Source organism: Rutidosis leptorrhynchoides, chromosome 10, assembly GCF_046630445.1.
Source record: "Rutidosis leptorrhynchoides isolate AG116_Rl617_1_P2 chromosome 10, CSIRO_AGI_Rlap_v1, whole genome shotgun sequence".
In the NCBI taxonomy this organism is placed as follows: Eukaryota; Viridiplantae; Streptophyta; class Magnoliopsida; order Asterales; family Asteraceae; genus Rutidosis; species Rutidosis leptorrhynchoides.
Genome location: NC_092342.1, coordinates 25,145,405 through 25,217,493, shown reverse-complemented (window position 1 = coordinate 25,217,493; position 72,089 = coordinate 25,145,405). Strand labels below are relative to the sequence as shown.

Genomic DNA, 72,089 nt, shown 5'->3' with positions numbered 1-72,089 from the left:
CAGATTAAGTTTAAATTTGGTCAGAAATTTTCGGGTCATCACATTAAACGAAAAGACTTTGAATTCAACGTGAGTGACCGTGTAATGTTGAAGGTCGTGCCTTAGAAAGGTGTGATCCGTTTTGGAAAACGTGGAAAGTTAAACCCACGATACATTGGTCCTTTTGAAATCTTGGAATGTGTTGGACCCGTTGCCTACCGTTTGGATCTTCCAACTCAATTGAGCTCAGTTCATCCTACCTTCCACGTGTCAAACTTGAAGAAGTGTCTTGCTGCACCGGAACTTGTCATACCACTGGAAGAACTTACAATTGATGACAAACTCCACTTTGTGGAAGAACCTGTCGAGATTATGGACCGTGAGATCAAAACTTTGAAACACAACAAAATTCCGATCGTACGAGTACGATGGAATGACAAACGAGGACCGGAGTTTACATGGGAGCGAGAGGATCAAATGATGCAGAAGTATCCTCACCTTTTCCCGACTCCTCCTTCTACCTCACCTTAAAATTTTAGGAAGAAATTTTCTTTAACAGGTGGGTAATGTAACGACCCTGGATTTTCCAACGTTTAATTAATAATATTTATTATTAATGCTTATGTTTAATGAATGTATTTTATTACATTTACTTGTTACTGAAATGTCCCGTTCTTATTGATTAAAAACGTTCCATATTAATTGATTTCGTTGCGAGGTTTTGACCTCTATATGAGACGTTTTTCAAAGACTGCATTCATTTTAAAACAAACCATAACCTTTATTTCATCAATAAAGGTTTAAAAAGCTTTACGTAGATTATCAATAATGATAATCTAAAATATCCCGTTTACACACGACCATTACATAATGGTTTACAATACAAATATGTTACAACAAAATAAGTTTCTTGAATGCAGTTTTTACACAATATCATACAAGCATGGACTCCAAATCTCGTCCTTATTTAAGTATGCGATAGCGGAAGCTCTTAATAATCACCTGAGAATAAATATGCTTAAAACGTCAACAAAAATGTTGGTGAGTTATAGGTTTAACCTATGTATATCAAATCATAATAATAGACCACAAGATTTCATATTTCAATACACATCCCATACATAGAGATAAAAATCATTCATATGGTGAACACCTGGTAACCGACATTAACAAGATGCATATATAAGAATATCCCCATCATTCCGGGACACCCTTCGGATATGATATAAATTTCGAAGTACTAAAGCATCCGGTACTTTGGATGGGGTTTGTTAGGCCCAATAGATCTATCTTTAGGATTCGCGTCAATTAGGGTGTCTGTTCCCTAATTCTTAGATTACCAGACTTAATAAAAAGGGGCATATTCGATTTCGATAATTCAACCATAGAATGTAGTTTCACGTACTTGTGTCTATTTTGTAAATCATTTATAAAACCTGCATGTATTCTCATCCCAAAAATATTAGATTTTAAAAGTGGGACTATAACTCACTTTCACAGATTTTTACTTCGTCGGGAAGTAAGACTTGACCACTGGTTGATTCACGAACCTATAACAATATATACATATATATCAAAGTATGTTCAAAATATATTTACAACACTTTTAATATATTTTGATGTTTTAAGTTTATAAAGTCAGCTGTCCTCATTAGTAACCTACAACTAGTTGTCCACAGTTAGATGTATAGAAATAAATCGATAAATATTATCTTGAATCAATCCATGACCCAGTGTATACGTATCTCAGTATTGATCACAACTCAAACTATATATATATTTTGGAATCAACCTCAACCCTGTATAGCTAACTCCAACATTCACATATAGAGTGTCTATGGTTGTTCCGAAATATATATAGATGTGTCGATATGATAGGTCGAAACATTGTATACGTGTCTATGGTATCTCAAGATTACATAATATACAATACAAGTTGATTAAGTTATGGTTGGAATAGATTTGTTACCAATTTTCACGTAGCTAAAATGAGAAAAATTATCCAATCTTGTTTTACCCATAACTTCTTCATTTTAAATCCGTTTTGAGTGAATCAAATTGCTATGGTTTCATATTGAACTCTATTTTATGAATCTAAACAGAAAAAGTATAGGTTTATAGTCGGAAAAATAAGTTACAAGTCATTTTTGTAAAGGTAGTCATTTCAGTCGAAAGAACGACGTCTAGATGACCATTTTAGAAAACATACTTCCACTTTGAGTTTAACCATAATTTTTGGATATAGTTTCATATTCATAATAAAAATCATTTTCTCAGAATAACAACTTTTAAATCAAAGTTTATCATAGTTTTTAATTAACTAACCCAAAACAGCCTGCGGTGTTACTACGACGGCGTAAATCTGGTTTTACGGTGTTTTTCGTGTCTCCAGTTTTTAAATCATTAAGTTAGCATATCATATAGATATATAACATGTGTTTAGTTGATTTTAAAAGTCAAGTTAGAAGGATTAACTTTTGTTTGCGAACAAGTTTAGAATTAACTAAACTATGTTCTAGTGATTACAAGTTTAAACCTTCGAATAAGATAGCTTTATATGTATGAATCGAATGATGTTATGAACATCATTACTACCTTAAGTTCCTTGGATAAACCTACTGGAAAAGAGAAAAATGGATATAGCTTCAACGGATCCTTGGATGGCTCGAAGTTCTTGAAGCAGAATCATGACACGAAAACAAGTTCAAGTAAGATCATCACTTGAAATAAGATTGTTATAGTTATAGAAATTGAACTAAAGTTTGAATATGATTATTACCTTATATTAGAATGATAAACTACTGTAATAAACAAAGATTTATTGAGGTTGGATGATCACCTTACAAGATTGGAAGTGAGCTAGCAAACTTGAAAGTATTCTTGATTTTATGTAACTAGAACTTGTAGAATATATGAAGAACACTTAGAACTTGAAGATAGAACTTGAGAGAGATCAATTAGATGAAGAAAATTGAAGAATGAAAGTGTTTGTAGGTGTTTTTGGTCGTTGGTTTATGGATTAGATATAAAGGATATGTAATTTTGTTTTCATGTAAATAAGTCATGAATGATTACTCATATTTTTGTAATTTTATGAGATATTTCATGCTAGTTGCCAAATGATGGTTCCCACATGTGTTAGGTGACTCACATGGGCTGCTAAGAGCTGATCATTGGAGTGTATATACCAATAGTACATACATCTAAAAGTTGTGTATTGTACGAGTACGAATACGGGTGCATACGAGTAGAATTGTTGATGAAACTGAACGAGGATGTAATTGTAAGCATTTTTGTTAAGTAGAAGTATTTTGATAAGTGTATTGAAGTCTTTCAAAAGTGTATAAATACATATTAAAACACTACATGTATATACATTTTAACTGAGTCGTTAAGTCATCGTTAGTCATTACATGTAAGTGTTGTTTTGAAACATTTAGGTTAACGATCTTGTTAAATGTTGTTAACCCAATGTTTATAATATCAAATGAGATTTTAAATTATTATATTATCATGATATTATCATGTATGAATATCTCTTAATATGATATATATACATTAAATGTCTTTACAACGATAATCGTTACATATATGTCTCGTTTAAAAATCATTAAGTTAGTAGTCTTGTTTTTACATATGTAGTTCATTGTTAATATACTTAATGATACGTTTACTTATTATAGTAACATGTTAACTATATATATATCCATATATATGTCATCATATAGTTTTTACAAGTTTTAACGTTCGTGAATCACCGGTCAACTTGGGTGGTCAATTGTCTATATGAAACATATTTCAATTAATCAAGTCTTAACAAGTTTGATTGCTTAACATGTTGGAAACATTTAATCATGTAAATATCAATCTCAATTAATATATATAAACATGGAAAAGTTCGGGTCACTACAGTACCTACCCGTTAAATAAATTTCGTCCCGAAATTTTAAGCTGTTGAAGGTGTTGACGAATCTTCTGGAAATAGATGAGGGTATTTCTTCTTCATCTGATCTTCACGCTCCCAGGTGAACTCGGGTCCTCTACGAGCATTCCATCGAACCTTAACAATTGGTATCTTGTTTTGCTTAAGTCTTTTAACCTCACGATCCATTATTTCGACGGGTTCTTCGATGAATTGAAGTTTTTCGTTGATTTGGATTTCATCTAACGAAATAGTGAGATCTTCTTTAGCAAAACATTTCTTCAAATTCGAGACTTGGAAAGTGTTATGTACAGCCGCGAGTTGTTGAGGTAACTCAAGTCGGTAAGCTACTGGTCCGACACGATCAATAATCTTGAATGGTCCAATATACCTTGGATTTAATTTCCCTCGTTTACCAAATCGAACAACGCCTTTCCAAGGTGCAACTTTAAGCATGACCATCTCTCCAATTTCAAATTCTATATCTTTTCTTTTAATGTCAGCGTAGCTCTTTTGTCGACTTTGGGCGGTTTTCAACCGTTGTTGAATTTGGATGATCTTCTCGGTTGTTTCTTGTATAATCTCCGGACCCGTAATCTGTCTATCCCCCACTTCACTCCAACAAATCGGACACCTGCACTTTCTACCATAAAGTGCTTCAAACGGCGCCATCTCAATGCTTGAATGGTAGCTGTTGTTGTAGGAAAATTCTGCTAACGGTAGACGTCGATCCCAACTGTTTCCGAAATCAATAACACATGCTCGTAGCATGTCTTCAAGCATTTGTATCGTCCTTTCGCTCTGCCCATCAGTTTGTGGATGATAGGCAGTACTCATGTCTAGACGAGTTCCTAATGCTTGCTGTAATGTCTGCCAGAATCTTGAAATAAATCTGCCATCCCTATCAGAGATAATAGAGATTGGTATTCCATGTCTGGAGACGACTTTGGTGAGACGGTCAACTATTACCCAAATAGTATCAAAATCACTTGCAGTCCTTGGCAATTTAGTGATGAAATCCATGGTAATGTTTTTCCATTTCCATTCCGGGATTTCGGGTTGTTGAAGTAGACCTGATGGTTTCTGATGCTCAGCTTTGACCTTAGAACACGTCAAACATTCTCCTACGTATTTAGCAACATAGGCTTTCATACCCGGCCACCAAAAATGTTTCTTGAGATCCTTGTACATCTTCCACGTTCCAGGATGTATTGAGTATCTGGTTTTATGAGCTTCTCTAAGTACCATTTCTCTCATATCTCCAAATTTTGGTACCCAAATCCTTTCAGCCCTATACCGGGTTCCGTCTTCCCGAATATTAAGATGCTTCTCCGATCCTTTGGGTATTTCATCCTTTAAATTTCCCTCTTTTAAAACTCCTTGTTGCGCCTCCTTTATTTGAGTAGTAAGGTTATTATGAATCATTATATTCATAGATTTTACTCGAATGGGTTCTCTGTCCTTCCTGCTCAAGGCATCGGCTACCACATTTGCCTTCCCCGGGTCGTAACGAATCTCAAAGTCGTAATCATTCAATAATTCAATCCACCTACGCTGCCTCATATTCAGTTGTTTCTGATTAAATATGTGTTGAAGACTTTTGTGGTCGGTATATATAATACTTTTGACCCCATATAAGTAGTGCCTCCAAGTCTTTAATGCAAAAACAACCGCGCCTAATTCCAAATCATGCGTCGTATAATTTTTTTCGTGAAACTTCAATTGTCTAGACGCATAAGCAATCACCTTCGTTCGTTGCATTAATACACAACCGAGACCTTGCTTTGATGCGTCACAATAAATCACAAAATCATCATTCCCTTCAGGCAATGACAATATAGGTGCCGTAGTTAGCTTTTTCTTCAATAACTGAAACGCTTTCTCTTGTTCATCATTCCATTCAAATTTCTTCCCTTTATGCATTAATGCAGCCAAGGGTTTTGCTATTCTGAAAAAGTCTTGGATGAACCTTCTGTAGTAACCAGCTAGTCCTAAAAACTGGCGTATGTATTTCGGAGTTTTCGGGGTTTCCCACTTTTCAACAGTTTCTATCTTTGCCGGATCCACCTTAATACCTTCTTTGTTCACTATGTGACCGAGGAATTGAACTTCTTCCAACCAAAATGCACACTTTGAAAACTTAGCGTACAATTCTTCCTTCCTCAATACTTCTAACACCTTTCTCAAATGTTCACCGTGTTCTTGGTCATTCTTTGAGTAAATAAGTATGTCATCAATGAAAAATTTGACAAATTTGTCAAGGTATGGTCCACACACTCGGTTCATAAGGTCCATAAACACAGCTGGTGCATTAGTTAAACCAAATGGCATAACCATAAACTCGTAATGACCGTAACGTGTTCTGAAAGCAGTCTTTGGAATATCATCTTCTTTCACCCGCATTTGATGATACCCGGAACGTAAGTCAATCTTTGAATAAACAGACGAGCCTTGTAGTTGATCAAATAAGTCGTCGATTCTCGGTAGTGGGTAGCGGTTCTTGATGGTAAGTTTGTTCAACTCTCGGTAGTCGATACACAACCTGAATGTACCATCTTTCTTCTTGACAAACAAAACAGGAGCTCCCCACAGTGATGTGCTTGGTCGAATGAAACCACGCTCTAAAAGTTCTTGTAATTGGCTTTGCAGTTCTTTCATCTCGCTGGGTGCGAGTCTGTAAGGAGCACGAGCTATTGGTGTAGCTCCTGGTACAAGATCTATTTGAAATTCAACGGATCGATGTGGGGGTAATCCCGGTAATTCTTTCGGAAATACATCGGGAAATTCTTTTGCAATGGGAACATCATTGATGCTCTTTTCTTCAGTTTGTACTTTCTCGACGTGTGCTAGAACAGCATAGCAACCTTTTCTTATTAGTTTTTGTGCCTTCAAATTACTAATAAGATGTAGCTTCGTGTTGCCCTTTTCTCCGTACACCATTAAGGGTTTTTCTTTTTCTCGTATAATGCGAATTGCATTTTTGTAACAAACGATCTCTGCTTTCACTTCTTTCAACCAGTCCATACCGATTATCACATCAAAACTCCCTAACTCTACTGGTATCAAATCAATCTTAAATGTTTCGCTAACCAGTTTAATTTCTCAATTCCGACATATATTATCTGCTGAAATTAATTTACCATTTGCTAATTCGAGTAAAAATTTACTATCCAAAGGCGTCAATGGACAACTTAATTTAGCACAAAATCTCTACTCATATAGCTTCTATCCGCACCCAAATCAAATAAAACGTAAGCAGATTTATTGTCAATAAGAAACGTACCCGTAACAAGCTCCGAGTCTTCCTGTGCCTCTGCCGCATTAATATTGAAAACTCTTCCGCGGCCTTGTCCATTCGTGTTCTCCTGGTTCGGGCAATTTCTAATAATGTGGCCCGGTTTTCCACATTTATAACAAACTACATTGGCATAACTTGCTCCGACACTACTTACTCCGCCATTACTCGTTCCGACACCATTTGTTCCTTTCGTTCTATTAACCCCTGGTCCATAGACCTCACACTTCGCCGCGCTATGACCATTTCTTTTACACTTGTTGCAAAATTTGGTGCAGAACCCCGAGTGATACTTTTCACACCTTTGGCATAGCTGCTTCTGATTGTTGTTGTTGTTGCGGTTATTATTGTTGTTGGAATGATTGTTGTAGTTGCTGTTGTTGTTGTTGTTGTTGTTGTTGTTGGGTCGTTTGTTGTAGTTGCGATTGATGTTGCGATTGTTGGGATAATTGTTGCGATTATTGTTGTAATTGTTGTTGTTGTATTGGTGATTCTTATCACCGTTTTCCTCCCACTTTCTTTTGACTTGCTTCACATTGGCCTCTTCAGCAGTCTGTTCTTTAATTCTTTCTTCAATCTGGTTCACTAGTTTGTGAGCCATTCTACATGCCTGTTGTATGGAGGCGGGCTCGTGTGAACTTATATCTTCTTGGATTCTTTCCGGTAATCCTTTCACAAACGCGTCGATCTTCTCTTCCTCATCTTCGAATGCTCCCGGACACAATAGGCACAATTCTGTGAATCGTCTTTCGTACGTGGTAATATCAAATCCTTGGGTTCGTAACCCTCTAAGTTCTGTCTTGAGCTTATTGACCTCGGTTCTGGGACGGTACTTCTCGTTCATCAAGTGCTTGAATGCTGACCACGGTAGTACATACGCATCGTCTTGTCCCACTTGCTCTAGATAGGTATTCCACCATGTTAACGCAGAATCTGTGAAGGTATGCGTAGCGTACTTCACTTTGTCCTCTTCAGTACACTTACTTATGGAATACACCGATTCGACCTTCTCGGTCCACCATTTCAATCCGATCGGTCCTTCGGTTCCATCAAATTCCAAAGGTTTGCAGGCAGTGAATTCTTTGTAGGTGCATCCTACACGATTTCCTGTACTGCTAGATCCAAGGTTATTGTTGGTATGTAGCGCAGCCTGTACTGCGGCTATGTTTGAAGCTAGAAAAGTACGGAATTCCTCTTCATTCATATTCACGGTGTGTCGAGTAGTCGGTGCCATTTCCTTCAAAATAGTCAAATGAAACAAGTTAATCATACAGAATATTAAGAGTAGTTAATAGTATTTCGTAGCATAATATGAACTCATTTATAAAAGCTTTTTCTTCATATTAGCGTTTTATAAGTTTAAATTCGGGTAGTACCTACCCGTTAAGTTCATACTTAGCAGCTAATATACAATTCAACTACTACAATTCTATATGAAAAACTGATTATAATAATATTTCGCGTTTAAACTTTTACACAATATTTTACAAACTTACAATACCGCTTATTTTACATATAGCATGAAATATAGCACACAATAAATTTGATACAAGATGGTTGTGAAGATAATTCTAGCTAGTACACAAGTCGTTCAGCAAAGGCAATAAAGACACGTAATTCATACGTCCAGAAACAAGTCATGCATTCTGGTTTTACTAGGATTACTTCCCATCCTTGGTCTTGTAGAACATAACCGTTATGGCCGTTGATAAGACAGCGTGTTGTAACGTCGTCAAAGGGACGAGGGTTACGTAATGTCCAACAGTCCCGTAACAATCTAAAAACCTCATTTCTTACCCCAATTACCGACTCCGTCACTTGTGAGAACGTTTTGTTTAATAGTTGTAGCCCGATGTTCTTGTTCTCACTTTGGTGAGAAGCGAACATTACTAATCCGTAAGCAAAACATGCTTCTTTATGTTGCATGTTAGCTGCTTTTTCTAAATCACGAAGTCCAATATTCGGATATATTGAGTCCAAATAATTTCTTAACCCATTGCGTAAAATAGCATTTGGGTTCCCCGCAATATATGCGTCAAAGTAAACACATCGTAACTTATGGATTTCCCAATGTGATATCCCCCATCTTTCGAACGAAAGCCTTTTATAAACCAAGGCATTCTTAGAACGTTCTTTGAATGTCTTACAAACTGATCTCGCCTTAAATAGTTGTGCCGAAGAATTCTGACCGACTCTAGACAAGATTTCATCAATCATGTCTCCGGGTAGGTCTCTTAAAATATTGGGTTGTCTATCCATTTTGTGTTTTTATACTGTAAAATAGACAAGAGTTAGATTCATAAAAAAAATACTTATTAATACAAGTAATTTTTATATATATCATAAAGCATAAGCACACTATATTACATATATTACACCACACGAATACAACTATCTTATTCCGACTCGCTTGTTTCTTCTTCTTCGGTTTTGGTTCGTTTTGCCAAGTTACTAGGGATATATGTTGTTCCCCTAATACGAGCCGTCGTTTTCCACATTGGTTTAGAAAAACCTGGTGGTTTAGAGGTTCCCGGGTCATTGTTACAACTTAAGGACTTCGGGGGTTGACGATACATATAAAGTTCATCGGGGTTGGAATTAGATTTCTCTATTTTTATGCCCTTTCCCTTATTATTTTCTTTTGCCTTTTTAAATTCAGTTGGGGTAATTTCTATAACATCATCGGAATTCTCGTCGGAATCCGATTCATCGGAGAATTGGTAATCCTCCCAATATTTTGCTTCCTTGGCGGAAACACCATTGACCATAATTAACCTTGGTCGGTTGGTTGAGGATTTTCTTTTACTTAACCGTTTTATTATTTCCCCCACCGGTTCTATTTCTTCATCCGGTTCCGATTCTTCTTCCGGTTCCTCTTCGGGAACTTGTGAATCAGTCCACGAATCATTCCAATTTACATTTGACGCTTGATTATTATTAGGTGAGTCAATGGGACTTGTTCTAGAGGTAGACATCTATCACATAATATCAAACGCGTTAAGAGATTAATATATCACATAATATTCACATGTTAAAAATATATAGTTTCCAACAAAATTTGTTAAGCAATCATTTTTCAAGTAAACACGGTCGAAGTCCAGACTCACTAATGTATCCTAACAAACTCGATAAGACACACTAATGCAAAATTCTGGTTCTCTAAGACCAACGCTCGGATACCAACTGAAATGTCCCATTCTTATTGATTAAAAACGTTCCATATTAATTGATTTCGTTGCGAGGTTTTGACCTCTATATGAGACATTTTTCAAAGACTGCATTCATTTTAAAACAAACCATAACCTTTATTTCATCAATAAAGGTTTAAAAAGCTTTACGTAGATTATCAATAATGATAATCTAAAATATCATGTTTACATACGACCATTACATAATGGTTTACAATACAAATATGTTACAACAAAATAAGTTTCTTGAATGCAGTTTTTACACAATATCATACAAGCATGGACTCCAAATCTCGTCCTTATTTAAGTATGCGACAGCGGAAGCTCTTAATAATCACCTGAGAATAAACATGCTTAAAACGTCAACAAAAATGTTGGTGAGTTATAGGTTTAACCTATATATATCAAATCATAATAATAGACCACAAGATTTCATATTTCAATACGCATCCCATACATAGAGATAAAAATCATTCATATGGTGAACACCTGGTAACCGACATTAACAAGATGTATATATAAGAATATACCCATCATTCCGGGACACCCTTCGGATATGATATAAATTTCGAAGTACTAAAGCATCCGGTACTTTGGATGGGGTTTGTTAGGCCCAATAGATCTATCTTTAGGATTCGCGTCAATTAGGGTGTCTGTTCCCTAATTCTTAGATTACCAGACTTAATAAAAAGGGGCATATTCGATTTCGATAATTCAACCATAGAATGTAGTTTCACGTACTTGTGTCTATTTTGTAAATCATTTATAAAACCTGCATGTATTCTCATCCCAAAAATATTAGATTTTAAAAGTGGGACTATAACTCACTTTCACAGATTTTTACTTCGTCGGGAAGTAAGACTTGGCCACTGGTTGATTCACGAACCTATAACAATATATACATATATATCAAAGTATGTTCAAAATATATTTACAACACTTTTAATATATTTTGATGTTTTAAGTTTATTAAGTCAGCTGTCCTCGTTAGTAACCTACAACTAGTTGTCCACAGTTAGATGTACAGAAATAAATCGATAAATATTATCTTGAATCAATCCACGACCCAGTGTATACGTATCTCAGTATTGATCACAACTCAAACTATATATATTTTAGAATCAACCTCAACCCTGTATAGCTAACTCCAACATTCACATATAGAGTGTCTATGGTTGTTCCGAAATATATATAGATGTGTCGACATGATAGGTCGAAACATTGTATACGTGTCTATGGTATCTCAAGATTACATAATATACAATACAAGTTGATTAAGTTATGGTTGGAATAGATTTGTTACCAATTTTCACGTAGCTAAAATGAGAAAAATTATCCAACCTTGTTTTACCCATAACTTCTTCATTTTAAATCCGTTTTGAGTGAATCAAATTGCTATGGTTTCATATTGAACTCTATTTTATGAATCTAAACAGAAAAAGTATAGTTTTATAGTCATAAAAATAAGTTACAAGTCATTTTTGTGAAGGAAGTCATTTCAGTCGAAAGAACGACGTCTAGATGACCATTTTAGAAAACATACTTCCACTTTGAGTTTAACCATAATTTTTGGATATAGTTTCATGTTCATAATAAAAATCATTTTCTCAGAATAACAACTTTTAAATCAAAGTTTATCATAGTTTTTAATTAACTAACCCAAAACAGCCCGCGGTGTTACTACGACGGCGTAAATCCGGTTTTACGGTGTTTTTCGTGTCTCCAGGTTTTAAATCATTAAGTTAGCATATTATATAGATATAGAACATGTATTTAGTTGATTTTAAAAGTCAAGTTAGAAGGATTAACTTTTGTTTGCGAACAAGTTTAGAATTAACTAAACTATGTTCTAGTGATTACAAGTTTAAACCTTCGAATAAGATAGCTTTATATGTATGAATCGAATGATGTTATGAACATCATTACTACCTTAAGTTCCTTGGATAAACCTACTGGAAAATAGAAAAATGGATCTAGCTTCAACGGATCCTTGGATGGCTCGAAGTTCTTGAAGCAGAATCATGACACGAAAACAAGTTCAAGTAAGATCATCACTTGAAATAAGATTGTTATAGTTATAGAAATTGAACCAAAGTTTGAATATGATTATTACCTTGTATTAGAATGATAACCTACTGTAAGAAACAAAGATTTCTTGAGGTTGGATGATCACCTTTCAAGATTGGAAGTGAGCTAGCAAACTTGAAAGTATTCTTGATTTTATGTAACTAGAACTTGTAGAATATATGAAGAACACTTAGAACTTGAAGATAGATGCGGGTATTTCTTCTTCATCTGATCTTCATGCTCCCAGGTGAACTCTGGTCCTCTACGAGCATTCCATTGAACCTTAACAATTGGTATCTTGTTTTGCTTAAGTCTTTTAACCTCACGATCCATTATTTCGACGGGTTCTTCGATGAATTGAAGTTTTTCGTTGATTTGGATTTCATCTAACGGAATAGTTAGATCTTCTTTAGCAAAACATTTCTTCAAATTCGAGACTTGGAAAGTGTTATGTACAGCCGCGAGTTGTTGAGGTAACTCAAGTCGGTAAGCTACTGGTCCGACAAGATCAATAATCTTGAATGGTCCAATATACCTTGGATTTAATTTTCCTCGTTTACCAAATCGAACAACGCCTTTCCAAGGTGCAACTTTAAGCATGACCATCTCTCCAATTTCAAATTCTATATCTTTTCTTTTAATGTCAGCGTATCTCTTTTGTCGACTTTGGGCGGTTTTCAACCGTTGTTGAATTTGGATGATCTTCTCAGTAGTTTCTTGTATAATCTCCAGACCCGTAATCTGTCTATCCCCCACTTCACTCCAACAAATCGGAGACCTGCACTTTCTACCATAAAGTGCTTCAAATGGCGCCATCTCAATGCTTGAATGGTAGCTGTTGTTGTAGGAAAATTCTGCTAACGGTAGATGTCGATCCCAACTGTTTCCGAAATCAATAACACATGCTCGTAGCATGTCTTCAAGCGTTTGTATCGTCCTTTCACTCTGCCCATCAGTTTGTGGATGATAGGCAGTACTCATGTCTAGACGAGTTCCTAATGCTTGCTGTAATGTCTGCCAGAATCTTAAAATAAATCTGCCATCCCTATCAGAGATAATAGAGATTGGTATTCCATGTCTGGAGACGACTTCCTTCAAATACAGTCGTGCTAACTTCTCCATCTTGTCATCTTCTCTTATTGGCAGGAAGTGTGCTGATTTGGTGAGACGATCAACTATTACCCAAATAGTATCAAAACCACTTGCAGTCCTTGGCAATTTAGTAATGAAATCCATGGTAATGTTTTCCCATTTCCACTCCAGGATTTCGAGTTGTTGAAGTAGACCTGATGGTTTCTGATGCTCAGCTTTGACCTTAGAACACGTCAAACATTCTCCTACGTATTTAGCAACATCGGCTTTCATACCCGGCCACCAAAAATGTTTCTTGAGATCCTTGTACATCTTCCACGTTCCAGGATGTATTGAGTATCTGGTTTTATGAGCTTCTCTAAGTACCATTTCTCTCATATCTCCAAATTTTGGTACCCAAATCCTTTCAGCCCTATACCGGGTTCCGTCTTCCCGAATATTAAGATGCTTCTCCGATTCTTTGGGTATTTCATCCTTTAAATTTCCCTCTTTTAAAACTCCTTGTTGCGCCTCCTTTATTTGAGTAGTAAGGTTATTATGAATCATTATATTCATAGATTTTACTCGAATGGGTTCTCTGTCCTTCCTGCTCAAGGCATCGGCTACCACATTTGCCTTCCCCGGGTGGTAACGAATCTCAAAGTCGTAATCATTCAATAATTCAATCCACCTACGCTGCCTCATATTCAGTTGTTTCTGATTAAATATGTGTTGAAGACTTTTGTGGTCGGTATATATAATACTTTTGACCCCATATAAGTAGTGCCTCCAAGTCTTTAATGCAAAAACAACCGCGCCTAATTCCAAATCATGCGTCGTATAATTTTGTTCGTGAATCTTCAATTGTCTAGATGCATAAGCAATCACCTTCGATCGTTGCATTAATACACAACCGAGACCTTGCTTTGATGCGTCACAATAAATCACAAAATTATCATTCCCTTCAGGCAATGACAATATAGGTGCCGTAGTTAGCTTTTTCTTCAATAACTGAAACGCTTTCTCTTGTTCATCATTCCATTCAAATTTCTTCCCTTTATGCGTTAATGCAGTCAAGGGTTTTGCTATTCTGGAAAAGTCTTGGATGAACCTTCTGTAGTAACCAGCTAGTCCTAAAAACTGGCGTATGTGTTTCGGAGTTTTCGGGGTTTCTCACTTTTCAACAGTTTCTATCTTTGCCGGATCCACCTTAATACCTTCTTTGTTCACTATGTGACCGAGGAATTGAACTTCTTCCAACCAAAATGCACACTTTGAAAACTTAGCGTACAATTCTTCCTTCCTCAATACTTCTAACACCTTTCTCAAATGTTCACCGTGTTCTTGGTCATTCTTTGAGTAAATAAGTATGTCATCAATGAAAACAATGATAAACTTGTCAAGGTATGGTCCACACACTCGGTTCATAAGGTCCATGAACACAGCTGGTGCATTAGTTAAACCAAACTGCATGACCATAAACTCGTAATGACCGTAACGTGTTCTGAAAGCAGTCTTTGGAATATCATCTTCTTTCACCCGCATTTGATGATACCCGGAACGTAAGTCAATCTTTGAATAAACAGACGAGGCTTGTAGTTGATCAAATAAGTCGTCGATTCTCGGTAGTGGGTAGCGGTTCTTGATGGTAAGTTTGTTCAACTCTCGGTAGTCGATACACAACCTGAATGTACCATCTTTCTTCTTGACAAACAAAACAGGAGCTCCCCACGGTGATGTGCTTGGTCGAATGAAACCACGCTCTAAAAGTTCTTGTAATTGGCTTTGCAGTTCTTTCATCTCGCTGGGTGCGAGTCTGTAAGGAGCACGAGCTATTGGTGCAGCTCCTGGTACAAGATCTATTTGAAATTCAACGGATCGATGTGGGGGTAATCCCGGTAATTCTTTCGGAAATACATCGGGAAATTCTTTTACAATGGGAACATCATTGATGCTCTTTTCTTCAGTTTGTACTTTCTCGACGTGTGCTAGAACAGCATAGCAACCTTTTCTTATTAGTTTTTGTGCCTTCAAATTACTAATAAGATGTAGCTTCGTGTTGCCCTTTTCTCCGTACACCATTAAGGGTTTTCCTTTTTCTCGTATAATGCGAATTGCATTTTTGTAACAAACGATCTCTGCTTTCACTTCTTTCAACCAGTCCATACCGATTATCACATCAAAACTCCCTAACTCTACTGGTATCAAATCAATCTTAAATGTTTCGCTAACCAGTTTAATTTCTCGATTCCGACATATATTATCTGCTGAAATTAATTTACCATTTGCTAATTCGAGTAAAAATTTACTATCCAAAGGCGTCAATGGACAACTTAATTTAGCACAAAATCTCTACTCATATAGCTTCTATCCGCACCCGAATCAAATAAAACGTAAGCAGATTTATTGTCAATAAGAAACGTACCCGTAACAAGCTCCGGGTCTTCCTGTGCCTCTGCCGCATTAATATTGAAAACTCTTCCGCGGCCTTGTCCATTCGTGTTCTCCTGGTTCGGGCAATTTCTAATAATGTGGCCCGGTTTTCCACATTTATAACAAACTACATTGGCATAACTTGCTCCGACACTACTTACTCCGCCATTACTCGTTCCGACACCATTTGTTCCTTTCGTTCTATTAACCCCTGGTCCATAGACCTCACACTTCGCCGCGCTATGACCATTTCTTTTATACTTGTTGCAAAATTTGGTGCAGAACCCCGAGTGATACTTTTCACACCTTTGGCATAGCTGCTTCTGATTGTTGTTGTTGTTGCGGTTATTATTGTTGTTGGAATGATTGTTGTAGTTGTTGTTGTTGTTGTTGTTGTTGGGTCGTTTGTTGTAGTTGCGATTGATGTTGCGATTGTTGGGATAATTGTTGCGATTATTGTTGTAATTGTTGTTGTTGTATTGGTGATTCTTATCACCGTTTTCCTCCCACTTTCTTTTGACTTGCTTCACATTGGCCTCTTCAGCAGTCTGTTCTTTAATTCTTTCTTCAATCTGGTTCACTAGTTTGTGAGCCATTCTACATGCCTGTTGTATGGAGGCGGGCTCGTGTGAACTTATATCTTCTTGGATTCTTTCCGGTAATCCTTTCACAAACGCGTCGATCTTCTCTTCCTCATCTTCGAATGCTCCCGGACACAATAGGCACAATTCTGTGAATCGTCTTTCGTACGTGGTAATATCAAATCCTTGGGTTCGTAACCCTCTAAGTTCTGTCTTGAGCTTATTGACCTCGGTTCTGGGACGGTACTTCTCGTTCATCAAGTGCTTGAATGCTGACCACGGTAGTGCGTACGCATCGTCTTGTCCCACTTGCTCTAGATAGGTATTCCACCATGTTAACGCAGAACCTGTGAAGGTATGCGTAGCGTACTTCACTTTATCCTCTTCAGTACACTTACTTATGGCAAACACCGATTCGACCTTCTCGGTCCACCGTTTCAATCCGATCGGTCCTCCGGTTCCATCAAATTCCAAAGGTTTGCAGGCAGTGAATTCTTTGTAGGTGCATCCTACACGATTTCATGTACTGCTAGATCCAAGGTTATTGTTGGTATGTAGCACAGCCTGTACTGCGGCTATGTTTGAAGCTAGAAAAGTACGGAATTCCTCTTCATTCATATTCACGGTGTGTCGAGTAGTCGGTGCCATTTTCTTCAAAATAGTCAAATGGAACAAGTTAATTATACATAATATTAAGAGTAGTTAATAGTATTTTGTAGCATAATATGAACTCATTTATAAAAGCTTTTTCTTCATATTAGCGTTTTATAAGTTTAAATTCGGGTAGTACCTACCCGTTAAGTTCATACTTAGTAGCTAATATACAATTCAACTACTACAATTCTATATGAAAAACTGATTATAATAATATTTCGCGTTCAAACTTTTACACAATATTTTACAAACTTACAATACCGCTTATTTTACATATAGCATGAAATATAGCACACAATAAATTCGATACAAGATGGTTGTGAAGATAATTCTAGCTAGTACACAAGTCATTCAGCAAAGGCAATAAAGACACGTAATTCATACGTCCAGAAACAAGTCATGCATTCTGGTTTTACTAGGATTACTTCCCATCCTTGGTCTTGTGGAACATAACCGTTATGGCCGTTGATAAGACAGCGTGTTGTAACGTCGTCAAAGGGACGAGGGTTACGTAATGTCCAACAGTCCCGTAACAATCTAAAAACCTCATTTCTTACCCCAATTACCGACTCCGTCACTTGTGGGAACGTTTTGTTTAATAGTTGTAGCTCGATGTTCTTGTTCTCACTTTGGTGAGAAGCGAACATTACTAATCCGTAAGCATAACATGCTTCTTTATGTTGCATGTTAGCCGCTTTTTCTAAATCACGAAGTCCAATATTCGGATATATTGAGTCAAAATAATTTCTTAACCCATTGCGTAAAATAGCATTTGGGTTCCCCGCAATATATGCATCAAAGTAAACACATCGTAACTTATAGATTTCCCAATGTGATATCCCCCATCTTTCGAACGAAAGCCTTTTATAAACCAAGGCATTCTTGGAACGTTCTTCGAATGTCTTACAAACTGATCTCGCCTTAAATAGTTGTGCCAAAGAATTCTGACCGACTCTAGACAAGATTTCATTAATCATGTCTCCGGGCAGGTCTCTTAAAATATTGGGTTGTCTATCCATTTTGTGTTTTTATACTGTAAAATAGACAAGAGTTAGATTCATAAAAAAAATACTTATTAATACAAGCAATTTTTACATATATCATAAAGCATAAGCACACTATATTACATATATTACACCACACGAATACAACTATCTTATTCCGACTCGCTTGTTTCTTCTTCTTCGGTTTTGGTTCGTTTTGCCAAGTTTCTAGGGATATATGTTGTTCCCCTAATACGATCCGTCGTTTTCCACATTGGTTTAGAAAAACCTGGTGGTTTAGAGGTTCCCGGGTCATTGTTACAACTTAAGGACTTCGGGGGTTGACGATACATATAAAGTTCATCGGGGTTGGAATTAGATTTCTCTATTTTTATGCCCTTTCCCTTATTATTTTCTTTTGCTTTTTTAAATTCAGTTGGGGTAATTTCTATAACATCATCGGAATTCTCGTCGGAATCCGATTCATCGGAGAATTGGTAATCCTCCCAATATTTTGCTTCCTTGGCGGAAACACCATTGACCATAATTAACCTTGGTCGGTTGGTTGAGGATTTTCTTTTACTTAACCGTTTTATTATTTCCCCCCACCGGTTCTGTTTCTTCATCCGGTTCTGATTTTTCTTCCGGTTCCGATTCTTCTTCCGGTTCCTCTTCGGGAACTTGTGAATCAGTCCACGAATCATTCCAATTTACATTTGACGCTTCATTATTATTAGGTGAGTCAATGGGACTTGTTCTAGAGGTAGACATCTATCACATAATATCAAACGCGTTAAGAGATTAATATATCACATAATATTCACATGTTAAAAATATATAGTTTCCAACAAAATTTGTTAAGCAATCATTTTTCAAGTAAACACGGTCGAAGTCCAGACTCACTAATGCATCCTAACAAACTCGATAAGACACACTAATGCAAAATTCTGGTTCTCTAAGACCAACGCTCGGATACCAACTGAAATGTCCCGTTCTTATTGATTAAAAACGTTCCATATTAATTGATTTCGTTGCGAGGTTTTGACCTCTATATGAGACGTTTTTCAAAGACTGCATTCATTTTAAAACAAACCATAACCTTTATTTCATCAATAAAGGTTTAAAAAGCTTTACGTAGATTATCAATAATGATAATCTAAAATATCCTGTTTACACACGACCATTACATAATAGTTTACAATACAAATATGTTACAACAAAATAAGTTTCTTGAATGCAGTTTTTACACAATATCATACAAGCATTGACTCCAAATCTCGTCCTTATTTAAGTATGCGACAGCGGAAGCTCTTAATAATCACCTGAGAATAAACATGCTTAAAACGTCAATAAAAATGTTGGTGAGTTATAGGTTTAACCTATATATATCAAATCATAATAATAGACCACAAGATTTCATATTTCAATACACATCCCATACATAGAGATAAAAATCATTCATATGGTGAACACCTGGTAACCGACATTAACAAGATGCATATATAAGAATATCCCCATCATTCCGGGACACCCTTCGGATATGATATAAATTTCGAAGTACTAAAGCATCCGGTACTTTGGATGGGGTTTGTTAGGCCCAATAGATCTATCTTTAGGATTCGCGTCAATTAGGGTGTCTGTTCCCTAATTCTTAGATTACCAGACTTAATAAAAAGGGGCATATTCGATTTCGATAATTCAACCATAGAATGTAGTTTCACGTACTTGTGTCTATTTTGTAAATCATTTATAAAACCTGCATGTATTCTCATCCCAAAAATATTAGATTTTAAAAGTGAGACTATAACTCACTTTCACAGATTTTTACTTCGTCGGGAAGTAAGACTTGGCCACTGGTTGATTCACGAACCTATAACAATATATACATATATATCAAAGTATGTTCAAAATATATTTACAACACTTTTAATATATTTTGATGTTTTAAGTTTATTAAGTCAGCTGTCCTCGTTAGTAACCTACAACTAGTTGTCCACATTTAGATGTACAGAAATAAATCGATAAATATTATCTTGAATCAATCCACGACCCAGTGTATACGTATCTCAGTATTGATCACAACTCAAACTATATATATTTTGGAATCAACCTCAACCCTGTATAGCTAACTCCAACATTCACATATAGAGTGTCTATGGTTGTTCCGAAATATATATAGATGTGTCGACATGATAGGTCGAAACATTGTATACGTGTCTATGGTATCTCAAGATTACATAATATACAATACAAGTTGATTAAGTTATGGTTGGAATAGATTTGTTACCAATTTTCACGTAGCTAAAATGAGAAAAATTATCCAACCTTGTTTTACCCATAACTTCTTCATTTTAAATCCGTTTTGAGTGAATCAAATTGCTATGATTTCATATTGAACTCTATTTTATGAATCTAAACAGAAAAAGTATAGGTTTATAGTCGGAAAAATAAGTTACAAGTCGTTTTTGTAAAGGTAGTCATTTCAGTCGAAAGAACGACGTCTAGATGACCATTTTAGAAAACATACTTCCACTTTGAGTTTAACCATAATTTTTGGATATAGTTTCATGTTCATAATAAAAATCATTTTCTCAGAATAACAACTTTTAAATCAAAGTTCATCATAGTTTTTAATTAACTAACCCAAAACAGCCCGCGGTGTTACTACGACGGCGTAAATCCGGTTTTACGGTGTTTTTCGTGTCTCCAGGTTTTAAATCATTAAGTTAGCATATCAAATAGATATAGAACATGTGTTTAGTTGATTTTAAAAGTCAAGTTAGAAGGATTAACTTTTGTTTGCGAACAAGTTTAGAATTAACTAAACTATGTTCTAGTGATTACAAGTTTAAACCTTCGAATAAGATAGCTTTATGTGTATGAATCGAATGATGTTATGAACATCATTACTACCTTAAGTTCCTTGGATAAGCCTACTGGAAAAGAGAAAAATGGATCTAGCTTCAACGGATCCTTGGATGGCTAGAAGTTCTTGAAGCAGAATCATGACACGAAAACAAGTTCAAGTAAGATCATCACTTGAAATAAGATTGTTATAGTTATAGAAATTGAACCAAAGTTTGAATATGATTATTACCTTGTATTAGAATGATAACCTACTGTAAGAAACAAAGATTTCTTGAGGTTGGATGATCACCTTACAAGATTGGAAGTGAGCTAGCAAACTTGAAAGTATTCTTGATTTTATGTAACTAGAACTTGTAGAATATATGAAGAACACTTAGAACTTGAAGATAGAACTTGAGAGAGATCAATTAGATGAAGAAAATTGAAGAATGAAAGTGTTTGTAGGTGTTTTTGGTCGTTGGTGTATGGATTAGATATAAAGGATATGTAATTTTGTTTTCATGTAAATAAGTCATGAATGATTACTCATATTTTTGTAATTTTATGAGATATTTCATGCTAGTTGCCAAATGATGGTTCCCACATGTGTTAGCTGACTCACATGGGCTGCTAAGAGCTGATCATTGGAGTGTATATACCAATAGTACATACATCTAAAAGCTGTGTATTGTACGAGAACGAATACGGGTGCATACGAGTAGAATTGTTGATGAAACTGAACGAGGATGTAATTGTAAGCATTTTTGTTAAGTAGAAGTATTTTGATAAGTGTATTGAAGTCTTTCAAAAGTGTATAAATACATATTAAAACACTACATGTATATACATTTTAACTGAGTCGTTAAGTCATCGTTAGTCGTTACATGTAAGTGTTGTTTTGAAACCTTTAGGTTAACGATCTTGTTAAATGTTGTTAACCCAATGTTTATAATATCAAATGAGATTTTAAATTATTATATTATCATGATATTATCATGTATGAATATCTCTTAATATGATATATATACATTAAATGTCTTTACAACGATAATCGTTACATATATGTCTCGTTTAAAAATTATTAAGTTAGTAGTCTTGTTTCTACATATGTAGTTCATTGTTAATATACTTAATGATATGTTTACTTATTATAGTATCATGTTAACTATATATATATATATCCATATATATGTCATCATATAGTTTTTACAAGTTTTAACGTTCGTGAATCACCGGTCAACTTGGGTGGTCAATTGTCTATATGAAACATATTTCAATTAATCAAGTCTTAACAAGTTTGATTGCTTAACATGTTGGAAACATTTAATCATGTAAATATCAATCTCAATTAATATATATAAACATGGAAAAGTTCGGGTCACTACAGTTACCGTACATGACTTTTAAATGCCCGACACGTCTTTGTGACACATGAACTTTTCATGAATAATATTCTGGATATTATTTACATACATGGTTAATTATTATTAATCATTTTTAATTAACTAAGTTTACTAGTTAATTACTTAGACTTTATTGGATTAAATTGTTAATTACTTGAACTTGGGCTTTTGTTAATGTTAATGGACTTAGAAGCCCACCCTACATCCTTAATGGATTATTTAGCCCATCTTATTATGCAAGTATCATACTTAGACTTAACTAGATTAATTAACTAGTGAAGGAATCTAGTTACTTGTATCAATTACACCTTGTTCCCATGCAAATTACTTTATTACTATTTTGAGCCAATTACATGCAAGTAACTTGTGGATTTTTCCCTCCCCCCTTTGTTGTGTAAACCGTCGGCACCTAGGGAGAAAGGGAGTTCAAGTTTTTTTTTTTTGGTTGCTTATTTACTTGTATTCTTCACTTGTTTCATTTCATCTTTCACACACAAACTTGCTTCCACTTTTCTCTCAAGTTCTCTCTCAAATTGTGAGTTTTGTTTCAAGACTTTTCCTTTCCTTTTTCTTGTTCTAAAACCGTAATATATACAAACATCATCATCATCCTTTGCTTGTTTAAGTTACTTGTTGTTTATTGTTGATTACTTACTAGTTGTTGTTGTTTCTTTACTAGTTGTAAGAATCAAACTTTTTAGTTTAATTCTTCATATTATCTTGTATTACAAGAACAAACAAGAACCTAAACTTCCTAATTTATGGTTCTACATTTAATGTTTTGAAATATTGAAAGTTCATGAGTTGTAAAATCATTACTTGTGTTCATGTTTGTAAACTTAAAGTTTACTTTCTTAAGGATTAAGCCTTGGCTTGAATCTTTCCAAGTATGAACAACCATGAACTTGTTACTTATTTATTTAGTTTATTTTTTTTTCTTCATATTATGCACTTTAAATTCGTATTTGTTGGTTTAATGGTCAAGTATTACAAGTTAATCTTGATCTCATACTTCTTGAAACTAAAAGTTAACTTTATAAGTTCAAGAACATGGAAGTATAACTTTCTAGTTATAACTTCATATACTTGTGTTGGATCTAATTTTATATAACTTATGGTCTACTTATTTTGTTGTAAACAATAGCTTACAAGCTTACATACACTTTACTAGTTGAAAATCTAAGTTTCATAACTTATGGTTTCATTAAAGTAAAGATTCAAGTGTTATGACTTAGGATTTAACTTAGTAACTTTAGATCTAGACTTTTGGGTCTTGGATCTTCAAGATCTAACTAAGAACTATGTTCTACAACTTAAAGATCTTGATTATTTAGTTTACCTTCAAGTTTGTAGTTTAATATTACTTTTAGAGTTCATGTATGTGTCGGATCTAAGATCTTGATGTAACTTTGGTTCATCAAACTACTTGCAACACTTAATTGAGTTGTGCTACTTATCTTAGACTTACACTTGTGTTATGATGGTCAAAACTTGGTAAAGAAGATGTAAACACATCAACGAGTTGTACACTTGAAGCTATATGCATCAAGGATGAGAACCGTGATGAGCATCGAGCACCAAGAACCCACCTGAACACATTGTTTACTGTTTTCTGGAACTGATCAGAATACCTGGGCTACTGTAAAGTTGATTTTCAGTTAGTTATGTTCGAGTAGATAATTTTTTGTTCAAGACTCGTCTTAATCCGAGTTACGGTTTAGGATCTATGGCCCTCCGAACGTCACTATGTCCTTTTAACGTTGTGCTGAAAATTCTGACCTACTCGCACTTAAACCGTCGCCACGGTCAAACAAAGATGAGTTTGCTTCTGGAATATTTACAGCAACTAAAGGACTCATATGCGGAGCCATTTCCACTGGTCTCACCTCATTTCAGTTTTTATAGAGGCCGTGACGACTGATCGAAGTCAGCCTTTGTTTTAAACTCTTTTCTAGAACGAAACTTACTTTATACTTTTGTTTGATGATGAATGATGATGATACTTAAGACCTAATTTACATACATTTAAACCTTTGGGAACGATTTACTGACTTAGTAATATTTGACTTAGGTTGAGGACTTTCCGGACCTACATATTTGCTTACTTCCCGACTCAACTTTACTACTACTTTACCACTGTGAGTTATAGCATCCCTTTTTACTTTAACTATTTTGGGAACTGAGAATACATGCGTATTTTACGTTTTACATACTAGGCACGAGTACTTAAACTTTATATATGTGTGGGTTATACAACGGCATAAACTTTCCCCTTAGCTCGGTAACGTTTAGTCATTGGTCTTTGAACCGGTGAACGCGAATCTTAGATATGGATTCATAGGGTTTGACATCCCCACTCGGGCTAGTAGCGCTAGCATTTAACGGGTGTTTAATACTTCGTAAACATACGCACTCGCCAAATGTACTTTCAGGGGGTTATAAACGTTAAGTTAGTTACCAAGTACCCACGGTTAAACATATACTTTACATACTGTTTTGAAACGCTCTTTGTAGCACTGAAATCTCGTGGCCTACCTTACATACTGTTATACTTAAACTATAGCTCACCAACCTTTGTGTTGACGTTTTTAAGCATGTTTTTCTCAGGTGCTTAAGGCTAGCCGCTTCCGCTGTTGTAGTCTTACTGTAGACACCCGCTGCTTTAGAGATGTCACCGCATGAACGTTTATCTTGCATTCATAAACATTATTACTTTTGAAACTATGATTTGTAACGACCTAAGGGTCACGCACTATTATCTTTGCTTCCATTCATAGAAGCATACTTTTGATGTAAAACATTCGACGTTAGTTATGACGTCACCTTTTATCATGAATGCAAACTTGTGTTGAAAACGCATATAGTGTTTGACCTTGTAATGATCCTGTTGTTGATGGTCCGTACATGTTGATTTAGTACGGGGCGTCACATAAAATCTATTGGAATGAATGAAATCGACAAAAAAAAAAAAACCTTCGGTAGTCAAGGAGCTGGAAGCTCGAGCTTATTAGTTTTTGGAAGTGTTTGGTAAAGTATAAGTAATTTTATAACAATAAGCTCTACTTTTCTTTAAAAGCTTGTTTTAAGAGCTTAACTTTCTAGAGCTTATGATCTTCAAAGGCTCTACATTTTATGTACTACCAAACAAAGCTTATAACTAGTAGCTTATTAAAATCATAAGCTCAAGCTCTTCTCTCATAGCTCTTATAAGCTGCATGCAGGGGCGAATTTAGAGGGGGGGCAGGGGGGGCGCCCGCCCTGCCCCCAGTCGATTTCGAAATTTTAGTGTAAAAATTTGGATTTTTTTCATTTTGCCCCAAACCCAAAAGCCATTTGCCCCAAACCCAAAAGCCATTTGCCCCAAAACCTACATATTTTGTCTCAAAACCTTCAAATTTTGCCCACAATTCTCTAAATTTTGCCCCAAAACCTTCAAATTTTGCTCACAAACCTTCAAATTTTATCCAAAAACTTCAAAATTTTGCCTAAAAACCTCCAATTTTTGTCCCAAAACTCCGTATTTTGCCCAAAAAAGTTGCTACGGTTTTAAAAAAAAAATTCGCCCCCGGTGAAGAAAAATCCTGCTTCCGCCACTGGCTGCATGCCAAACACAACGGTGTGTTTAGGTGACTAGCTTTTAAGAGCTTATGAGAGCTTGAGCTTATAATTTTATTAAGCTACAAGCCATAAGTTTTTTCTGATAGACGATAAAAAGTAGAGCTTATAGAAGAAATAAGCTCTAAATTTTTAAACTTCTAAAAGTAGCTTCTACAAAAGTAGAGCTTATGATAATAGAACTGCTAAAATAACCCTTTATAATTTGTTTTACATTTTATAATTGAGTACTTTTAAGTCAATTCTCGAATATAAGCTCCAGCTTCATCTCCAGATACTTTACCACACACGTTCAAAAAAAATAAGCTTCAACTTCACGCTAAAAAAAGTAAGCTCTAGCTTCCAGCTCCACTTATAAACTTCCAGCTCCAGATGGTTCGTCCAGACACACCAGCTACTTCAAGTATCTTAATTTTGCAGAGCTTATATTACACCCGTATGTGAGTTATTGCATTATAAAATTAAAAATGATATATGATATAGATTTATGAACTAAGAGCTCATACCATGTATCGTGCTATCCCGGGTTGCACGCGGTGCAAAATTATAGACGAGATGCACTAGTGCTCCTTCAATGCAATATCCAACCAACTCAATCAAATTTTTATGTTTAAGCTTTACAAGTATTGATACTTCATTCATAAGTTGTTTATTTGATAGTTCATCAAGAACTTGTTTATATAATACTTGATTGTTAGCTTGAAACTCAAAATTGGAATGAGGTAGACGAATTGTAATAACATGTCCATTTTGTAGCCTTCCCTGAAAGAAGAAACCAAATTGGAGCGTTTAGCAAACTAGGGGAAAACGAGTGTAAAAGGAAGTATTAAATACCTTGTACATGGAACCATATCCTCCATCAGAAATCTTATTAGATTCAGAAAATCTTTCAGTTGCAACTTGGATAGTGTCAAAATGGAACCTACGTAATTGTTGGTTTTCATCTTGAAGAGTAGTGAGGTATATTCCCAACGGATTTAAACATTCAACTCCAACTATAAGTTCAACAAATAACATGAAATTGAACGCTAAATCTTAGATGCATCTAACAACACTTAATTGTAGGAGGAATTGGGCTGAAATTAGGGATTAATTGTGAATATAATGAACCTTGAAAAATTAAAAGTGTAGAAATGTATTACATTAATTTAAGGACAGACACTTAAGAAGAACATTATACCTGAGTTTTTCCAAATCGATGGAAAGACAAATGTAGACATCTTTTTCCCAAATATTGTCATGCCTCGGGCCTGCAATTTATCGTCTTCTTTTTCTTGTAAAGCTAAGATGCACTCAAGGGCCACAATAACCCGAGCCATTGTAGGACGTTGTTTTGGGTAGCTATTCGAACAGTCAACCGCAAGGTGTGCAAACTCTTTTAAACATCTAGGAGATATTTTGTCACTTATATTGTGATCAACGATTTGCTTTAGCCTACCTTCTTTGATCATGTCTTTTGCCCAGCTTGCTAATCCCCACTGCTCCTCGTCAAGACTTCTGTCTACTGCTCGTTTCTCACACAAGACTTCAAATAATATCACTCCAAACGCATACACATCAGACTTTCGGGTTAGTCTACCCGTCTGATAATAATCAGGATCTAGATATCCGAATGTACCTTTCACTATAGTGTTGACACCAGTATCTGCCTGATTGATTGGACCTATTTTGGACAGCCCGAAGTCCGAAATCTTAGCACCCCAAGTGTCATCCAATAGTATATTTGAGCTTTTAACATCTCTGTGTATCACTCCATGATTTATACCTGTACCATTGTGAAGGTAATCTAATCCTCGAGCAGCCCCTAAACATATTTTTAGCCTTCGAGCCCAAGTAAGCGGAGCTCGTAATTTGTGGAGATAATCTTCAAGGGTTCCACGAGGCATATATTCGTAAACAAGTATCATCTCTTGAATATCATTGCAATAACCAATCAAGGACACTAAGTGACAATGCCTTAATTTCGAAAGCATCTTAACTTCCGCCCAAAATTCGCTTGCTCCCTGATTGGAAGTTGTATCCAGCCGCTTCACTGCAACATCTAAACAACTTACCCCATTAGTAATTGTTCCTCGATAAACCTTGCCAAAACCGCCACGTCCGATAACCGATGATTCATCAAAGTTATCAGTAACTAACTGAATCTCGGCAATTGTAAACTGACGACACCAGTGTAATGACGCTAAGGATGTGAAGGATTCAGCATCCACACTGGAGTTGGACATAGTTATTGACATGATCTTGTAATACAATAAAATGATGATGACGATGAGATTTATTGCTGTAAGAATGATATGAACGAATTTTTTTTCAATTAGAACAACACGAATCACAACTTACAGTTTGTGATGCAACCAACAAATTACGAAAATACTCTCGAGACGAAGCCGTGAAATACTAACAATCGATGACTGAATGCTTTAACACTACTACAAGTTAATGAACTAGATGATGATGAATTTGTTACAAAATGATGAAGTGTGTTAGAAACTTTGATGAACCAACAAACACAGGGGGATAAATTTTTATTTTGTAATTTTGTGCTATGACCAAGTCCTAGCATCTCTATCTTTCTTTATCGTACATATACGAATCGTAAGTCAAGTCTAGTCCTTCTTATTTGCATATCTGTATATAACAGCCACAACTTCTTATCAACTCAACAAGCAGCACCTCCAACTTCTCCTATGTACATAGTTAGTCCCTAAAATTACCAACAATGCAATCCCGAAACAAAACCGTACACAAATAGGAAAACCTATGTCGATTAGTCTGATATAAAAAACATATGCCGATTAGTTTTGAGAATTCGAGTATATATTCTAATCTAAAAAAACCTATATCAATTAGTTTTGAGTTCGATTTTTCTATAAATTTAGAGAGGCTAAACCACAAAAAGTTTACTGTAATGATTATTATATTACTCAAATATAATTTATATCGAACCGTTTTGTTATGGTTCGATTTGGACTGCTAATCTAGATCGAACTATTACACTCGTTTGATAGCTCAAGACTATTGCCACAATTGATACAGATGATTAAAATTGTTTACAGAGGAAGATAGAGAGATTACAACTTCAAAAACTACCTATAACTGTTTACAAGTAAGCTATTTAACTAGAAGTGTGTTAACTGCTTGGTGGGGAATTCTGTTACCAACTGAATTTTAGTTAGCACAAGTGTGCCATGACCTCTTATGCTCACTACGTACTTGACCTCATGACAATCCCCCTTGCTTAAATCGATTCTTGCCCTCAAGAATCTAAGCATAATGTCTTCGACAGGTTCCCAAGTAGCATCTTCAATTGTACCATTCACCCATTGAATAAGCACATAAATTGCAGCTCGGTTTTGGCGTTTAACCATCTTTCTTGCAAGTATTTTCAATGGCATATTAGCAATAACCCCCGAATCATTGAACTGTGGCAGACTGCCCATTTGAAAAGGATTAGTGCCATGATGACATTTGAGTTGGGACACATGGAATACTGGGTGAATTTGTGACGTGCCTGGTAATTCCAACTTGTAAGCTACCTTTCCCACTTTAGACTCAATCATAAAAGGGCCATAAAATTTCGGAGATAACTTGTGTTGCTTGCCTCCCCTTAACGTGACTTGGCGGTGTGGTTGTAGCTTCACATAAACCCAATCGTTAACATTGAATTCTCTGTCGGTACGGTGTCGATCCGCGAAGTGTTTCATCCTATATTGAGCTCGTTTGAGATGAAACTTGAGAACACTTATAGCTTCTTCCTTGGCAATTAAGGACCGGTCAACGGCTTCAACTCTACTCTCCCCTGGAGTATAAGTAATTGGCATTGGTGGTGATTGTCCATAGACAACCTCATAAGGGGTGGTACAAATCGAAGTATGGTAATTGGTATTATACCAATACTTGGCTAAAGCTAACCATTTCACCCAATCCTTAGGTTTATCACTCGTCATACAACGTAAGTAGCATTCCAATCCTTTGTTTACTATCTCCGTTTGGCCATCGATTTGTGGATGGTAAGCCGTAGATAAATGTAATTCAACTTTAAGCATCTTGAATAGTTCCTTCCAAAACGTACTTATGAAAATTTTGTCACGATCGCTCACAATGACCTTCGGTAAGCCATGTAATTTGTAGATGTTATCGAGGAATACACGTGCAACTTGTGTTGCTATGAACGGGTGAGCTAATGGAATAAAATGGATATATGTGCTTAGTCGATCCACTACGACAAAGATCACAGATTTTCCTTTCTGATGGTGGTAAAGATTCAATAAAATCCATCAAAATTTCCAACCAAATATGGCTTGGAATAGGTAACGGTTGGAGTAACCCCGGATAACTACTTAAGTCAGGTTTACTACGTTGACAAATTTCACATTGGCGCACATACTCTTTAACTTGAGATCTTAACTTTCGCCAATAATAACAAGTCGTAATGCGATGGATAGTTGCACTAACTCCTGAATGCCCTCCACTAGAATCGTTGTGGAAATGTCTGATGATGTCCAAGCGTAGAGCGTCATTGTAACATCCTCAATCGGGCCTAGATGTAAGATTACTAAAGTGCCCTTAAGTTAGTATTGTGTTATTATATGTTTTTATTTTTATTTAATATTTACTATTAAATAATAATGTGATTAGGACCAGTTTGTGACAAGGGTCACAGAACAGGTTTGCTTATTTAATTTGGACTTCGTTTGGGTTGCCAAATGATATACGAAAGATATCAGATAACTGGTAAATACCCGTAAGTTACACAGTATGGGATTTAATCCCAAATAATAGACTGATGTCTATCCCCTTCTTGCATTTTCTAGACTTTTCCCAAAACAACCCGTTCTTCATCTTCTCACCTACATCAAACCCTAATTTCTAATCCTTGTTTTAGAGCTCGATTCATTTACATCTTTGTGTTCCTTGTGATTCACTGATTCTTTCAAGGTAAGAATCACAAGTTTTCATGCTTTAATCTTCAAGAAAATGGGGTTTTTGTGTTAGTTTTTATAAAGTGTGTATTTTGGATCAAAGTAGTTAGATTTGATGTTATTTGAGTCCAAATCTTGTGGGTTTATGTTTCTTAATGTTTAGTGTCTTCGATTTGGTGAGTTTTGAGGTTAAAAACGAGCTCTAGATCGAGAATTGGTGAGTTTGGTGAGAAACCCGTCACTTTGGTAGCTGCTGCTGCAGATGAACTACCATCGGCCGATGGTCTCTGACCACCGACCGATGGTGTGTGACGATCGGTTGATGGACTAGACGATCGACCGATGGTGGAAGTCCTTCGACCAACGGTTGTAATTTTAACGATCGGCCGATAGTGTGGTCGATCGGCCGATGGTGTAGTGACGATCGGCCGATAGTCTCTGGCAATCGACCGATGGTTTATGCAGTGAAATATTTTACTAAGTGTTAATTTCTAGCCGTTATGCTGCCCGTTTTTATTTTGTTGATTTTGATGTAAATTTTGAAAGTGCATAAGCAAAAAATTTTAGCGGATACTTTTTCTGACAAAAATTTCAGTATTGTGCTGTTTTGTGCTATCGGATAGAAACTAACTTGTGTATATGTTTTTCTTAGGAGAAAAAGAGAAAGAGAAGGTTCAGTGATTAGATAGCTGAATACCTTCTCGTTTGCTGGTATTTTGTGAGTGGGACTAACTGGAGAATATAGTATATAGAAGCATGTTATATTATGATTGTCATGCTTGTTAGATATACTTATTGTTGTAGTTAGTTAGTTGTTGTGATGACTGCATGTTAGTGGATGCTTGTCTGCTGGAGCCCAGTGCGTCCCTATTGTGTGGTGGCCTCGGTAGGAGAGATCAACCTATAGGTTGGGTTCCTCATGTGGTGGCCTAGACAATCGTGGTGTATATATATGTGAATGACGCGTTCGTCGCGTGTGGATTATGTATATACATACGGTGGTGGAGGAACTTCTGGTAAGCCCCAGTCCGATCAGCTGGTGGTTAATGGTTTGGCCGAGCCGCCAGAGTCTCTGTAGACGGCACTTGGGTGATGTTTGTGTGTTAGACTAAGTGACATGATTAGTATAACACTTCTGTATGCTATAGCCTGTAGTTAGTCGTACTCACTTAGCTTCGTGCTAATTCCCCTCCATCTCCTCCCTGCAGGTTGATAGCTTTTGTAGAAAGTGCTTTTTGGGAGAAGACGGGCATGACGATGTTATGTTTGACAGGGTTAACTCTGATGTGGTCTTTTGGAATATGAACCATGTACTTTTGATTACAGAATGTATTTACGTCTTTTCATGTTAATATGTAACTTGTTTTAAGGACACGTGACATCGGTTTGTACAATTGTTGATATCGTATTTAATTAATGTTAATGCTTTCGCCACGTATTTATTATAAAAAAAAAATTTAGCGGTGTCACAGTCATTTGCACCCACCACTAGTTTTCCCTTGCATTTAAGTATCCCACTGTGAATAGAGTAGTGTTTTTCACTTGCTGAATCATGTTGCAGTCGAGTCACAGTTTGTTGTAAGTCAATATCATGAATCACACTTTGCTTAATTCGTTCCTCAAAATCACCAAAAACAACAGTAGCAAACATTTGATGTAATTGGGCCTCACTTTGGGCTCTTGACAATGCATCACCGGCCCAATTATCACTTCCTTTTTTATACACAATTTCGTAATCGTAACCCATCAACTTTGGTAGCCACTTCATTTGCGTAGGAGTAGAAATTCGTTGATCGAGTAAATACTTGAGGCTAACGTGATCGGTCAAAATTTTGAAATATTGATCGAGGAGGTACCCTCACCACTTCTCCAATGCGTGTATAACCGCCAATAAATCCTTCTCGTATGTTGACATAGTTTGATGTCGTGGAGACAACGTTTTACTTAAGTAAGCAATCGGATGGCCGTCTTGCTGTAAAATGGAGCCTATACCCATACCCGAAGCATCCGTTTCAACTACAAACTCTTTATCAAAATTTGGTAAGCTTAAAACCGGTGAAATTAGCATTGCCGCCTTCAAAATTTCAAATGCATCAGTGGCTTTATCATTCCATTGAAATGCATTCTTTTTAAGCAAACTTGTCAATGGTTGGCTTATGGAAGCATATCCCTTGATAAACCTTCGATAATAACCTGTCAAGCCTAAAAAACCACACAATTGTTTAATGGTTTTAGGCAGGGCCCACTTAGCTATAGCCTCCAACTTTGACGGATCCGTAGCAACTCCTTGGGCCGAAATGACATGGCCCAAATACTCAACACTTAAAGTCATAAAAATGCACTTGGACTTTTTTGCAAACAGACTATGTTCCCGCATTGTTAATAAGATCATTTTCAAGTGTTTGATATGCTCTTCCTCATTCGAACTATATACCAAAATATCGTCAAAAAACACAAGTGTGAATTTCCGAAGAAATGGCTTAAAGACATCGTTCATAAAGAGCTTGAAAGGTAGATGGTGCATTTGTAAGTCCAAATGGCATTACAAGAAACTCGTAATGACCTTCGTGTGTACGAAATGCGGTTTTAGCGATATCATCCTCAAACATACGTATTTGATGATAACCGGACCTCAAATCAAGCTTTGAAAAAACTTTTGAACCACTTAATTCATCGATTAGTTCTTCAATGATAGGAATGGGAAACTTGTCATTTATTGTGTGGTTATTAAGCTCGCGGTAATCAACACACATACGCCATGAGCCATCCTTCTTTTTTACCATTACTATAGGAGCCGAAAACGGACTTTGGCTTGGACGAATGACCTTCGATTCAAGTAACTCCTTCACCATGGATTCGATTGCATCTTTTTGAGTGGGTGGGTGGCGATAAGGTCTAATGTTTAATGGTGGTGTTCCTTCCTTTAATGGAATCCTATGGTCAAAACTCCTCCTTGGTGGCAGACTAGTTGGTATTTGAAAAATGTCATCAAACTTGCTTAACAAAGCTTTAACCTTTTCTGATTCTCCACTATTGCCAAGTTCACTGTTGCCATCCTTTGCCAGTTCCATGTTACACAATGTTGTAGGAAACACACACAGATACATTGAATTAAGATGTGCTTGTGATTTGCCAAACTTTTAGCCACTTTTTACCATTAAGCCACTCCACCATCGACTTTTTCATTCCCCTCACTTCAACTCGTTTGCCCTTAATGGTAAACGACATCGTTAACGCCTCAAAATTCCATTCAATAACGCCAAGTGTCCACAACCATTGTACCCCAAGTACCATTTCACAACCACCTAGTGGTAACAAAACCATATCACTTTCGAACGTGACCCCATTTATCTTCCATTTAAGCTTTTGACATTGATAAGTACTCTTGATTTGATTGCCCCCGGGATAACAACATTCATAGGAACAAAAGGAGTCATCGAACATCCAATCTTTTTTGCGGTATCAAGATCTAGGAAATTATGAGTGCTACCCGAGTCTAAAAGGATATGTATTGGATGTGAATTTATTTGCCCCGTTACCCTCATCGTTTGGTAAGTACTTGTGCCCGTAAGCGCACTTAGTGAGATTTGTGGGGTCGACATTTGTTCTAGTAATTGTGACTCATCCTGCTCATCGACTACATGTATCTCATTATCATTTTCTTCCCCACAACCCAACAACTCAATATTATACATTTGACCACTACACTTGTGGCCTGGAGTATAACGCTCATCACAATAGAAACATAGGTTTTTCGCTCTTTTTTCTTCGTATTCCTTTTGAGATAAATGTTTTCTTGTGGTATTTTTTTCATTGTTATACGGCACAGATGGTAAGGCTAATTGAGGCCCATCACTATTTGGCAATGTTAATGTTTTGGCACCCACTGGCCCATAATACACATTTTTTGACCCATATCCAGTAACATTAGTTTTAGGAGTAGATAAGATGGGATTGTACCTTTTCTTCGTAATTACTAATGTATCCTCCTGTAACTTTGCAAAACCGTACGCTTCTTCCAATGATTTCGGCCTGAACATGCGTACCGTCAACTCAATTTCTTTATTCAACCCCGCTAGAAACAAGCTATTCACTTGCTTAGCACTCAATTCCACCTTGTTGAGCAGCGATTCGAATTCCTCGAAGTAAGCCTCCACCGATCCTGTTTGTCGTAGATTCTTTAATTCAGCAAGCGGATCTTCAATCACGGTTTCGAATCTTCGTAAAATAGCCTCTTCATAGGTTTCCCAATCAACGTCAGCACCATTAATCTTGATGAATTGTTGATGTCAAGTTAGGGCTTTTTTATGCAGATGAATAGACGCGATGCGGACCTTTTCTTCATCTTCAACATCATCAACAGAAAAGAATTGCTTGCAACGATACAACCATTCTTTCACATCAGTACCGTCGAATCGTGGAAATTCAATTTTGGTTAACCTAGAATGCTGAAGCTGATTCCGACCACCTGCTCCCTCGCCATTCTTCAGTTTTGTGATTTCATCAGTGAACCACTTATGTTGGAGCATCATATGTTCGATTCTTCCGTTGATTGATGTAATTGACTGATTCAATTGGCCAAATGCAGTCTTCATGTATTCCGGCATTGATTCTTCTCCGACGACGCCTGATCTTGTTGAATTCACCATTTCTGCCACAATTCCCAAATTGAAGGATTAATCTGATGAACAAACCCTAGGATACGGAACTTGAAATCTGATACCATTGTTATGGTTTGATTTGGACTGCTAATCGAGATCGAACTATTACACTCGTTTGATAGCTCAAGACTAGAATAGAACTATGAATACGAATGCTTATTTATTGCCACAATTGATACAGATGATTACAATTGTTTACAGAGGAAGATAGAGAGATTGCAACTTCAAAAACTACCTGTTTACAAGTAAGCTATTTAACTAGAAGTATGTTAACTGCTTGGTGGGGAATTCTGTTACCAACAGAATTTCAGTTAGCTACAAGTGTGCTCTGCACATGACCTCTTATGCTCACTACGTACTTGACCTCATGACACGTTTATGCATCTGTTGAGATGGCCGAGTTGGTCTAAGGCGCCAGATTAAGGTTCTGGTCCGAAAGGGCGTGGGTTCAAATCCCACTCACAACATCTTTACATTTTTTTACTGGGCCATGAAAGAAGATGTATTGATGTGGGATAACATTATCAAATTAAAAGGATATGAAGTCCACATGGCATCACCTAATTGGTTACAGCAATTGAGACTACTTCCTATCACTCATATTCTTCAAGAAAAAGATACTCTACAATTAACAATAAAATCTCTGAATTTTTCAGTTAGTTAATTGTTCATCATAATTTATATATATATTTTTTTTCATATTTATAAAGAGTAAATATGGCAAGCTGCAGCATAGCATCCGCTGCTACTGGATTTGTGGTGGCACCAAATGTGACATCTAACACAAACACAATTAAATGCAACATGGTCATGTTTTCTACAAACACAACCAGAAGTTCAAGACTTGTTGTACAAGCTGCTACTGATGAGGCGGCACCGCCTGCTGCAGCCGCTTCGCCTACTAAAGAAGCTGCACCTAAACCACCTCCAATTGGACCCAAGAGAGGAACCCAGGTATAATAAATGTGAGCCAGAATATTTATGAATGTGAGATATTGCAAAAATTGATAGCAATTTTCTCTTTTCCAGTATTGGGTGTGGGTTGAACATTATGTAATATACTCCGATCATTTAATATTATACTATTATATAAAACAATCGGGTCATTTACATAAACTAGAAGTACGCCGACGCAGCCTAACCCTGTTATCTCGCGACCATAGCTGACCCTTTTTGCTAGCCGCCCCAAGATATGATGCTAGTGATGGCACTATTTGTCCAATTTTTTTGCAAGTAATTTGTTCATTAAACATGACCATTTTTCTAATTTCCAGTAATAATAATATCTTCATCAATAAAACAATCTAAGAATTTGTATGCACTAAAGATATACTTTAGGCAACTTTTAAGCTGGCTGAACAGTTTGATCCATTTGATTCATCTTCATTTTAGCTAAATTTTCTTAGTTTACCTGTTACAGAGACCTGAATCGACCCGTTACTTGGTAAATGACTTTAAATTGCTATTTCAAATCAAATAAAAACTATTTAGCAAGTTGCATATTATCAACGTAGTTCAGACGTGCAATGTCTAGAATAATAACTTTGTAAGAATATGACAATATCTGTGCAGGTGAGAATTCTAAGGAAGGAGTCATACTGGTTTAAAGGTGTAGGATCTGTTGTGACCGTTGATCAGGTAAATCTAATAATGCCTGTATGGATATATGGTTAAAGTATTTGTGTTTACGTATCGATGGTCATGTAGTATGATGTGGCATGCAGGATCCCAAGACTCGTTATCCAGTTGTTGTTCGATTCAACAAAGTGAATTATGCAAATGTATCAACAAATAACTATGCATTGGATGAGATTCAGGAAGTTTAGATATGTTTCATGTTCATGCTACCTTTGTAGAATTGAAAATGCCTTCCGTTATGCTCTTTGGCAACGTTTGGTTTACCGATTAATGTGTAAAATAGTTTCTTAGTTCTTCGAGCGCCTAATTCTATTAGTTATTTGGTTGATAGCCTAGATTTATTTTATAAAATATCATCATGAGGATATATAAATTAATAGACAAAACTAAGTGAAATAAACTGTAATCTACTATCCATAACAAGTTGCAGACATTAAGATGATGCAATTTGAGTTTGGAAGCAGATACAAAATACACATAGATCATAATGCTAACTGTTACTGATACAAACGTTTAATTCTACATAAAATCAAACACGTCTTAGTCGGGGGGAAAAAAAATAAAAAATTCCTCGTTGTTTATGTCTTCTTCGCCTCAGCAACCAAAGGTTCAAGTTCTCCTTCCCTATGTAACGTTATGGTATCTGCAACAAGTTATAAACCGACTTTATATGATCATACGAGCAAAAATACTTGCTTTTAGGTTTCCTATTGTAATTTAGCCTATATACGTTACCATCCTTCAGATTTTGTACTATGCAAAAACTCTTGCGCGTATAATAAACTCTAGCAACGCCTTTATTGTAGGCAAATTACTGAATGATCATGTATACACAATATATGCCACTAAATATAGGCTTTGCATTATCACGCAAAATGCTACCAAGTTTTTAGAAAGAGTGACAACATAGGGAATTAATTAATTATAAACAAAGTAGCCAAAATTATATGGTAAAGAAGGTACCTGTGCAACCGCCAATATGCTTGCCGCCTATGAGTGATGAGGAAAAACAATGACAAAATTAGTAAGGATCCTTATTCATAAATGCTACACTATAAACTGATACGGAGTATTATTTTATTTATACTTTCCAAATCGGGAATTTTCTTTTCTATAAAGAAGTTGAAAATAGATAGTCGCTGCATTAATGCATTATACTCGGCAGCAGTCAAACAAATCATAAATGAATAATCTGGCACACTACCAAAACCTACGTTTAAGAGGTGGCAAAAACGAAACCAAACACTATTTCACCCTTTTATGACAATTTAATAACTATAAATATTAACACGTTAACAACAAATTAAACAAACATATCAATACAATCGTAAAGCACCAAAGGGCTTCTGGCTTAGAAGGGAACTCATCAACCTTGAGGTTGTAAGTTCGAGTCCCGTCGTGGACAAAACGGGTGTGTGTGTTTGCTGCTCAAAAAATAATACAATCATAAAGGGATATAAGAAGTTGTATGCATTGAGTATTCATGGCAAACGACTCTCTACCCATTTAACTCATTTGACATGTTCACCTTTTGATTACCTTATATTGTAATTCACTTGCTCACATTAAAGAATGACTCAATTCGACCCACTTATATCAATGGGTCGATATGTCAACCTCTTGTATGTTCGATAGCATGCACATTGGGTGCTCATAATTGGAATTTTGGGCAATAAGCATACATAAGCCTGTAATGAGAAATAAACAGAACTACCCGAAGATAAAATTGTAGAGGTGTGGAGACGTTTAAACAAGTAGAAAACTGGTTCCAGAGAGTGATGCGGCGCATCACTCATGGATGCGGCGCATCCATGCATCATTTTTGGCCCGAAGGTTTGTGATGCGGGGCATTGAGATGATATGGCGCATCAAAGGGGTCAGGTGCGGCGCATCTGTCATTAGATGCGGCGCATCTGTCATTAGATGCGGCGCATCTAATGCTGGTTTGAATCTGCTGTCGTGAAAAATTGAGGTGCTGGTTTGAATCTGCTGTCGTGAAAAATTGAGGTGATGCGGCGCATCACCTATGAGATGCGGTGCATCCCTTTGCTGGCAACAAGTGGATCAACTTTTGCTAATGGGATCCGGTTTTGTTTGTCCAAGTTGTCACTTTAGGTGCATGTGGGCTACTTTACACCTTGTTTTATGGCTGTGATCATGCATATGCAAGGGAGCAAAGAGGATCAAGTTGGCTAGTTGATGATTTCATGAAGCATGCTTAAGTTTTCTTAAGTGTTCTTGGTTTCCTATAAATACTCCTAGTTAGAACTCATTGTAGACTCACCACCACGAAATTAATCAATATAGAACACTCTTTGGTTGGCCGTGGACTAAAGCAATCATAAACGATTGCACATAACCACGTTAAATTCCCGCGTTTTTATCATTCTTGCTAGTTTTACGATTATCACTATATTTTTCGTTTGTTGGAAGTAGGTTGATAACTTAGGGTTATCTAGTCTTGTTTGGGCTCACCTAGTCGGGTTTCCTAACAAGTGGTATCAGAGCTCTCGGGTTTACGAGTTTTCGGGAACAATGGCGGAAAAGAGTGATGTGAAGATCGATCGGTTTGATGGAACTGACTTTAGTTTTTGGAAGATGCAAATGGAAGATATGCTATATCAAAAGAAGCTTTACCAACCCTTGAAGGGTGTTAAGCCGGAAGGAATGGATCAAGGCGAGTGGGAGTTGTTGGATAGGCAAGCCCTAGGGGTTGTTCGACTTTCTTTGGCCAAGAACGTCGCTTACAACATTGTGGGTGAAACCACAACTGCGGGATTGATTGCGGCTTTATCTAACATGTACGGAAAGCCATCCGCTTTGAACAAGGTTTTCCTAGTTAGGCAATTGGTGAACGCTAAGATGATGGAGGGATCCTCGGCGGCGGATCATGTAAACGAATTTAATTTGATTTTAACCCGGTTGAAATCGGTTGATATTAAATTTGATGATGAGCTAGAGGCGTTGTTTTTACTATCTTCATTGCCCGATAGTTGGTCAAGTTTAGTGACGGCGGTTAGTGGTTCATCTGGAACTACTAAACTCACTTTTGAAGGAATCCGTGATTTGATTCTTAGCGAAGGTATTCGTAGGAAAGATTCGAATAGGAGTTCGGGTTCGGTTCTAAGTGTTAGTCGGGGAAAAGCTAAGTCGCGAAGTACGTCAAGGAGCAAGAGTGTGGTGTGTTGGAATTGTCAACAAATCGGTCACTATAGGTCGAAGTGCCCGAGTTTAGTGTCGGGTGGGAGTTCAACGAATGCGGTGATCGAAGATGCGTTGTTGTGCCAAGAAGAGGTTCTTGATGAATCTTGGGTTTTAGATTCGGGTGCCTCGTTTCATGCTACCCCATACATGAACGAGATGGTGAATTTCAAGTTGTATTCCGGTAAGGTTCGAGTCGCGAATGGGAGTATACTTGATGTTGCGGGTATTGGTGATCTTGTGGTTAAACACACTTGGATCTTGAGGAACGTGAGGTTCATTCCAAAGCTCAAGAGTAGGTTAATCTCGGTTGGGCAATTGGATGATGATAAGTGTCATGTCCTATTTGGAGATCAAAGGTGGAAGGTGTTTAAGGGAGGACATGTGGTCGCTCGCGGGTACAAGAAGGGAGCCATGTATATGGTTGAAGAATGGCTAGGTGATTTCGTGGGTATTAGAAATCCTAGCATGCTAATGCTTTCCGGATTTGTTGAGGGATCTTATTTGAGTGGGAGCTCAAGGGAAGTCGAAGCTAGTGAAGATTCAGGACGAATTGGTTATACTAGAGCTTTCGTTACTTCAAGAAGATCTTCTCCAATGGCAACTTTGTTGCAATCGGCCGAAGAAGATGAACAAGAGATTTTCTTGAGAGTCATTGTTAAAGAAACATCCGTACAGTGGGAGTTGGCTCGTGGTGGAAAATCGGGTTTGTCAAAAGACGTGCGCGCGTATGTAGTCGGTGTTCCAATGGTGAAAGCAAAGGCGGTTATGTGGAATATCAAGGGTGTGAATGCATTCTCACACGGCTGCCTTGATGGCATTGTCCACATGTTTGATCTACCGGGTGGTTTATTCTATGTTGGAAAGATAAATCGGGTAGATGTTATTGTGTACGGGTGGATCGCTTGGGCGATGGGGTTGATTGGGTCGGGTCGGACTCAAACGACCCGTTATCTCCTAGTGTAAGGAGATAGGTGTCAAAGCCAAAGAGGAGTTGTTGTTTGTGTTTTATTCTCTCAAGCTAGTAACATGGTGATCAAATTATAGCTCAGCGGAAGGAGGTGTAATTAGTAGGTCAAAGTTGTTATTGTGGGATAATAATGTTTGAAGTCTAACAAGAAGCGTTGAAGACCTTATATCGAAAGTCTACTCATCTGTAAGTTGAGGTGCGTGTTCTAAACGGTAATTGGAGGACCCAAATGGCGTTTGGCGGTGTGTAAATGGTATTTAATGTTCTTGGTTAGATTAGGCGAGTTTACGAAGGATTGAGTTTGTTCAAAGTCTCCAAGTGGGAGATTTGTTGAGGTGTGGAGACGTTTAAACAAGTAGAAAACTGGTTCCAGAGAGTGATGCGGCGCATCACTCATGGATGCGGTGCATCCATGCATCATTTTTGGCCCGAAGGTTTGTGATGCGGGGCATTGAGCTGATATGGTGCATCAAAGGGGTCAGATGCGGCGCATCTGTCATTAGATGCGGCGCATCTGTCATTAGATGCGGCGCATCTAATGCTGGTTTGAATCTGCTGTTGTGAAAAATTGAGGTGATGCGGTGCATCACCTATGAGATGCGGCGCATCCCTTTGCTGGCAACAAGTGGATCAACTTTTGCTAATGGGATCCGCTTTTGTTTGTCGAAGTTGTCACTTTAGGTGCATGTGGGCTACTTTACACCTTGTTTTATGGCTGTGATCATGCATATGCAAGGGTGTAAAGAGGATCAAGTTGGCTAGTTGATGATTTCATGAAGCATGCTTAAGTTTTCTTAAGTGTTCTTGGTTTCCTATAAATACTCCTAGTTAGAACTCATTGTAGACTCACCACCACGAAATTAATCAATATAGAACACTCTTTGGTTGGCCGTGGACTAAAGCAATCATAAACGATTGCATATAACCACGTTAAATTCCCGCGTTTTTATCATTCTTGCTAGTTTTACGATTATCACTATATTTTTCGTTTGTTGGAAGTGGGTTGATAACTTAGGGTTATCTAGTCTTGTTTGGGCTCACCTAGTCGGGTTTCCTAACAAAAATGACATAATTAACACAATTCCGACATACCAATAAAAACATTTGGGACAGTATGCTGCCCAGTAAGTCGTTCAAGAACATTCTGTAGCTGCGGTCCTTGGTCACCTGAAACAAAAAAAAAAGAAAAGACCTAATTTCAGTATTTTCATAACCTGACAATTTAATCGCAGATATTACATACTAAAAGGAGCCAACTATTAGTGAAAAGGTAGGTAATTTGTTCAACACTTCACATAATCACAGTTACGCACCCTTTGTGTAATTGTATCGATTTAGTTTCTTCGTAGAAAAAGAATTAGTTTCATTAGATGCAGTTATGCACACACTATAATAATGAGCATAAGACACAAAGTTTGGATAATTTGTTATTGCAAACAATTTTGGACACTAAACCCTAACCCTAATTACAAAAAACTAAAACCACCAAATCTTCCCCTAAAACTAACAAAAATTTAACCCTTTTCCTGAAAATCTAGACATAGATAACACATAATGACATAATATTCATATAATCCCACATTTTAATCACTTAAAAAAATAGAAAAAGAAAAGAACATACCCAATTGATCCAATTCAACAACAAGTGGCTGCACACCAATCCGATTAAACAAAGATTTCACCTCAGAGGAATACCTAAAAGACCCCCTTAAAGATCAACTCAAAATTCATATTAATTTAATATAATAATAATTAATAATTTAAAAAGAAAAGAGAAGACTTACGAACACCAAGTTTTGGAATAAACAACAACTGGGTTATCAGTAATTGTTTTCTTAACAGTGTCTTCTAGTCTGGATTCAAAAGAAGCAGTCATACCACGGATTTTTAACCCACCATTTTTTCTTATAATTCTTAAAGATGATATTTTGTGATGATAAAAATTGTTGGTTATGAACGAAAGTGATGATGCAGTGTTTGGAAATAGAGATAGTGATGATGATATTGATGACGATGTGAATGTTCTTTTAGTGAATTGAGAAGTTGCTGCTACTGCTGCCATTGATACCTTTCTGTAACTTAATTATCTTTTTGATGGAAGAAGGCTTTTACGTGTTTTGCTTTGAGTCTAAAATTGACTTAATTAAACGGATAGTCCCTGTAATTAATCAAATTTTACAAGTTTCGTTTCTATGTTTTTTATTTGCACAGGAAGTCCGGTGGATTGCAAATCTTGCACGGAGAGTCCCTACGTCTGACGATTCGTAAATTTTTTATTAAGTCAGGTCATGACGTGATGGGTAACAAGGTCACCATTTCGATCCAGGTGAATTGATTTATTTTTTAGAAACTCACCACTTCGATCCATGGTTAACTTACCGAAAGTATCATACCAAAAAGTTACATAATCTACACTTTTAGAACTTTTTTTGGTAAATGATGTTCAAGTACCAATTTAAACACCGGAAATAGAGATCATATGGTTTGTTCTAGGTCTATATTGATTTGAAAGAACGTGAACAAACCATCTTCATGTTCGTACAATAAAGTTTTATTTGTACACTAACGGATAAATGAATACAGAGTATATGTTAATGTTCATGTTTGTGCACAAAAAATATATTTGTTAACGAAGATAAATGGAAGATGTAGTAATAGATGCATTGTGTTCCTTAACATGTTAAAAAGAATACAAACTAGCCTACACAAACATATATATACGTATACACATTTAACATTACAAAACGGCCAGATATGATTCCTAATGCAAACAGATGAACAAATTTTATAAGACATGATAATATTTTAAGGTTTAATATGGAGCATATTAGTATCTCTTGAATCACATTTGACGAAGAATGAGATGTACAAACTTTGCACATTACTCCTTGATACTAAAAGGCACGTGGGTTGACGTCGTTCACATTGAAATTGATGTCGTTTTGGAGTATACATTTTGTTTTTTAATTTTTCACTTAATAAAATGTTTGTACTAATCATCGAGATTCGTATTGGAGTTATTAAACCCTATACATACTAAATGTCGTGGCCTTTGTGGTCGTTTGAACATTACAAAAACCACAACAGTAAAACACCCCTTTCACACTTGATTTTACATTTTCCCCTCTCAAACATAACCACCTTACAAAAAATACACCAAAAAGGCACGTGGGTTGACGTCGTTCACATTGAAATTGATGTCGTTTTGGAGTATACATTTTGTTTTTTAATTTTTCACTTAATAAAATGTTTGTACTAATCATCGAGATTCGTATTGGAGTTATTAAACCCTATACATACTAAATGTCGTGGCCTTTGTGGTCGTTTGAACATTACAAAAACCACAACAGTAAAACACTCCTTTCACACTTGATTTTACATTTTCCCCTCTCAAACATAACCACCTTACAAAAAATACACCAAAGTTCAGGGGGTTAAAACGTAAACTCTCTAAATTAAAATTAAAACTTTACTCAAACACTTCGACAGCCCGTATCTTCTTCCTCGTTCCGAGTTAAATTTCACCGACCACACCGTTAAACTCGAAATATTTTTATGAACAAAAGGAGACTAACTACATTCGAAACGGACTCTTTTTAAAAAATGCTAAACACAACGACATCCCTATCTTCCCGCTCGCCGCGACTTAAATTTCTTCGACAGCAGCATCATACTCGAAATAATTTTATGAACAAAACGAAAAAACCCGCTCGAAACAGACACTTTTTAAAAAACGCTAAACACAACGACAGCCCGTATCTTCCCGCTCATCGCGAGTTAAATTTTTCCGACAGCACCGTCATACTCGAAATAATTTTATGAACAAAACGATACTAACTACGTTCGAAACGGACACTTTTTAAAAAACGATAAACACAACGACAACCCGTATCTTCCTGCTCGCCGCGAGTTAAATTTTTTCGCCAGGACCGTCAGGTTCGAAATAAATTTATCAACAAAACGAAACTAACTACGTTCGAATCGGACATATTTTAAAAAAGACTAAAAACGACGACACCAACAACGACGCATAACAAATGGGTCGTTTTTTCTTCTGTAAATAAAACTGCGTTAAATATGAATACGCCGGCCGAAAGCTCCCGCCGCATCGCGCGGGCCGGACCGGACTAGTTAGAATCAAACATGACTGTTAAGATTTTGTATTTAGTTTATAACTAAGCAGATCTTAATCTTAATCTTAAAGGGTTATATAACTTCATGATTACGGTCAAATGCATGCATCATGACAGTGTAAGTAGACAATCACACGACAAAAATATACTACTCCAAATGTCAAATGATGTGTATTTTACTTAAAAAATATCAGGAAATCAATCTAGGAGTACATTCATATTTTTTAAGGGGATGATTCTAACACACTCTTTTTTAATCCTCACACACCTATTTTAACCTTTTACTCATCTAATAATACTCCATTTCTTTAAATTGGTGTATGAGAATCAAAAAAGTGTGTGTGAGAATCATCCCCCATTTTTTAATGAAACCATTACTTTACTATATTATCTAATAGACAAAAATGGTAAATAGTAACTAGAGGTATTTTATCATTTTTTTTTCTTCTAAACTTTAACTAAATTTTATTACAGCAACAAAACCCCCTATACTTTTTTCATAAATTCAAAACGACCCCCCAAATAAGGGGGGTAAACTGTCAAATAACCATTTTCATAAAAAATCTTAAATAAACTCCACTCAAATATTCAACGGGTCATATCTTCTCGCTCGCAACGAGTTAAATTTTTCCGACACCATCGTTAAACTCGAAATAATTTTAGGAACTGTGACGACCCGGAAATTTTCGACCAAATTTAAACTTAATCTTTATATAATTCCGACTTCATAAGCAATGAATTTTAATAAATCTTGAACCTCCGAAAAGAGTTTTACACAAGCTTGTGGTCACCATTTTATTCCGACGATTCACGAACGTCATAACTTGATTTAATTGTTTAATTGTTTAATTATTGTGTATATATATGGATTTATATATATTTAACTTGAAAATATGATAATTAAATATCTCATTAAGTATATTAACAAAGTATTATATATATATTTTCATACTACTAATTTAAAGAGTTTTCAAACAATATATATATTACTATTTAAACGACGTAATTAACTTATGTTAAAATGTATTTACATATAATGTATTACGAGTGTAAATACATCCTTACAAGTATTGTATACACTTTATAATATACCAATACATATAAAGGATAACTATACTCGTATTGCCGTTCAATTTCCTCAAAGAATTCTACTCGCATTCATACGGTATTTTTACCCGTATTATACACAGCTTCTAGAAGTATTTACTATTGGTATATACCAATAGAAATCTGCAATTATTTGTGTAATATGTCATCCATGACCTAATCAATTTAATATGTCATGCATGACTTAATACAATTTAACTTATCTTAGATATTTTCACTAAAAGCCAAAATTATAAGCTTATAAATAAGGATCATTTTAACTCATTTTTACTCCACATTTTCTTAAACTAAAAACACACACTTGAATGCTATCATATCATACTTTAATCTCAGCAACTTTCCTCTTCATAATCAAGGTAAAATACTTCTCAAAATCCTTGTTCAATTCCTTGTATAGTTGCTATCTTATTATACTTATAAAACTTGTAAAAACTAGAACTTGTTTTGGTGAACACCAAGCTTGTTTGAAAAACTAATCTAATCTTTCTAACTTAACTCTAATAACACTTATTTATATGTATTATGATGTTATATTAAGTTAATATAAGAACTTATAACTTGTACATATGAAGAACACCTTGAAACTTAACATATATCCTTTAATCTCCATTCGGTAAAAAGAGGGCTATTTTGGGTTGGGAATTAAAAACCTATCTTAGACTTTGAGTTCGAGGCTAAGACTTTGGAAATATGTTAATATATGTAAATAAGACTTTCAGTATTTTTTTCATGATTTTATACAAAGTTGAAGTATTTTATCAAAAATCATATATTGGGTGGATGCCGGGATTTTTCCAAATCTGTCCACCGACACAAAAAGAGGGTAAAGCTCTAAAAATTACTACTTGGGATGAACTTTTCGAATTCGTTTTGTAAAATTTACTTCTTAATGAATCCATAGCAATTTGATTCACTTTAAACGGAGTTGTAATGAATATTTGGCGAGCAAAACAAAATCTACTAAAATTAATGTTGTATCGACGAAATTTATATTATAAAAACTATATTAACCATATCCTTGTTAACTTTTCCTATATCCTATATATATTTGGACATGTTATCAGCAGTGTAACAAAATATTATAATCTTGGTTAATTCTGTGATTGTATATATGTATAATAATATTCTTGGTACGTCCTAACACAATAAGTATACAATACGTTTTGATAAATCCTAAGACAATACGTACACAATACGTCTTAGTTAATTCTAAGACAATACGTCTCTGGATTGATGCAAAGACAATACGTATACAATACGTCGTGGGGTAATTCTAAGAATATATATATATATATACCGATTATTGGCGAGCAAAGAATCCAGGAATTCTGTATCCGATGAAATCTTTAGAAAATATCTTACTCCGAAGTCATGTTAAAATCTTGCGAAAAAATTTCTTTATCAACCTTCGAACTTTGAAAATCCAAAATATCATCATAAATATCTTCGATATTTCTGAAGATATTTTCATAAATATTCTTGTCCGAAATTATCTACCTCTTCGTGCTTTCTGTATTCCATTACATTGGAAACTTCTGTAAAATCTAAGTTTAAATTATGAATGATTGCTGGAGAAGTGTTGGGAATTGAAGCATGAGTTAGTACAATATAATGACGCTTGGCCAACGTGATTATATTACAGTAAGTTGTAGTGACCCGAACTTTTCCATGTTTATATATATTAATTGAGATTGATATTTACATGATTAAATGTTTCCAACATGTTAAGCAATCAAACTTGTTAAGACTTGATTAATTGAAATATGTTTCATATAGACAATTGACCACCCAAGTTGACCGGTGATTCACGAACGTTAAAACTTGTAAAAACTATATGATGAAATATATATGGATATATATATAGTTAACATGATACTATGATAAGTAAATATATCATTAAGTATATTAACAATGAACTACATATGTAAAAACAAGACTACTAACTTAATGATTTTTAAACGAGACATATATGTAACGATTATCGTTGTAAAGACATTTAATGTATATATATATCATATTAAGAGATATTCATACATGATAATATCATGATAATATAATAATTTAAAATCTCATTTGATATTATAAACATTGGGTTAACAACATTTAACAAGATCGTTAACCTAAAGGTTTCAAAACAACACTTACATGTAACGACTAACGATGACTTAACGACTCAGTTAAAATGTATATACATGTAGTGTTTTAATATGTATTTATAAACTTTTGAAAGACTTCAATACACTTATCAAAATACTTCTACTTAACAAAAATGCTTACAATTACATCCTCGTTCAGTTTCATCAACAATTCTACTCGTATGCACCCGTATTCGTACTCGTACAATACACAGCTTTTAGATGTATGTACTATTGGTATATACACTCCAATAATCAGCTCTTAGCAGCCCATGTGAGTCACCTAACACATGTGGGAACCATCATTTGGCAACTAGCATGAAATATCTCATAAAATTACAAAAATATGAGTAATCATTCATGACTTATTTACATGAAAACAAAATTACATATCCTTTATATCTAATCCATACACCAACGACCAAAAACACCTACAAACACTTTCATTCTTCAATTTTCTTCATCTAATTGATCTCTCTCAAGTTCTATCTTCAAGTTCTAAGTGTTCTTCATAAATTCCAAAAGTTCTAGTTTCATAAAATCAAGAATACTTTCAAGTTTGCTAGCTCACTTCCAATCTTGTAAGGTGATCATCCAACCTCAAGAAATCTTTATTTCTTACAGTAGGTTATCATTCTAATACAAGGTAATAATCATATTCAAACTTTGGTTCAATTTCTATAACTATAACAATCTTATTTCAAGTGATGATCTTACTTGAACTTGTTTTCGTGTCATGATTCTGCTTCAAGAACTTCGAGCCATCCAAGGATCCATTGAAGCTAGATCCATTTTTCTCTTTTCCAGTAGGTTTATCCAAGGAACTTAAGGTAGTAATGATTTTCATTACATCATTCGATTCATACATATAAAGCTATCTTATTCGAAGGTTTAAACTTGTAATCACTAGAACATAGTTTAGTTAATTCTAAACTTGTTCGCAAACAAAAGTTAATCCTTCTAACTTGACTTTTAAAATCAACTAAACACATGTTCTATATCTATATGATATGCTAACTTAATGATTTAAAACCTGGAAACACGAAAAACACCGTAAAACAGGATTTACGCCGTCGTAGTAACACCGCGGGCTGTTTTGGGTTAGTTAATTAAAAACTGTGATAAACTTTGATTTAAAAGTTGTTATTCTGAGAAAATGATTTTTATTATGAACATGAAACTATATCCAAAAATTATGGTTAAACTCAAAGTGGAAGTATGTTTTCTAAAATGGTCATCTAGACGTCGTTCTTTCGACTGAAATGACTACCTTTACAAAAATGACTTGTAACTTATTTTTCCGACTATAAACCTATACTTTTTATGTTTAGATTCATAAAATAGAGTTCAATATGAAACCATAGCAATTTGATTCACTCAAAACGGATTTAAAATGAAGAAGTTATGGGTAAAACAAGATTGGATAATTTTTCTCATTTTAGCTACGTGAAAATTGGTAACAAATCTATTCCAACCATAACTTAATCAACTTGTATTGTATATTATGTAATCTTGAGATACCATAGACACGTATACAATGTTTCGACCTATCATGTCGACACATCTATATATATTTCGGAACAACCATAGACACTCTATATGTGAATGTTGGAGTTAGCTATACAGGGTTGAGGTTGATTCCAAAATATATATAGTTTGAGTTGTGATCAATACTGAGATACGTATACACTGGGTCGTGGATTGATTCAAGATAATATTTATCGATTTATTTCTGTACATCTAACTGTGGACAACTAGTTGTAGGTTACTAACGAGGACAGCTGACTTAATAAACTTAAAACATCAAAATATATTAAAAGTGTTGTAAATATATTTTGAACATACTTTGATATATATGTATATATTGTTATAGGTTCGTGAATCAACCAGTGGCCAAGTCTTACTTCCCGACGAAGTAAAAATCTGTGAAAGTGAGTTATAGTCCCACTTTTAAAATCTAATATTTTTGGGATGAGAATACATGCAGGTTTTATAAATGATTTACAAAATAGACACAAGTACGTGAAACTACATTCTATGGTTGAATTATCGAAATCGAATATGCCCCTTTTTATTAAGTCTGGTAATCTAAGAATTAGGGAACAGACACCCTAATTGACGCGAATCCTAAAGATAGATCTATTGGGCCTAACAAACCCCATCCAAAGTACCGGATGCTTTAGTACTTCGAAATTTATATCATATCCGAAGGGTGTCCCGGAATGATGGGGATATTCTTATATATGCATCTTGTTAATGTCGGTTACCAGGTTTTCACCATATGAATGATTTTTATCTCTATGTATGGGATGTGTATTGAAATATGAAATCTTGTGGTCTATTGTTACGATTTGATATATATATAGGTTAAACCTATAACTCACCAACATTTTTGTTGACGTTTAAAGCATGTTTATTCTCAGGTGAATATTAAGAGCTTCCGCTGTTGCATACTAAAATAAGGACAAGATTTGGAGTCCATGTTTGTATGATATTGTGTAAAAACTGCATTCAAGAAACTGATTTCGATGTAACATATTTGTATTGTAAACCATTATGTAATGGTCGTGTGTAAACAGGATATTTTAGATTATCATTATTTGATAATCTACGTAAAGCTTTTTAAACCTTTATTTATGAAATAAAGGTTATGGTTTGTTTTAAAAATGAATGCAGTCTTTGAAAAACGTCTCATATAGAGGTCAAAACCTCGCAACGAAATCAATTAATATGGAACGTTTTTAATCAATAAGAACGGGACATTTCAGTTGGTATCCGAGCGTTGGTCTTATAGAACTAGAATTTTGCATTAGTGTGTCTTATCGAGTTTGTTAGGATGCATTAGTGAGTCTGGACTTCGACCGTGTTTACTTGAAAAATGATTGCTTAACAAATTTTGTTGGAAACTATATATTTTTAACATGTGAATATTATGTGATATATTAATCTCTTAACGCGTTTGATATTATGTGATAGATGTCTACCTCTAGAACAAATCCCATTGACTCACCTAATAATAATGAAGAGTCAAATGTAAATTGGAATGATTCGTGGACTGATTCACAAGTTCCCGAAGAGGAACCGGAAGAAGAGTCGGAACCGGAAGAAGAATCGGAACCGGAAGAAGAATCGGAACCGGATGAAGAAATAGAACCGGTGGGGGAAATAATAAAACGGTTAAGTAAAAGAAAATCCTCAACCAGCCGACCAAGGTTAATTATGGTCAATGGTGTTTCCGCCAAGGAAGCAAAATATTGGGAGGAATACCAATTCTCCGATGAATCGGATTCCGACGAGAATTCCGATGATGTTATAGAAATTACCCCAACTGAATTTAAAAAGGCAAAAGAAAATAATAAGGGAAAGGGCATAAAAATAGAGAAATCTAATTCCAACCCCGATGAACTTTATATGTATCGTCAACCCCCGAAGTCCTTAAGTTGTAACAATGACCCGGGAACCTCTAAACCACCAGGTTTTTCTAAACCAATGTGGATAACGACGGCTCGTATTAGGGGAACATCATATATCCCTAGAAACTTGGCAAAACGAACCAAAACCGAAGAAGAAGAAACAAGCAAGTCGGAATAAGATAGTTGTATTCGTGTGGTGTAATATATGTAATATAGTGTGCTTATGCTTTATGATATATGTAAAAATTGCTTGTATTAATAAGTATTTTTTTTTATGAATCTAACTCTTGTCTATTTTACAGTATAAAAACATAAAATGGATAGACAACCCAATATTTTAAGAGATCTACCCGGAGACATGATTGATGAAATCTTGTCTAGAGTCGGTCAGAATTCTTCGGCACAACTATTTAAGGCGAGATCAGTTTGTAAGACATTCGAAGAACGTTCCAAGAATGTCTTGGTTTATAAGAGACTTTCGTTTGAAAGATGGGGGATATCACATTGGAAAACCCATAAGTTACGATGTGTTTACTTTGACGCATATATTGCGGGGAACCCAAATGCTATTTTACGCAACGGGTTAAGAAATTATTTTGACTCAATATATCCGAATATTGGACTTCGTGATTTAGAAAAAGTGGCTAAAATGCAACATAAAGAAGCATGTTATGCTTACGGATTAGTAATGTTCGCTTCTCACCAAAGTGAGAACAAGAACATCGGGCTACAACTATTAAACAAAACGTTCCCACAAGTGACGGAGTCGGTAATTGGGGTAAGAAATGAGGTTTTTAGATTGTTACGGGACTGTTGGACATTACGTAACCCTCGTCCCTTTGACGACGTTACAACACGCTGTCTTATCAACGGCCATAACGGTTATGTTCCACAAGACCAAGGATGGGAAGTAGTCATAGTAAAACCAGAATGCATGACTTGTTTTTGGACGTATGAATTACGTGTCTTTATTGCCTTTGCTGAACGACTTGTGTACTAGCTAGAATTATCTTCACAACCATCTTGTATCAAATTTATTGTGTGCTATATTTCATGCTATATGTAAAATAAGCGGTATTGTAAGTTTGTAAAATATTGTGTAAAAGTTTGAACGCGAAATATTATTATAATCAGTTTTTCATATAGAATTGTAGTAGTTGAATTGTATATTAGCTACTAAGTATGAACTTAACGGGTAGGTACTACCCGAATTTAAACTTATAAAACGCTAATATGAAGAAAAAGCTTTTATAAATGAGTTCATATTATGCTACGAAATACTATTAACTACTCTTAATATTCTGTATGATTAACTTGTTCCATTTAACTATTTTGAAGGAAATGGCACCGACTACTCGACACACCTTGAATATGAATGAAGAGGAATTCCGTACTTTTCTAGCTTCAAACATAGCCGCAGTACAGGCTGCGCTACATATCAACAATAACCTTGGATCTAGCAGTACAGGAAATCATGTAGGATGCACCTACAAAGAATTCACTGCCTGCAAACCTTTGGAATTTGATGGAACCGAAGGACCGATCGGATTGAAACGGTGGACCGAGAAGGTCGAATCGGTGTTTGCCATAAGTAAGTGTACTGAAGAGGACAAAGTAAAGTACGCTACGCATACCTTCACAGGTTCTGCGTTAACATGGTGGAATACCTATCTAGAGCAAGTGGGACAAGACGATGCGTACGCACTACCGTGGTCAGCATTCAAGCACTTGATGAACGAGAAGTACCGTCCCAGAACCGAGGTCAATAAGCTCAAGACAGAACTTAGAGGGTTACGAACCCAAGGATTTGATATTACCACGTACGAAAGACGATTCACAGAATTGTGCCTATTGTGTCCGGGAGCATTCGAAGATGAGGAAGAGAAGATCGACGCGTTTGTGAAAGGATTACCGGAAAGAATCCAAGAAGATATAAGTTCACACGAGCCCACCTCCATACAACAGGCATGTAGAATGGCTCACAAACTCGTGAACCAGATTGAAGAAAGAATTAAAGAACAGACTGCTGAAGAGGCCAATGTGAAGCAAGTCAAAAGAAAGTGGGAGGAAAACGGTGATAAGAATCACCAATACAACAACAACAGCAATTACAACAATAATCGCAACAATTATCCCAACAATCGCAACATCAATCGCAACTACAACAAACGGCCCAACAACAACAACAACAACAACAACAACAACAACAGCAACTACAACAATCATCCCAACAACAATAATAACCGCAACAACAACAACAATCAGAAGCAGCTATGCCAAAGGTGTGAAAAGAATCACTCGGGGTTCTGCACCAAATTTTGCAACAAGTGTAAAAGAAATGGTCATAGCGCGGCGAAGTGTGAGGTCTACGGACCAGGGGTTAATAGAACGAAAGGAACAAATGGTGTCGGAACGAGTAATGGCGGAGCAAGTAGTGTCGGAGCAAGTTATGCCAATGTAGTTTGTTATAAATGTGGAAAACCGGGCCACATTATTAGAAATTGCCCGAACCAGGAGAACACGAATGGACAAGGCCGTGGAAGAGTTTTCAATATTAATGCGGCAGAGGCACAGGAAGACCCGGAGCTTGTTACGGGTACGTTTCTTATTGACAATAAATCTGCTTACGTTTTATTTGATTCGGGTGCGGATAGAAGCTATATGAGTAGAGATTTTTGTGCTAAATTAAGTTGTCCATTGACGCCTTTGGATAGTAAATTTTTACTCGAATTAGCAAATGGTAAATTAATTTCAGCAGATAATATATGTCGGAATCGAGAAATTAAACTGGTTAGCGAAACATTTAAGATTGATTTGATACCAGTAGAGTTAGGGAGTTTTGATGTGATAATCGGTATGGACTGGTTGAAAGAAGTGAAAGCGGAGATCGTTTGTTACAAAAATGCAATTCGCATTATACGAGAAAAAGGAAAACCCTTAATGGTGTACGGAGAAAAGGGCAACACGAAGCTACATCTTATTAGTAATTTGAAGGCACAAAAACTAATAAGAAAAGGTTGCTATGCTGTTCTAGCACACGTCGAGAAAGTACAAACTGAAGAAAAGAGCATCAATGATGTTCCCGTCGCAAAAGAATTTCCTGATGTATTTCCGAAAGAATTACCGGGATTACCCCCACATCGATCCGTTGAATTTCAAATAGATCTTGTACCAGGAGCTGCACCAATAGCTCGTGCTCCTTACAGACTCGCACCCAGCGAGATGAAAGAACTACAAAGCCAATTACAAGAACTTTTAGAGCGTGGTTTCATTCGACCAAGCACATCACCGTGGGGAGCTCCTGTTTTGTTTGTCAAGAACAAAGATGGTACATTCAGGTTGTGTATCGACTACCGAGAGTTGAACAAACTTACCATCAAGAACCGCTACCCACTACCGAGAATCGATGACTTATTTGATCAACTACAAGGCTCGTCTGTTTATTCAAAGATTGACTTACGTTCCGGGTATCATCAAATGCGGGTGAAAGAAGATGATATTCCAAAGACTGCTTTCAGAACACGTTACGGTCATTACGAGTTTATGGTCATGCCATTTGGTTTAACTAATGCACCAGCTGTGTTCATGGACCTTATGAACCGAGTGTGTGGACCATACCTTGACAAGTTTGTCATTGTTTTCATTGATGACATACTTATTTACTCAAAGAATGACCAAGAACATGGTGAACATTTGAGAAAGGTGTTAGAAGTATTGAGGAAGGAAGAATTGTACGCTAAGTTTTCAAAGTGCGCATTTTGGTTGAAAGAAGTTCAATTCCTCGGTCACATAGTGAACAAAGAAGGTATTAAGGTGGATCCGGCAAAGATAGAAACTGTTGAAAAGTGGGAAACCCCGAAAAATCCGAAACACATACGCCAGTTTTTAGGACTAGCTGGTTACTACAGAAGGTTCATCCAAGACTTTTCCAGAATAGCAAAACCCTTGACTGCATTAACGCATAAAGGGAAGAAATTTGAATGGAATGATGAACAAGAGAAAGCGTTTCAGTTATTGAAGAAAAAGCTAACTACGGCACCTATATTGTCATTGCCTGAAGGGAATGATGATTTTGTGATTTATTGTGATGCATCAAAGCAAGGTCTCGGTTGTGTATTAATGCAACGAACAAAGGTGATTGCTTATGCGTCTAGACAATTGAAGATTCACGAACAAAATTATACGACGCATGATTTGGAATTAGGCGCGGTTGTTTTTGCATTAAAGACTTGGAGGCACTACTTATATGGGGTCAAAAGTATTATATATACCGACCACAAAAGTCTTCAACACATATTTAATCAGAAACAACTGAATATGAGGCAGCGTAGGTGGATTGAATTATTGAATGATTACGACTTTGAGATTCGTTACCACCCGGGGAAGGCAAATGTGGTAGCCGATGCCTTGAGCAGGAAGGACAGAGAACCCATTCGAGTAAAATCTATGAATATAATGATTCATAATAACATTACTACTCAAATAAAGGAGGCGCAACAAGGAGTTTTAAAAGAGGGAAATTTAAAGGATGAAATACCCAAAGGATCGGAGAAGCATCTTAATATTCGGGAAGACGGAACCCGGTATAGGGCTGAAAGGATTTGGGTACCAAAATTTGGAGATATGAGAGAAATGGTACTTAGAGAAGCTCATAAAACCAGATACTCAATACATCCTGGAACGGGGAAGATGTACAAGGATCTCAAGAAACATTTTTGGTGGCCGGGTATGAAAGCCGATGTTGCTAAATACGTAGGAGAATGTTTGACGTGTTCTAAGGTTAAAGCTGAGCATCAGAAACCATCAGGTGTACTTCAACAACCCGAAATCCCGAAATGGAAATGGAAAAACATTACCATGGATTTCATCACTAAATTGCCAAGGACTGCAAGTGGTTTTGATACTATTTGGGTAATAGTTGATCGTCTCACCAAATCAGCACACTTCCTGCCAATAAGAGAAGATGACAAGATGGAGAAGTTAGCACGACTGTATTTGAAGGAAGTCGTCTCCAGACATGGAATACCAATCTCTATTATCTCTGATAGGGATGGCAGATTTATTTCAAGATTCTGGCAGACATTACAGCAAGCATTAGGAACTCGTCTAGACATGAGTACTGCCTATCATCCACAAACTGATGGGCAGAGCGAAAGGACGATACAAACGCTTGAAGACATGCTACGAGCATGTGTTATTGATTTCGGAAACAGTTGGGATCGACATCTACCGTTAGCAGAATTTTCCTACAACAACAGCTACCATTCAAGCATTGAGATGGCACCGTTTGAAGCACTTTATGGTAGAAAGTGCAGGTCTCCAATTTTTTGGAGTGAAGTGGGGGATAGACAGATTATGGGTCCGGAGATTATACAAGAAACTACCGAGAAGATCATCCAAATTCAACAACGGTTGAAAACTGCCCAAAGTCGACAAAAGAGCTACGCTGACATTAAAAGAAAAGATATAGAATTTGAAATTGGAGAGATGGTCATGCTTAAAGTTGCACCTTGGAAAGGCGTTGTTCGATTTGGTAAACGAGGGAAATTAAATCCAAGGTATATTGGACCATTCAAGATTATTGATCGTGTCGGACCAGTAGCTTACCGACTTGAGTTACCTCAACAACTCGCGGCTGTACATAACACTTTCCACGTCTCGAATTTGAAGAAATGTTTTGCTAAAGAAGATCTCACTATTCCGTTAGATGAAATCCAAATCAACGAAAAACTTCAATTCATCGAAGAACCCGTCGAAATAATGGATCGTGAGGTTAAAAGACTTAAGCAAAACAAGATACCAATTGTTAAGGTTCGATGGAATGCTCGTAGAGGACTCGAGTTCACCTGGGAGTGTGAAGATCAGATGAAGAAGAAATACCCGCATCTATTTCCAGAAGATTCGTCAACACCTTCAACAGCTTAAAATTTCGGGACGAAATTTATTTAACGGGTAGGTACTGTAGTGACCCGAACTTTTCCATGTTTATATATATTAATTGAGATTGATATTTACATGATTAAATGTTTCCAACATGTTAAGCAATCAAACTTGTTAAGACTTGATTAATTGAAATATGTTTCATATAGACAATTGACCACCCAAGTTGACCGGTGATTCACGAACGTTAAAACTTGTAAAAACTATATGATGACATATATATGGATATATATATAGTTAACATGATACTATGATAAGTAAATATATCATTAAGTATATTAACAATGAACTACATATGTAAAAACAAGACTACTAACATAATGATTTTTAAACGAGACATATATGTAACGATTATCGTTGTAAAGACATTTAATGTATATATATCATATTAAGAGATATTCATACATGATAATATCATGATAATATAATAATTTAAAATCTCATTTTATATTATAAACATTAGGTTAACAACATTTAACAAGATCGTTAACCTAAAGGTTTCAAAACAACACTTACATGTAACGACTAACGATGACTTAACGACTCAGTTAAAATGTATATACATGTAGTGTTTTAATATGTATTTATACACTTTTGAAAGACTTCAATACACTTATCAAAATACTTCTACTTAACAAAAATGCTTACAATTACATCCTCGTTCAGTTTCATCAACAATTCTACTCGTATGCACCCGTATTCGTACTCGTACAATACACAGCTTTTAGATGTATGTACTATTGGTATATACACTCCAATGATCAGCTCTTAGCAGCCCATGTGAGTCACCTAACACATGTGGGAACCATCATTTGGCAACTAGCATGAAATATCTCATAAAATTACAAAAATATGAGTAATCATTCATGACTTATTTACATGAAAACAAAATTACATATCCTTTATATCTAATCCATACACCAACGACCAAAAACACCTACAAACACTTTCATTCTTCAATTTTCTTCATCTAATTGATCTCTCTCAAGTTCTATCTTCAAGTTCTAAGTGTTCTTCATAAATTCCAAAAGTTCTAGTTTCATAAAATCAAGAATACTTTCAAGTTTGCTAGCTCACTTCCAATCTTGTAAGGTGATCATCCAACCTCAAGAAATCTTTATTTCTTACAGTAGGTTATCATTCTAATACAAGGTAATAATCATATTCAAACTTTGGTTCAATTTCTATAACTATAACAATCTTATTTCAAGTGATGATCTTACTTGAACTTGTTTTCGTGTCATGATTCTGCTTCAAGAACTTCGAGCCATCCAAGGATCCATTGAAGCTAGATCCATTTTTCTCTTTTCCAGTAGGTTTATCCAAGGAACTTAAGGTAGTAATGATGTTCATAACATCATTCGATTCATACATATAAAGCTATCTTATTCGAAGGTTTAAACTTGTAATCACTAGAACATAGTTTAGTTAATTCTAAACTTGTTCGCAAACAAAAGTTAATCCTTCTAACTTGACTTTTAAAATCAACTAAACACATGTTCTATATCTATATGATATGCTAACTTAATGATTTAAAACCTGGAAACACGAAAAACACCGTAAAACAGGATTTACGCCGTCGTAGTAACACCGCGGGCTGTTTTGGGTTAGTTAATTAAAAACTGTGATAAACTTTGATTTAAAAGTTGTTATTCTGAGAAAATGATTTTTATTATGAACATGAAACTATATCCAAAAATTATGGTTAAACTCAAAGTGGAAGTATGTTTTCTAAAATGGTCATCTAGACGTCGTTCTTTCGACTGAAATGACTACCTTTACAAAAATGACTTGTAACTTATTTTTCCGACTATAAACCTATACTTTTTCTATTTAGATTCATAAAATAGAGTTCAATATGAAACCATAGCAATTTGATTCACTCAAAACGGATTTAAAATGAAGAAGTTATGGGTAAAACAAGATTGGATAATTTTTCTCATTTTAGCTACGTGAAAATTGGTAACAAATCTATTCCAACCATAACTTAATCAACTTGTATTGTATATTATGTAATCTTGAGATACCATAGACACGTATACAATGTTTCGACCTATCATGTCGACACATCTATATATATTTCGGAACAACCATAGACACTCTATATGTGAATGTTGGAGTTAGCTATACAGGGTTGAGGTTGATTCCAAAATATATATAGTTTGAGTTGTGATCAATACTGAGATACGTATACACTGGGTCGTGGATTGATTCAAGATAATATTTATCGATTTATTTCTGTACATCTAACTGTGGACAACTAGTTGTAGGTTACTAACGAGGACAGCTGACTTAATAAACTTAAAACATCAAAATATATTAAAAGTGTTGTAAATATATTTTGAACATACTTTGATATATATGTATATATTGTTATAGGTTCGTGAATCAACCAGTGGCCAAGTCTTACTTCCCGACGAAGTAAAAATCTGTGAAAGTGAGTTATAGTCCCACTTTTAAAATCTAATATTTTTGGGATGAGAATACATGCAGGTTTTATAAATGATTTACAAAATAGACACAAGTACGTGAAACTACATTCTATGGTTGAATTATCGAAATCGAATATGCCCCTTTTTATTAAGTCTGGTAATCTAAGAATTAGGGAACAGACACCCTAATTGACGCGAATCCTAAAGATAGATCTATTGGGCCTAACAAACCCCATCCAAAGTACCGGATGCTTTAGTACTTCGAAATTTATATCATATCCGAAGGGTGTCCCGGAATGATGGGGATATTCTTATATATGCATCTTGTTAATGTCGGTTACCAGGTGTTCACCATATGAATGATTTTTATCTCTATGTATGGGATGTGTATTGAAATATGAAATCTTGTGGTCTATTGTTACGATTTGATATATATATAGGTTAAACCTATAACTCACCAACATTTTTGTTGACGTTTAAAGCATGTTTATTCTCAGGTGAATATTAAGAGCTTCCGCTGTTGCATACTAAAATAAGGACAAGATTTGGAGTCCATGTTTGTATGATATTGTGTAAAAACTGCATTCAAGAAACTGATTTCGATGTAACATATTTGTATTGTAAACCATTATGTAATGGTCGTGTGTAAACAGGATATTTTAGATTATCATTATTTGATAATCTACGTAAAGCTTTTTAAACCTTTATTTATGAAATAAAGGTTATGGTTTGTTTTAAAAATGAATGCAGTCTTTGAAAAACGTCTCATATAGAGGTCAAAACCTCGCAACGAAATCAATTAATATGGAACGTTTTTAATCAATAAGAACGGGACATTTCATAAGTCATGCTAAGTTTCTAATGAAACGTGATGATGGGTCACAGTAGATCATACCAGCATCATGAGTCATATTACATAACTCTTTCATTCTGATTAACTTCTAAACATATCAAGAAAATATATTCTTGATGGTTCTATTCTCAGTGATTCTGGTAATTTGACAAATCAAATCGTGCTATCACGTTCCTTTTTGTTTAGAACATTAAGTTCATTCGAAACTCCATACTTACGAATTCTGGACCGTTATTCGCTTTACTAGATGGCGAGAGGAGAATAAAAAGGCAAAGAGCTCCGAAACATAAGGGAAGATATAAAACTCGACAACAACACATAAATGACAAATCGTGTACATTAATACGAATAGCAATATAAAGACACGGGAGTATGATAAATACAATTACCCCAAGAGCGAAGTAGAAGTAAAAGATTCCTCTGGTGGGAGTTGGAATAGAAGAATGATTGTTGCGATAGTCAGAATGAGGTTAAGAACCAGAGTTGGGTTAAGCATTGTGACACCGCTATTTTTTTTTTTTAATAAATACATGGCGGAAGCATTAACATTAATTAAACCATTATAATAACATAACCGTATTTACATATCCAAATTATCTGGCAACTAGCATTAAAATAATACATCTGGTGTCACGTGACATTATAACAAAATTCAGTTTTGACGGAAAAGACACATCAGAGTTTCTTCATTGTCAAACATGACATCACTATGCCCGTCTTCTCCCAAAAGGCACTATTTACAAAAGCTAATAACCTGCAAGAGAGGAGATGGAGGGGAATTAGCACGAAGCTAAGTGAGTACAACTAACTACAGACTATAGCATACATAAGTGTTATACTAATCATGTCACTTAGTCTAACACACAAACATCACCCAAGTGCCGTCTACAGAGACTCTGGCGGCTCGGCCAAACCATTAACCACCAGCTGATTGGACTGGGGCTTACCATAAGTTCCTCCACCACCGTATGTATATACATAATTCACACGCGACGGACGCATCATTCACATATATATACACCACGGCTGTCTAGGCCACCACATGAGGAACCCAACCCGCAGGTTGATCTCTCCTACCGAGGCCACCACACAATAGGGACGCACTGGGCTCCAGTAGACAAGCATCAACCAACATGCAGTCATCACAAGTACTAACTAACTACAACAATAAGTATATCTAACAAGCATGGCAATCATAATATAACATGCTTCTATATACTATATTCTCTAGTTAGTCCCACTCACCGATTACCAGCAAACGAGAAGGTGTTCAGTTATCTAATCACTGAACCTTCTCTTTCTATTTTTCTCCTGAGAAATACATATACACGAGTTAGTTTATGTCCATAAACACAAAATAACACAATACAGAAAATTTTGTCAGAAAACTGTTCGCTAAAAATATTCTGCCCTGGAGACTCAGTCGGTCGACTGACACTGACAGTCGGTCGACTGACCTTCTCAGTCGGTCGACTCACTTGGTATTATATCAATCGGTCGAATGTAAATCTCAGTCGGTCGGTTGTCTTCGTTAATCGGCCGGTTCAACCCTCAGTCGGTCGACTGTCGACTGACAGTCGGCCGACTGTGTTCATCTTCATCAGGAACTGAACAAAGACTACAGACTTCAAGCTAAATTCACCAAATCTTGATCTAGAGCTCGTTTTCGACACCAAAACTTGCCACAACTCAATTACTACTTGTTATAGACTATAAACCCACAAAGTTTTGACCATAACAACATCAAATCCATGGATTTTGACACAAAATCAAGCTTTTTACAAAACTTACACAAAACTATGAATTTAACCATGAATTGAACACAAAAACACATGTTTCTTACCTTGTTAGAATCAGTAGACAACAAGGAACAAGATTCCAAGATCAATTTGAGCTCAAGAACAAGTTTTGATGATTATGGTTTCAAAGGAGAAAGAATTAGGTACGGGGTATTATTTGGGAAGGATCTGGAAAGTGCAAGAAATGCACTGCACAAGTCATCAAAAGTGGGTTAAAATTCCACACTGTGTGACACACGGGTATTTACCAGTTATCTGATATCTTTCGTACATCATTTGGCAACCCAAACGAGGTCCAAATTAAATAAACAAACCTGTTCTGTGACCCTTGTCACAAACTGGTCCTAACCACATCATTATTTAATAATAAATATTAAATAAAAATAAAAGCATATAATAACGCAATACAAACTTAAGGGCAAAATAGTAATCTTACAACTAGGCCCTATTGAGGATGTTACAAGCATATTCACAATGATTGAAAGTATGGATCGAGAAAGAAAGTATTGGAGTGGTGAAAATAATGGAACGAAAGAAGTTCATTTATAGTGAAAATACCAGACAAAGCAATCGAGACAGATAATCGCATTTAATTATTGAGATCTTAATTTCCATAAATCCCGAAGAATCAGATTTTATAGATTTCCAAGATTTTCTTTTAAATCCCTTGAATTCTGGAATTCAACCGTGACTACGTCACCAGTCAAGACGAACTTGCATTTTCTCATTTCACTCTTTTGTAATAGCTTCATTCGTACGCTTCACATAATCGAATCGTTTTATCTATATTAATTAATAATGATAAAACTCTATAAATAAACTCATATTCGTCATGAAAAGATTTTTTATTGTTAGCCATGATGACCACACTCAAATTTCGGGATGAAATTTCTTTATCGGGTAGGTACTGTGACGACCAAGATATTTCCGACCAAAATTTAAACTTGATCTTAATATGGTTTCAACACGATAAGCAAAGTTTGTTAAACTGAATTTCAAAAACTTTGAACTATGTTTATATATACACTTGACCTTTGATTAATCCCGACGATTCACGAACAGTAGTTTACGATTAGATAAGCATACATACATATAACAATTTGCAGAAAACAACTACAAAGTATTAATTGATATACTATGAGATAATTGTATCAATACATGATTAATATATTTAATTACTCGATATTTAAAACATAATTATAAATCTACAATAGTTTAATTATATATATATATATATATATATATATATATATATATATATAGTTATATATATAGATATACAAATACAGTTGTATATATATATATATAAAAATACATAAACAGATATATATTCATATAAATACAGTATATAGATATATAAATATAGATAAATACGTATTATCATTCATAGGATTCTAAATCAAACTATATATCCTTATCAATCTGTAGGAGGTTTGTTTTCTATCTTAAAAAGGGCACCAATCACGGAATCAATCACAGATGTAAACAAAGTCAGTTACACATCAACTTCTTTCTTTTTACTTTCTTCTGATTTTTTTGTGTAGCCAGGATTCATTGTCTACAAGTTTGATCACTACACAACAATGATAATTGATTATAAGTAATTCCATTTATTAAATTATTCAATGACACATTCATGCACTTGAACACACAATTATCCATCCCACCTCCTTGATCACGAACCACCTGAATAAATTTTCGGTCTTGATCACTAACCGGTCGCTACTTTTCTCTACCATGGGAACCATCACACAAACATCTTCACTGCTCGCTGCAACTTATTGTTCTGGTTAAAACGACCCAAATCAACACCACCCTATAATCATCATACCCAAAAGATCATTCTTGAAACCGCACCTCCTATATCTTCTCTTCTGACTAAATATCAACCACACTCTCACCTTAATGCTTGTATCATACTGCTTTTTATTTCTGTTCGTTTGTTGCGTCGTCAAAACCACCAACTTAAGAGTACGAGGTAACACCAACGTAAACCACTACCTTCTTGTTACTTCATGTCTACTAGTTCATCCAGGTAACCCATTTAATCATCGACAATCATTAAATTTGTTTTCAAATTTCTGTTTCCATTTTGAATACACACAATCATTACCACCTTGGAAATTTTGAACCAACGACATTGTCGTCATTTCACCACCCTTGAACTACCACCAAACCGAATTCATTGTTATTAATCGAGGTTATTTATGTTTTCTTATTTACAACCAAACAACCAACCAATATAGACTAACACCTTACCCACTCAAGAACCACCACCATGATTCACCATCCTTCAGCTCGCTTATTCTTGTAACCAAATAACCACAACCATCGCCACCTTTCACACTTCATTAAAACCACCACAAAACCATTTCCACCTCTATTGTTTTCTACTTCTTCCACGATGGATAACTCAAACAAGACCACGACTGCCACTATAGTTTTATTTCTTTTTTTAATTTTGTGACGAAGAATATAGCTGAAGAGGTTGAGCATTTTGAGATGTCACGATGTATATAAGGGTGATGATGTTAAAATGAAAATGATTATGATGATGCCCTACAAGCTGCTTTCACTCGACACTTTCTCAACAAACATTACCCACTACCGTTACTTTTTGCAATTGGATTACATAGAGGATACTAAATTAATAATAAAGAGTGCAAGTAGCTAAATCAAATAAAAAGGAAATCGGTTCCATGATTAATTATGATGCATGATGACGAAGTAAAGATGGTGATGGCTGAGTAAATAAAAGGAATGAGGAGAGTGGTCGTAAAAGTGGCTAGATTTCGTTGTTTATTTATTTTTTTATTTTTTAAACCGAGCTCCCTTTTGTTGACTTAGGATTAGTGGATTAATGAGTGGATTTAATGAACCAAGCAAGTGGACAATAAATGATGGTGATAAAGTGATAAAGAGGCGTAATTCTTTCTGCTATACATATTTTTTATGCAACTTGGGCTCTTTTTTATGCAAGTTGGACAATAAATGGGTTAGGGATTATTTTTTTTTTGACCGAGAATAATTAGATGAGGATTAGTGAATGAGTATGTGTTTAGGATTATGAAAACAATAATCAAAGATGAACGATGAATAATGATTCGAAAAGGTGATGATCTCGTGATTAGTTGATGAAGATAAATGATTGTTATGATATTAGAACTGTGATGGTTATGAAGGATAAGATAGATGATGAATCGTGATTAGGTTAAGGAACGATGATGATTATGATCAAAGATAATTGATGATGATGATGGGTTTATAATGATGACGAGATGATTATATAATGATGATGATGGCAACAATCGATGATGATGTTGGGTTAGCGGGATGTCGCGGGTTAAAACCCGAACTTGGGAAATTCTTTTAAGAGCTACTTCTTTGAGGTAGTATTACAATTACTATTATTATTATTATTATTATTATTATTATTATTATTATTATTATTATTATTATTATTATTATTATTATTATTATTATTATTATTATTATTATTATTATTAATATTAATATTAATATTATTATTATTATTATTATAAGAATTATTATTAAGTATTATGTACTACTGTCAAAAAAATTATTATTTTCACTATCATTATTACTAAATTAATCATTTTACCAAAAACTACTAATATTACCATTATAAGATTTACAATCAAAAACTATCATCAATATTATTATTAACTTTAATATTTTTATTAGTAACATTAGGTATTATCATTATTATCATTTTTACCATTACAAATAATATCTTGATATTATTATAATTACTATATTTAAACAACAAACGATATATATATATATATATATATATATATATATATATATATATATATATATATATATATATATATATATATATATATATATATATATATATATATATATATTTAATACATATAACATAATAAAATTTATATTTTCATATACAAAATGAATATATGAAACCTACACATATTATTAATATAAAAAGTATATAACTAATAGATTATATATATATATTGTTCGATTACAACTATGTATATTAATAAATATACAAATGATATAGGTTCGTGAATCCGAGGCCAACCATGCATTGTTCAGTTTCGTCGTATGAATATTTTTACTACAAAATATCGTATTGTGAGTTCATTTGCTCCCTTTTTACTCATTACATTTTTGGGCTGAGAATACATGCAAATGCTTTATTAACTTTTTACAACATTTATATGCATGAGTTCATTTGCTCCCTTTTTACTCATTACATTTTTGGGCTGAGAATACATGCAAATGCTTTATTAACTGTTTTACAATATTTATATGCGTGAGTTTATTTGAATCCCTTTTACTCTTTACATTTTTGAGACTGAGAATACATGCGCTGTTTTTACAACTGCTTTATTAAATGCTTTTGAAATATATTTTGAACTGCGAATACATGAAATGCTTTTATAAATGTTTGACGAGATAGACACAAGCAAAACATTCCTCGAATGAATTATTATGCAGACAGAAGTTCTGCTGATTATTGTTGAATTATGTGGACATGAAAATTGCCACCATTGAATTATGTGGACATGATAATTGCCACCATTGAATTATGTGGACATGATAATTGCCACCAATTGATATGAATATTATGTATCGAGAGAATGATTTTATGCACATGTTATATGTATGTTGTTTTTGAGCACGAGATATGTGTACGGTTACTAAGATTTATGAAAAATGGATTGCGTACACGAGAAAGGTGTACTGTATTTAAAAGATATCGCATGTACATTACAGGTGGGTATAGGATTCGGGCCCATTTGTACCATGCAGCATTTAAATCTTGTGGTCTATCAAAATGATGAATTTTATTATTTTATGATAAACCTATGAACTCACCAACCTTTTGGTTGACACTTGAAAGCATGTTTATTCTCAGGTATGAAAGAAATCTTCCGCTGTGCATTTGCTCATTGTAAAGACATTATTTGGAGTCGATCATCGCAATGGAACCAGATGTTGGTGACTTCGTCCAGACGGATTAGGACGGGGTATGACACCAACCGGGCTAGTCGCTCTAGCATCATAAACGGTTGCATAGTACTTCATTTTTACTACACTTGGTACAGTGTAGGGAGATTTCATAATAAAGGGAATATGCCACATTAATGGTTAAGTATGGTTACCGAAGCGCTCAACAACTTATAGAATACTTTTATACACTTGTGAGTGTACATATATTTATAACTATGAAATCTTGTGGTCTATATTTATATCGATGATAAACCTATATATCTCACCAACCTTTGTGTTGACTGTTTACGCATGTTTATTTTCAGGTCCTTAAGAAAGTCTTTCGCTGTTGCATTATCTGAGCAAGCTGTGCATGGAGTCTCATACTTTTATTTAAATAAAGTGTTGCATTCAACAAAACCTTTGTCATGTATTATATTTGACTGTTACGTCACGTATGTAGTATTTGGAAACCGATGTATTTTGGGGATTATTTCTTAAATAATCGCCCACTTGTTTAAAACATGCATTATGTATAATAATGATGTGCTTTTTATGAAACGAATGCAATATTTTTAAAATGTATCATATAGAGGTCAAATACCTCGCTATGGGACCAATGAGAACGTACTGCGTTTATAGTAATATGGACGGGTAGTTTCAATTGGTATCAGAGCGGTGGTCTTAGCGAACCATGTCTTGCATTAGTGTATCTAACAGATAGTTATTAAGATGCATTAGTGAGTCTGGACTTCGACCTTAACTGCATGTCAAAAGTTTTGCTTATCATTTCTTGTCGAAAATTACCTGTTTATCATCTTAAGTCTTGACATGTCTTACTGCAATTATTGCATAGATATTGTATAGACAAAATTCATGTGACGCCCCGTACAAAACCATTATGTACGGATCATCAACAACAGGATCATCACAAGGTCAAACACTATATGCTGTTTGAAAACCGATTTGCATTCATTAAAAAGATAACGTTTTAGAAAGATAACATGTCATAAGACTTATTACAAACCATTGTTCCAAAATAACATAAGTTTATGAATGCAAAACATAAGTTTCATAATTTGAGACATCTCTAGTAATGCAGTGGATAACTAGTACAGTAGGTCCATAACAGCAATTCAATAACAGCATGACAGCAAGTCTAACAGCGGAAGCAATAAACCTCTAGGCACCTGAGAAATACACGCTTAAAAAGTCAACACGAATGTTGGTGAGCTATAGTTTAAGTTGTAATAGTAACGTAAGATAGGCCACGAGATTTCAGTGCTGCAAACAACGTATCAAACAGTATGAAAAGTATATGTATAACCGTGGGCACCCGGTAACTAGACTTAACGTTTATAACCCCCTGAAAGTACACTTGGTGAGTGCGTATGTTCACGAAGTATTAAACACTCGTTAAATGCTAGCGCGACTAGCCCGAGTGGGGATGTCAAACCCTATGGATCCATATCTAAGATTCGCGTTCACCGGTTCGAAAACCAATGACTAAACGTTACCGTGCTAAGGGGAATGTTTATGCCGTTGTATAACCCACACACATATAAATTTTAAGTACTCGTGCCTAGTATGTAAAACGTAAAAGCGAATGTATTCTCAGTCCCAAAATAGTTAAAGTAAAAGGGGATGCTATAACTCACAGTGATAAAAGCGGTAAAGTCGGTAATGAAAGTACGCAAGTAGTAAGTCGGTCCGAAAGGTCGTCAACCTAAATCAAAGGTTACTAGGTCAGTAGGTTGTTTTTATAAATTCTAATAGTGCATAAATAAGTTTAAGTGTCATCATCATCATCATTCATCATCATAAAAGCTAAGTAAGTTTGACAAGAATATAGATCGAAACAATAGGCTGAATTCGGTCAGCTGCTACGACCTCTACGTAAATCGAAAAGACGCATAGTCAGTGGCTATGGCTCCGTATATGAGTCCCCTATCCACTGACCAATTTCCAGAACCTAACTCGTCTTCGTTTGACCCTGGCGACGGTTTAAGTGCGAGTAGGTCAGAAATTTCAGCACAACGTTAATAGGGTGTAGTGACTATCGGAGGGCCATAAATCCTAAACCGTAACTCGGATTAAGACGAGGCCTAAATGGAAAATCATCTACTCGAACCAAACTAACTGAAAATCAACTTTCTAGTAGCCCAGGTGGTCTGATCAGATACAAAAAATAGTAGGTAAGTGCTCCGGTGGGGTTCTTGGTGCTTGATGCTCATCACGGTTCTCATCCTTGATGCTTGTAGCTTCAAGTGTACAACTCGTTGATGGTTTAGCATCACTTTTGACCAAGATTCACCATAAATACATAATATGTTAAGACCAAGTAAGAACACAACTCATTCATGAGTCTTAGATGGATGATGAACCAAGGTTACATCATATCCTTAGTCTTAACACAATTTCAATTCACAATAACAACTAAAGCTACAAACTTTACATCAATTCAACAAGTATAAGCACAATCCAAGTCAAAAGAGGTGATGGAACCCTAAGCTAGAGAGCTTGGATCCATTTCACACAAGTTACAAGGTTGCAAAGCTAGAAAGCTTGAACCTTTAAGTGTTCTTGAAGATCTTGAAGCATAAAGCTTGGATCTTGAAGATACATGAAGATTACAAACAAGAGTTTGAATCTTTTCAACCAAATAACAAGATCAAAGCAAAAAGAACTTAGATCTAACAAAAAGATATGAAGATTCAAGCTAGAAAGCTTGCATCTTAATTGTTCTTGAAGATCTTGAAGCATAAAGCTTGGATCTTGAAGATGCATGAAGATTACAAACAAAAGTTTGAATCTTTATCATAAAATAGAAAGATTAAAGTATAAAAGAAGTAGATCTACAAAAGATATGAAGATTCAAGCTAGAAAGCTTGAATCTTCCATGTTCTTGAAAGATTCATGCTTGAATCAACAAGATATAAGTAAGATCAAAGCTACAAGGAACTTGATCTCCATAAGAATGATGATGATATACACGAAAATGATGAAGAAAAGAGGAAGAAAAAGAAAACTTATAAGCTAGAAAGAAAGAAAGAATAAGTGTGTGAAAAGCCAAAATGATCAAGTGTTGGAATGAGAGGCTAAAGGCTAGTATTTATAGGCAAGAATTTCACTTGGATTGATGACATGGCAAGGCCATCTTGGCCGTGATTTTGAGGGGAGGGGGGGAGACAAAGTTTTGCTTTTTGGCTAATGGTGTCTAAAGTGTGTCCTTATGCTAGAATCCCATGTGACAATTAGATAAACCTTATCCATTATGCTAGTATGACTCACTAATTAATTTATTTATTATTTATTTATTATTATGGGCCACTAGTAATAATACTTGGGCTAATTAATTGGGTCACTAGCTAGAGTAGGGTGGGCTTGAGCCTAACAAGGTAAAAAGTCCAACAAGGCTAACTATTGGGCTTTAGCAATTAAATAAATAAAATTAAGCATCCAAAAGCCCAGGTAATTATTATTATAAAATAATAATCAATATTTCGCAGTCATAATATTCCGGTTACGACAAAAGTCAAACGTGCGCGCAGTTCGCGGTTTATTCGAAACGTTAAATAACACTAACGGTTATAAAAGCATCCGGTGAACAAGTTAAGTATCCTACGTACTCTAAGGCACGTTTTAACATATAATTGGAAGTAAACCACGTATATCAAGTTTCCAGAGTATAAAGTAACACAGTACACACAAATACGCAGTTTCGCTAAAATACAAGGCACAAAAGCAAGTCGAAAAAGTCGGGTCGTTACATTACCCACCTGTTATTGGAAATTTCGTCCTGAAATTTAAGCTGAGGTAGGTGATGGAGTCAGGAAAAGGTGAGGATACTTCCGCATCATT

General features: G+C 35.4%; 4 protein-coding genes and 1 non-coding gene across 5 annotated transcripts; 2 read left to right on the top strand and 3 right to left on the bottom strand.

Annotated features, from left to right (window-relative positions):
- Nucleotides 1-27,186: 27,186 nt before the first annotated feature.
- Nucleotides 27,187-28,263, bottom strand: LOC139870125 (receptor-like protein kinase FERONIA). The gene has a single exon (XM_071857975.1). The coding sequence runs from the start codon at nt 28,261-28,263 to the stop codon at nt 27,187-27,189; it is 1,077 nt and encodes a 358-aa protein (XP_071714076.1).
- A 4,555-nt stretch (nt 28,264-32,818) lies between these two features.
- Nucleotides 32,819-33,337, bottom strand: LOC139870124 (uncharacterized mitochondrial protein AtMg00860-like). Its single transcript, XM_071857974.1, has one exon. The coding sequence runs from the start codon at nt 33,335-33,337 to the stop codon at nt 32,819-32,821; it is 519 nt and encodes a 172-aa protein (XP_071714075.1).
- A 2,670-nt stretch (nt 33,338-36,007) lies between these two features.
- TRNAL-AAG (transfer RNA leucine (anticodon AAG)) lies at nt 36,008-36,088 on the top strand. Its single transcript has one exon. It is a non-coding gene; the product is annotated as a tRNA-Leu (tRNA).
- Nucleotides 36,089-36,259: 171 nt separating this feature from the next.
- Nucleotides 36,260-37,558, top strand: LOC139873548 (photosystem I reaction center subunit IV A, chloroplastic-like). The gene is made up of 3 exons (XM_071861470.1): nt 36,260-36,575; nt 37,194-37,259; nt 37,346-37,558. Exons 1-3 carry the CDS (start codon nt 36,339-36,341, stop codon nt 37,445-37,447), a joined length of 405 nt encoding a protein of 134 aa, XP_071717571.1. The 5' UTR covers nt 36,260-36,338; the 3' UTR covers nt 37,448-37,558.
- Nucleotides 37,559-37,654: 96 nt separating this feature from the next.
- Nucleotides 37,655-43,518, bottom strand: LOC139873547 (monothiol glutaredoxin-S10-like). The gene is made up of 5 exons (XM_071861469.1): nt 43,215-43,518; nt 43,052-43,125; nt 42,523-42,597; nt 38,223-38,249; nt 37,655-37,902 (listed from the first exon to the last, which is right to left on the bottom strand). Exons 1-5 carry the CDS (start codon nt 43,490-43,492, stop codon nt 37,838-37,840), a joined length of 519 nt encoding a protein of 172 aa, XP_071717570.1. The 5' UTR covers nt 43,493-43,518; the 3' UTR covers nt 37,655-37,837.
- Between the last annotated feature and the right edge of the window lie 28,571 nt (nt 43,519-72,089).

What these genes read in the sequence shown, in the direction of transcription:
- LOC139873548 (XM_071861470.1), top strand. Translation starts at nt 36,339, where the DNA reads ATGGCAAGCTGCAGCATAGCATCCGCTGCTACTGGATTTGTGGTGGCA. An exon ending in GACCCAAGAGAGGAACCCAG is followed by an intron (nt 36,576 to 37,193) that starts GTATAATAAATG and finishes ATATCTGTGCAG; the next exon opens with GTGAGAATTCTAAGGAAGGA. An exon ending in CTGTTGTGACCGTTGATCAG is followed by an intron (nt 37,260 to 37,345) that starts GTAAATCTAATA and finishes TGTGGCATGCAG; the next exon opens with GATCCCAAGACTCGTTATCC.
- LOC139870125 (XM_071857975.1), bottom strand. Translation starts at nt 28,263, where the DNA reads ATGTCCAACTCCAGTGTGGATGCTGAATCCTTCACATCCTTAGCGTCA.
- LOC139870124 (XM_071857974.1), bottom strand. Translation starts at nt 33,337, where the DNA reads ATGCGGGAACATAGTCTGTTTGCAAAAAAGTCCAAGTGCATTTTTATG.
- LOC139873547 (XM_071861469.1), bottom strand. Translation starts at nt 43,492, where the DNA reads ATGGCAGCAGTAGCAGCAACTTCTCAATTCACTAAAAGAACATTCACA. An exon ending in TATTCCAAAACTTGGTGTTC is followed by an intron (nt 43,126 to 43,214) that starts GTAAGTCTTCTC and finishes GGGGTCTTTTAG; the next exon opens with GTATTCCTCTGAGGTGAAAT. An exon ending in TGTTGAATTGGATCAATTGG is followed by an intron (nt 42,598 to 43,051) that starts GTATGTTCTTTT and finishes TTTTTGTTTCAG; the next exon opens with GTGACCAAGGACCGCAGCTA.